At 43.2% G+C, this 72,089-nt stretch overlaps 2 non-coding genes across 2 annotated transcripts; both read right to left on the bottom strand.

Moving 5' to 3' along the window:
• Positions 1-45,067: 45,067 nt before the first annotated feature.
• Positions 45,068-45,140, bottom strand: trnar-ucg (transfer RNA arginine (anticodon UCG)). The gene has a single exon. It is a non-coding gene; the product is annotated as a tRNA-Arg (tRNA).
• Positions 45,141-47,267: 2,127 nt separating this feature from the next.
• trnas-uga (transfer RNA serine (anticodon UGA)) lies at positions 47,268-47,349 on the bottom strand. The gene has a single exon. It is a non-coding gene; the product is annotated as a tRNA-Ser (tRNA).
• Positions 47,350-72,089: the final 24,740 nt, after the last annotated feature.

Raw genomic sequence — 72,089 nt, 5'->3', positions numbered from 1 at the left:
AAATCTCCCACTATCCCATGCCTCCTGACTTTCTGCGTAAGCCTACAATGGGGAACCTTATCAAATGCCTTGCTAAAAGCCATGTACACTACATCCACTGCTCTACCCTCATCCATATGCTTGGTCACCTCCTCGAAGAATTCAACAAGACTCGTAAAGCAAGACCTACCCCTCACAAATCCGTGCTGCCTGTCCCTAATCGAGCAGTGTCTTTCCAGATACTCATAAATCCTATCCCTCAGTGCCCTTTCCATTACTTTGCCTTACACCGAAGTAAGACTAACTGGCCTGTAATTCCCAGGGTTATCCCTATTCACTATTTTGAACAGGGCCACAACATTCGCCACTCTCCAGTCCCTGGTACCACCCCCGTTGACAGTGAAGACGAAAAGCTAATTGCCAACGGCTCTGCAATTTCCTCTCTTGCTTATCCTAGAATATATCCCGTCAGGCCCGGAGGACTTGTCTGTTCTCAGGTTTTTCAAAATGCCCAACACATCTTCCTTCCTAACAAGTATCTCCTCTAGCTTGCCAGTCCGTTTCACACTCTCCTCTTCAACAACAGCAGCAGAGATATGGAGAAACAGATTGGGAAACAGATTTTGGAAAAGTACAGAAGCCACAGGGTAGTAGTCATGGGCGATTTCAACTTCCCAAATATTGATTGGAAGCTCTTTAGATCAAGCAGATTGGACGGGGCGGTGTTTGTGCAGTGCTTCCAGGAAGCTTTTCTAACTCAGTATGTACATTGTCCGACCAGAGGGGAGGTCATATTGGATACGGGCCCTCTCATTTGTAAATACTATAGAAAAGTATTGATTCAAGACCTCTCCTATCTCTTCCGACTCAATACAAGTCTCCCACTACTGTCCTTGATCGGACCTACACTCGTTCCCGTCATTCTCATGTTTCTCATATACGCATAAAAGGCCTTGGGGTTATCCTTGATCCTACCCACCAGAGATTTTTCAAGCCCTCTCTTAGCTCTCCTAATCCCTTTTTTCAGCTCCCTCCTGGCTACCCTGTATCCCTCCAACGCTCTGTCTGAACCTTGTTTCCTCAGCCTTATGTCAGCGTCCTTCTTCCTCTTTACTAGTTATTCAACCTCCCTCGTCAACCAAGGCTCCCTCACACGACCATCTCTTTCCTGCCTGACAGGTACATACATATCAAGGACACGTCGTACCTGTTCCTTGAAAAAGTTCCACATTCCAATGACATCCTTCCCTGACAGCCTATGCTCCCAACTTATGCTCCTCAGATCCTATCTTGCAGCATCGTATTTACCCTTCCCCCAATTGTAAAACCTACTCTGTTGCACGCACCTATCTCTCTCCATAACCAAGGTGAAAGTCACAGAATTGTGGTCACCATCAACAAAATGCTCACCCACTAACAAGCCCATCACTTGTTCCGGTTCGTTACCGAGTACCAAATCCAATATGGCCTCCCCTCTGGTCGGACGATGTACATACTGAGTTAGAAAAGCTTCCTGGACACACTGCACAAAAACCGCCCCGTCCAATCTACTTGATCTAAAGAGCTTCCAATCAATATTTGGGAAGTTGAAATCGCCCATGACTACTACCCTGTGGCTTCTGTACTTTTCCAAAATCTGTTTCCCAATCTTTTTCTCCACATCTCTGCTGCTATTGGCGGGCCTATAGTAAACACCCAACAAGGTGACTGTTCCTTTCCTATTTCTGACTTCAGCCCATACTACCTCCAAAGGAAGATCCCCCTCGAACTGCCTTTCTGCCACCGTTATACCATTTCTAATTAGCAACGCCAACCCCCTCGTTTTTTACCACCCACCCTAATCTCAGTGTAATCTTGGATACACTGAGCTGCCAATTTCTACAGCGGCCTGCAGTAAATACTTTCACATATTCAGTCGGCTCGAAGAGAAAAAAAACCTCGACATCTTTCTAAAATAGGTTACTACTTACTCTGAGATTATGTTCTCTGGTCTTCGATTCTCAGACAAGGCGAATCATTCTCTCCTAAGTTATCCTATCATGTCCCTCATAATCAAATGCATCTCAGTAAAGTCTTGTTACATTATTCTACACTCCAATGAGTACAGGGGCAATATTCTCAGTTTCATCTCCCGAGAATATCCTCCCATATCCAGGATGATTTGTGTTAAATTTCCCTGAACTGCTATTCCTAAAATTTGTTCACATTAATCCAGCTCTGATCTGACTAATGCCATGTGTATTTTGAAAAAAAAATACATATGTCCCCATTCCGTTTAAATAAAGTGAAACAAAATTATTTAACTTCCCGATGACCTGCTGAAACTGGATGCTAACTTTTCATATTTCCTGTACAAGGAAGCGAAGTGCTCTGTATGCTGATGCTTTGTGCTGTGTATTTCCCCACTTAATATTTATATCTGCCAAAACGCATAAGTCTCTTTTTTTTTTGCGTGTCATATGATGCTACGTTTTTGTGCAATTGTTTATCCTAATTCTGTCCATCCACAATGTTGCTGTGCCGCCCTCATTACTTGCATCCATATCTATTTTGTGTAATCTCCAAACTGAGCAACAGTACATTAACTTATGTTTTACAGGTGATTAGTACATGTTGTCAACAGCTGTGGCACCAATATTGTTGGGCTGCGGGAATCTGCAAGTTACAATTTACTGTCATGAAAATGCCCTCATTACCTCGCCTCTCCATTCATTCCCCAATCCTCGACTAATACATACCCCCAACTGTGTTGGTTCATGCTTCTATGCTTGTGAAGTGCTATCGTATAAAACACCGTTCTGAATAATTTTAGAAATTCATATATATTCCACTTACTGCATTCCCCTTTATGTATTGTGCTTGTTACGATCTGAAAATACTTGTAAACGTGTTAGGTCTGATTTCGTCTGCACAAAGCCATGCGGAACCCATTTTATTCTGTAATGCATTTCTAATGCTCTGTTATTCCAACTTTAATCACAGACTAACATTTTGCCAGTGGCAGATATGCTGTCAATGTGAGCTGAATTTGTCAGGCTGGACACTCACAAATCAAAACGAATCAAAACGAAAGGTATTCTACATCAGACAGACAACAGGGTTCAAGTGAATTTCTTGTAGCGACTTCAATAAAGTGCAGACCAGGAAGGAAAGAGGGGATATGAAATAATTTAATCTGCTAGGGCTGAAGATAATCCAAAGAGGGTCTACAAGTACATATCTGGCAAGAGAACAACGCGAGAAATATTACCTGAAAGATCAAGGAGGTTGACATTGCTTTTGAGCTCAGCAGATGGAAGAGGCATTAAACGAATTTTTCACGTCATTTTTTATTGTGGAGACAGCGAGACCAAATGTTCACTCTCCATATGTGAAGAGGACGATACGTTTTCCGAAACTATTTGACCAAGCATCAAGAAATTGAGATTCGGTGATGTTTCTAGCGGCTGGATTACATTCGACTCTGTCTGGCCTCATGCAACAAAGAGTCTACATGTTCTCAGGACTGGATGTTTAATATAACGAGCAGAGACTGTGTAGGCTTTGCCTTGTCGTACTGCAGCATCGGAGGTTGAAGATTACTTTATAGAGATTCATAAAATCAAGAGTGCTCCCGATAAGGCGAACAGCAAAGTTCGTTTTCCCTTGGATCCGGGAGTCCAGACCTCATAAGATTTACACCGAGTGACAAGACATCCTTTTCACACAGAGGATGGCTTGCCCATGGAATCAACTGCTAGAGCAACTGGTACGTAGAGGTGCTGTTACATTATTTTATAAGACATTTGAACGGTTAGACGAAGAGAAAGTATTTAGAGGGATTCAAGGAAGGTGGAACAGCTCAGTTTGGGAAGTCTGTTCGCCGAGGATATGTTAGACTTAAGGAGGCTACAGAAATCGTGGAAATACATACTGATAAACAATTCATATTACAGGAAAATAATTGCTGGACATCTCAGAAAATGTAAAAGCGTATAAAACTCCAGACCCTGGACTGGTGTATTGTTATGAACCTGGTGTGAAAAAAAAGAGTTGAAAAGCTGCAAGGACACAGAACAACCTGTTCTGACCAAGGGAACAATGTGATATTTGTTTGAAACAACCAGCAGAGCTGGATTGCCATCAGCTTAAATTATGAATCAAGATCCGAAATCAAAATCAGATCTGAACTTCACGTTTTGATAATATTAAAGCCAATGAAATAATCCGATGTTTTGGGGTATAACATAGAACATAGAACATAGAAGAATACAGCGCAGTACAGGCTCTTCGGCCCTCGATGTTGCGCCGATCAAAGCCCACCTAACCTACACTAACCCACTATCCTCCATATACCTATCCAGTGCCCGCTTAAATACCCATAAAGAGGGAGAGTCCACCACTGCTACTGGCAGGGCATTCCATGAACTTACGACTCGCTGAGTGAAGAACCTACCCCTAACATCAGTCCTATATCTACCTCCCCTTAATTTAAAGCTATGCCCCCTTGTAATAGCTGACTCCATACATGGAAAAAGGTTCTCACTGTCAACCCTATCTAACCCCCTAATCATCTTGTACACCTCTATCAAGTCACCCCTAAACCTTCTTTTCTCCAATGAAAACAACCCCAAGTACCTCAGCCTTTCCTCATAGGATCTTCCTACCATACCAGGCAACATCCTGGTAAACTTCCTCTGCACCCGTTCCAGTGCCTCCACATCCTTCCTATAGTATGGCGACCAAAACTGCACACCATATTCCAGATGCGGCCGCATCAGGACATTTTCAAAAGCTGGGACTGCGTCAGAGACGTCCAGCTCAAGAGATCCTACAAATGTACCTTTCTGGAAATGTGTTTGCATGGCAGAACATCGAGGAAAACCTGAAGAGAATCTTCCCAGAAAAATCCACAAAATGAGACTTGAAAAAGCTGAGTGGTTTTGAACCATGATTACTTTTTAAATCATTATTGGGAATCTTTTAGAATCGGAATATTATTGCGGAGTGGAAGGTAAAAGATGGGTTTAAGAGAAACTAGCTGTAAATAGTTGGTAGTTTTCATACTCTGTTAGACATAAGGAAAAAAGCTGATATTTTCCCTTTCAATCGTGACCTTTGCGAAACGTTTTGACAGAATTTTCACAGATTACAGCACGGGGTAAATATTTTTCTGTGTTTCTGGTTTCAATTAGCATCGAGGTTTACCCTGTTATTGAACTGAATCCCAAAGCATTATGGGAGGTAAGCGCGGAAATTGCAAGACTCGTTGCTGAAATAATTGTGTCATCTCGAAATATGGGTGTGATTTAAAATGACTGGACATTGACGAGCCTTGTTGAAGAATGGATACAGGGAAAAGACTGGAATCTCCAGGCTTGTGACTTTGAAATTAGTGGTTCGTAAGTTTTTTGAGGTGGTTTTGGAAGATAGCATTTTCAGAGTCCAGGAAATATAGGGGATCATCAGCATGGTTTAGTGAGGTGGAAACTGGGTCTCACAAATTTCTGAGGTTTTGATCAAGTAGGCAAGAGGATTGATGAGGCAAGAACAAATATCTTTGCTTACTTAGGCTTTAGGAAAGCGTTTAACTAGATTCAACATGGAAGATTAACGAGTAAAGTTAGATCAGATGTGGTTCACATTGAGTTTGCAAATTGGATACAAAATTCAATTAACAACAAGAGAAAGTGTGAGGTTTTGTCAGACTGGAGGCTTGTGACCGGCAGTGTTCCACAGGGATCAGTGATGGCTCCTTTGTTTGTGACTGATGTAAATGTTTTAAATGACAATATGGAAGGCAGGGATCATCAGTTTGTGGTTGACACCAACATGAGCGACATGAATTTCATGAGATGACAGCAGAAGTCTTTGTGTGTACACGAAGAACATTTAAAAAGGCTTTTGGACAAATACATGGATATTAAAGAATTAAAATGATATGGTCCAAGTGCAGAGAAATACGGTTAATGTGGACCGGCATTATGATCAGTATGTAGCAGTGTGCACCAAACGACCTGTTTCTGTGCTGAGGGACGCTACAACTCTCCATGGTGGGACAGTCGACAGAGAAGAAGGTTATCTGAGGTTATAGAAGATTAAAAGAGACATTGATCATTCGGGTATATGATTAAATGAATTATAAAGGAAAATTATCTTGAACAATTGTAACGTACTGCACTTTGAGTTATAAAGGCATGTAGTACTTGTACAATTACAATTACTGCTTTGAATCGTCCTGCGCAATAGACACGTGAATAGGTCATGGAATGGACTTTGGAAGTCGTGTCACATATTGTCAGCTTCGTTAAAATGCTATTAGAACGCTTTCATGCGTTGCTCAGTGTTGAAGTTGGGACGTTATCCTGAGGTTGTACAGGATGTTGGCGAGTCATCTTCTGTAGTATTGTGTCTATGTTCTGGTTTCCAAGTCGGACAAAGAAGAATGTTAAGCTGGACAGAGCTAAGAAGAGATTTACCAGTATGTTGCTAGGAATGAAGGGATTGAGCTGTAAGGGGAGGCTGGATAGGCTGGGACTTCTTTCAAAGGTGCATAGGAGGTTGACATTTACCGTATAAATGTTTTTTTTAAATCCTGAGGGGTACAGATTAGCTCAACTGCAACGGTGCTTTTCTTCTTTGGGGTATTTCAGGACTCGTGGGTGTATTTTTAAAGGTGTGAGGACCAAAGTGAAAAAAAGACATGAAATTCACTGTTTTATTTTACACGGTATGCTTCTTGTGAAAAGTTCGAGAGGAAGGAGGAATGTGGATAAAGTTACAACATTTAAAAGACACTTAGATAAGTGCATGAATAGGATATGTTAAGAGAGTTATGGGCCCAGTACACGTCGTTGGTACGACATTAGTTTCGGTAAATGGTAGCATGGACTGTTTGGAACAGAGATCTGTTTCAATGCTGTCTGAGTCAATGAATCAATTTATTTGAAATTTGCTGAGTGCTGAGAGGCCTGTGCAGAGCCAATGTGGCAAAGATGTTTCACCCACTATGACACACTCGAACCCGAGGGCACAGAGACAAAGTGAAGAGATAACAATTTGGAAATGAGACGTGGAGGAATATCTTCAGTCAGAGAGTGGTGATTCTTTGGAGATAGTTGCTGTAGAGGGCTGCGGGCCCCAATTCAATGAGCAAATGTGTGGCACCTTGGCTTATTGGTTCACACGGCTGCCTCATTGCACCCAGGTCCCAGGTCTGATTCCAGCCTCGGGCGACCGTCTTTGTGGAGTTTACACGTTCTCCCTGTGTCTGTATGTGTTTCCTCCGTGTACTCCGGTAGCCCCCCACAATCTAAAAGATATGCACATCACGTGAATTGGCCATGCTAAATTGTCCATAATGTTAGGTGCATTAGGCAGGGGCAAACATAGGGTTGGGATGGGTTGATCTTCGGAGGGTTGTAGTGAACATGTTGGTCCGAAGGGCCTGTTTTCATCCTGCAGGGAATCTAATCTAATAATTTCAATACAGATTAAAATAGCTCAGGATCATTTCCCACGGCCCAATGCCCTCTGCGCCATGTCAACAGAAGTTTCACCAAGCGAGTTTGGAGCTCGCAGCCTCGGTGTTTCACCCGCCTCTCTACCTTCACAGTAGGACTGCATGCTCATGGAATTTGTCACTGGCAGGCAAAGTAGATATCCACTCGTTCATTCCACTCTCAATTTCCAATCGGATCTTTGCCACTGCGTACACAGTTTTACTGAGTCCAGACCTGGGAACCGGTGTGATGTGAGTGTGCAATAATAGTTTCTTCCTTTTTAGGATGTGAAACTTCATGTTTATTGAAACCGATATTTCAACAATATTTGTGAACTCTCGCCTGTACATGTAATCTTCTATTTTAATCTATCGAATTCAGTCTTCAACATTCTCAATGATGGAATCTCCACAGCCACTGGGGACATCCAAGGTGACCATTCAATCCAGTCTCAGTGGGCTTTCCTGTTGTGCATGTGATGCAGTTCCTCGACTATCTCTGCCATTGCATTAAAGACTTGTTGTGTTGTGCTTTTTCATGTAATCGAATAGTGGTCCGTCCTCTGCGTTGTGGTCACGCAACCTCCATTCAAATCCGAGTATCTGTAATGAGCATTTGTTCCATGTTACTCCACATAACCTGTGCAAAACAAACGCAGAAAGGACACAATCAATTTTAAGATGAAAATACTCACTCAGGTGTTGGTTTTAATGCTTCAAGCCGCCACTCTCAGCACCCAATCTCGGAGATTTTTCTCCCTTTAATAATCACTATTCCCCCTTTCCATCCCTCCTCCCATGTGACTGGGGCATTGGAAAAATTAACATTCACTTTCACATTGACACCGTTAAGTCTGTGCTGCAGCCGTCACTCTTGTTAGGTGAACGTGACCCAATATCACCATCAGGACCATTAAGCCACTTAATGCTATCAGACAATGTGGTTGGGTTTTGAATCCTCACGTATAGTGTTTTGTTTGCATGGATCAGAGATCATTGGAGCATTGGGTTCATGAAAATGGCACAGAACAGTATCGAGGGAATGACTTTATTGGAAAAGACCAATGTCTCTGGTCTCCCCACATTTATTTCAAGTCATCATTTGTCTCTTGCTAGATAATTGTGTATAATTTTACAATTCACATTATAACAATGATATGACAACTGTGGAAACGATGCAGAAGTGATTTACCAATATATTATCTGGATTGAAGAACTTCAACTATTAAAGAGTTTAGACAGACATGCGTTGATTTTCTGAAAGCAGGGGAAATTGAGATGAGACAGGATTGAGATGTACGAAATGATGAGCAGTAGGGATTATGTACAGTTAACGAAACATTTGATGGAGGGATCAATCACCAAGTAGCCATAGATTTAAGATAAGAGTAAAAAGGTTTGGGTAGCTGCATATAAAAAAACGTTATCAGACAACGAGTGGTTGGAATCTGGAACTCACTGTCTCTAAGTGTTGGAACGACAGAAATGCTCAGAAAATTCAGAGATATTCAGATGTCAATTTGTAATGTTAAAAGCACACAACCTCAAACGATGAGAAATTTAATGAGGATAATCAAGCAGTTATTTTGTCAAGAGCACGCACAAGTAGATTGCAAGAGCAGTTCGCTCTGACGTCCACTGGAGTATGGCGTTTCGTATGTTCAGCTGTCATGTGGGATGCAAGGGTTCATTTTCCCGCTGGGGTGGCCCTGACTGTTTCAGGGTTTCAAGGTTTTGTAAAGACTTGTAGTTCCAGTGAAGTTTGCAGATGGTGTGAGGATGTTCGTTAGTGTTGGGAAGTTGGTTTGCAGCAGTTTCCTGCCCTTTCTCGGTGACATCCTCAAGGCTGATGAGACTCTTATGAAGCTCTGCTGTTCTGTAGCGTTTCGAATTGGTGTGATTTCCTTCCCACTGCTTTCAGTTGCTGCTTCTTGTCTTTCCTTGCAGGTCCCGGTCTGTTATATCCAGGTCAACATGTTCTTTGATGGAGTCATTGGATGAGTCACGTCATTCGAGAAAATCTCTGGCTGCCCACTACTATCCAATTATTGTTGTGTTGTTCTGGTCGAATTTGTTGACCTCGTCATGTCTGTGCATTGCCACTCTGAACAACTGACTGTGGTGTTTCCTGGATCCTCCAGAAATCCTTTGCAACAATAGATATTCCGCAAATTCCTTTCAGACAAACAACGTTAGTAGGGCACCCAACACATCAAGCAAAAATGTCTCGGAACGGACAGCCTTTGACTCCTCGGATCTATGAGAGAATATAAACCGAAAGCCACATTTAGACAACAGCTCACCAGAACAATGGACCCAATACCCATCATGTACAATACAAATATGGTCAAACAATGTTGCACGTCGTGAGAGGAGGGAACATTATACAGGACAGACAATTCACGACACACATTCATGAAGATCTACTTGACACTAAATACCACTGCCAAGTGTCCTCAATCGGTCTCATTACACTGAGTGTCGCTGATTCTGCGGCTGGAAGCTTGGATTATATGACAGTCTGCAGCAATGGAGACGGTGTTGCTGGAAAACTACAGCAGGTTAGGCAGCATCCAAGAAGCAGGAAATTGGACGTTTCTGGCATGAGCAAGTCATCAGACACATGCCCAAAACTTCGATCCTCCTGCTCCTCAGATAGTGTCTGACCTGCTGTGTTTTCCAGCACCGCACTCTAGACTCTGATGTCCAGTGTCTAATGTCCTCATTTTCTCCTCCATTTGCAGAAGTTGTTGGTTCCTTGAGTGAGGGATCAGTTGATATAACCAATGTAAACTTCGATTGCTGATTGAGAAATATAACCAAGTCCGTAGCTCAAAGTGTGTTTCTGTTGGTTCTCAGGTGCCGTTCCTGGCACGGCCTCTGGCACTGTAATTATTTTGAGTTTTCTGGCTGTTCAATGTGTGCTTCTGTGATCACACAGTTGCCAGTACTCTCGGGAGCGGCTGCAGTTAGCTGCGTTCGCAGTCTAGATGCAATTGATGCGGTTTGGTTCGTTCTTGATTTGTACAACAGGAGCACAGTGATGAATTAATTGATATTGCAAGAAGGCAGACAGGCGTGGAAAATGTCGAGGTTCTGGTGATATTTGCACAGTGTTTAGAAATTACCTAGATTCAGGAGAAAAGAACGTTGAATTCTTAAGACTCGTGTTGAAGAACTGTCTGGGAAACAAGTCACCAGCGGTGTGGTTTACAAGCACACTCACAGTAACCACAATGCGAAATAAAACATACAAAAAAATGAGGAAGACAGACGAAGGATGACAGTAAACATGGGTGACCTGAATTTCACTCCCCAGATCCCCCAATTCCCACTTCCAGCTCCATTATAAACAAATTTTAGAGAGCCATAAGCATCAAAGTTGTCCATTGGAACGACTCAATTTATTCCTTTGTTTTCGATTAGGCTATTTGTTTCAGGGTTTTTTTACTTTCCTTGGAAACCATTTTTTCATTGTGAGCATTCGGAAAGGAAGCCATCCTTTTTGTCAGGGAAAGAATATGATACTAAACATGTTTGTGTCAGACATGAGATTCCTCTGTCTCACACGTTTCTTCTACTTTCTCTCGATTTTAATAGTGTTCTTTCTTTTGACTCCTCCGATCAAAGTGCATGACCTCATAATGGCGACATGAAACTGCATCTGACAAGTTATTCCCCATTCATTCAACCTATCTATATGCCTGTGCGAAATGCCACGTTCTCAACATAATATGCGCTCTCTCGAGTGTGAATTATCACCACATTTGTGCACATTTCACTCTACCACTTGCTCCATGCTATTAATAGAGAGATAATTGAAGGCTTAAATATACTGAGTCTTGGCAGACATCTGCTGTAAATACTTCTACATACTTGCTACCCTCTGAAGGTGAGAACATCCTCCTCATCTGTGTCTTTGTGGGTAACACCTTTCCCTGAGATTAGAACCTCCAGTCCTGCACTATTCTGGATATAAACCAGAGAGGAACAAACGCTTAAAGTAAAGCATAATCTCACTGGCGTCTCCAGGGCCAGTTCTGAGTGGTCTTTTTTTTACCTCTGGTTGAATATACTGCCCTGATCAGTACTTTAGTTTTGACAATGACACATCTACTTAAAAGTTACTTCAGTGTCTGTGACTGAAGTGGTGCTGAAAGGCGCTGTAAAAATACAAGAACATCTTTGTTACTCGACCATTGCCGTATTGTTAATCTATCTGCTCATGGAAATGGATCTTTCCCATCCACTCTATCTCTCAGCAATACAGAACATGTTCCCCTCACTGTTGATTTTGAATGATTTCCTGTTGGATGAGTTATCCCTGCAACTCCAGTAAACCTGTCTCAACAACTCTACATTTTCTCAGGTCTGTTCAATTGTTGACATGAAGGAAACTAGTGTTCTGAACGAGAAACGGATCTGACTCAAAACGTTTGCTCTGTTCCTCTATCCACAGATAATAACAAACACATGGTGTATATGTAGGTTTCACTGAGTTTATTTGATACAAGTTGTTGTTTCCCTTAAACGTCTTCACTCCTCGTCCTTTGGTCAGTTGCCCTGGTCAGGGGAAGCAGTTCCTCCTGACCATCAACGGCCAATCCACACCACTTCCGCCCACATCATTGTAAAAATTCCCAAGAAATCTCCCATTAAACTTCTTTGCTCCAAACAAAACATTCCCAGAGTCGGCAGTCTCTCCACAAAGTGAGATCCATTTATCTCTGGACATAGTGCAAAGCAGAGGGTTGTGAAGAGATTCGTGGAAAATTTTGCCAATTGGCAGGTAGGGAAACTGTCAAGACGCAAAGCAGAAATCCTAGTCTCGAGTTTTTTGAATCTTTATATATTCCTTGGGAAACGGATCCAGAGGCGAATGAACGATGAAATGTTCGACTGTGCAGAGTCAGGTTAGAAATCTTTCCGTGCTTGCAGAGGTCAGTGCTTTGACTCTGATGCTCTCCGGACATGAACTGATCTGAGACATTGAAAAGCTTCTCGTTCCTGCACGTCAGGACGTCAAATCTCATTTCAGCTCCGGGACAATGAGAAAACACGGTCACAGACAAGACACTGAAAGGCTGGAAGAGTCACAGTCCCGGTTGGAGGAGAACTGGTTCCTCGTGTCATGGTTATGTCTTTAGAGGGTGGGAGCAGACTATTCCCATGTCTTTAGAATGAATTTCCAAAGATTTATTTTCGAAAGGTAAAGCCAATTAAGGAGTATTTTCTATGGGGGAGGAGCAGACTAAAGCTTGCATTCGGAGATCATTGACGCCGTTGGCTCAACAGTCTATGTGGCGATGTTAGTCAGTGCGTTCGGCTGTTCACTAACAGGTGTTGTTCTCCCACGACCCAGGAAGGGAGCGACAATCACACCATCCTTTTACCTTCAGCTGCACAGTTCCGGAGTTTTACCGTGGTCAGGAATATGTTCGTCATGAGGCACGAAGGGAGTAGGTCCCGGTTTTAGGAGAGCTGGTTCCCGGTGACATGACTGTGTCGGCAAGGCGTGGGACCAGACTGTTCCCATTTTCCACAACGAATGCCCAGGATTCATTTTGGAAACGTCAAACCAATCGAGGGCAATTGTCATTCTATGAAGGTCAGGCAAATTCTTGAATTCGCTAACAGTCTTCTTTATGAGATCCTGCAAGGGGCTTGCGACAAGGAACTCCCCAGTCTCTGTGGAGCAATTAATTCTCTCGTTCGGCTGTTAACCGAGGGTGTTGCCACGCATGGAGCGGTCGCTGTTCTTATCCATCCGAATCCTGAAGTAGGTTCGGGAATATGCTCCCAATCGGAAAACCTATCCAGTGAGGAACGACAAATGTGTTTCTTTATTGTTTAATTGGCTAGTAAAGTGCTGCGGATGCTGGGAATCTCTGACAAAAACAAAAACTGCTCAAGGAACTCGGCAGGAATGGAAGACCCTGTGAGAAAAACAGAGTTCTGAGAAACTCCTGAAGAAGATCCGAATCGTTGTCTCTGTTTCTCTATCTCCAGATGCTTGTATTCCACTTAAAACCGCCTTTCACCAGAGAAACTTGCGGATGTAAAGTGCATGGATTGCGTATAATGATGAGGACTTTGTCACTGTCGGGGAATGTGCCGGCGTGTCTGCCTCTGTGTTTGAACATGAGAATACTTTCCTCAAAGGTGTTGCAACCCAGTCAACCGTCAGTACCATTGCTGTGTCATTTAAGCTCACAGAGCGAATCTCATTGACATTTTCCCTGGAAAGTCAGAACACTCAAAGTTATGGGGCAAATGCTGCAAACTGGGACGAGAATAGATGGCCGTCTGATAACCTGGTCTGTGCGATGGACTGATGGCCCTTCACTGTCCCGCCCCAACCCCACTCCCCGACGCTTTAAAAACTCGTGGACAGAGAGAGGAATTGACCTGACGAGAAAATCTCTTCACAATCTTCCGTGAGCTTTTTATTGTTCTTTTTCCAACAAATTTTGCGAATTACTTACCATGCTTTTTAATCTTCTCACCTAAATCATTTATTTAAATTTTAAAAATATGAATGTGGGCTAAGCATCAATCCTTGTGGGACATCGGTAATAGTCCTTCAGTCTGAAAGCTACTTTCCACGGCTATTCCCAGCTTCCTGCTGTTAATCTAATTTTATATCGAAATGGAAATCTCACCGAACTCTCTGTGATCTCACTTTTTGAATCAGGCAAACATGTCGAGCCTTGAAAGATGTTTTTTTAAAGTTCAAGTGATCAATATCTATCACTCTGTCCGGATCAATCATATTAGTTATGCCCTCGAAAACTCAGTCATGTTTGTGAGATACAACTTCCATCGCGCAAAAACATTCTGGTTATTCCTATTTATTCCTTTTATCTCCAAATGCATTTAAATTTAATCGTTTATAATTGCATCCAACAACTTACATAAGACCACCGTCAGAAACACAGGTCTATCTTTCCCAGGATTCTCCATGTAACCCTTTCTGAACAAAGGCACAAAATTAGCAACTCCCCATTTTTTCGGCGCCTCACTTATAGTAATAGCTGACACAATTATTTCTACGAAAGGCCCAACAGTTTCATTCCCTAACTTGCCACAAAGTTCTGGGATACATGAGATCAAATCCCAGAGAAATATCCATCTTCATATTTTCCAAGTCCTCAAGCACTTGCCCTTTACAATGGAAACGACTTTATAAACATCAATATTTAGTTTGCAGGGTTCATTTCGTTCTCCACGAAGTGAACATTATATATCTCTCCATCTGCTGAGTTTAAAAACAAAAGAGTGCTCTTTCAACTTAAAGTGATCCTATTTCGTCTCTAATTCTTAATGTAGTTGAGGAATCTCTTTAGATTATATCCTTAACTTTACGTGAGTAGGTGATCTGACATTCTCGCTTGACCTTTATGATGTCCTCTTTAAGAATGCCCATCCCCTCCTTATATCATTCAACAGATTCAATTGAAATCATATGTTTATATGGAAATTATGACATTTTTTTAAAAAGAAATTCATATGACAAAAGCCTTATTCCCTGCGATCAACCTTGTCCTAATAAAATACCTGCAATGTGGAAACAGGCCATTCCGCCCAGGAAGATTCCTTTAATCCTGCAACGAACATCACACCCAAACTCACACCTCTACCCAATTCCTGTAACTCTGCATTCCCCATGGCCAAAGAAGGTCACTGACACATCTTTCGTCTGGGGAGGAAATCCAGGCAGGAATGGAGAGGATGTAGAAACTCCAAACACACCGTCGTCTAAAGTAGAAGTTGTCCATTATTGAGCAGTTTTTCATACTGCACCTCGCCAAAAGCCTTTTGGAAATTCCAGCTGGTCACCTCTACAGGGTGGACTTCGTCTTACTTGCTCATTATCTCCTCACAGATGTCTAATATATTTTTCAGGAATTACTTCCCCTAGAGAACCTGTGCTGATGCTTCAAGTACTCGGTAAACCCATCCTTCCAATGACATTTGACAATGAATTTAATACAAAGCTGATTTATTTGATTTTTATCCAGAATATCAAAACTTTGCTTACAGATCTGAATATGATGAACAACAAGGTTAAATCGCTGTTGAGCGGGGTCGATGAATGAGTGAATTCTTTCCCTTAGTGGGATCCCTCTTTTGTCTCAGCAGGGTCGATGAGTGAGCTAACTGTGTTTCTCACATGGAGCAATTAAATGCTTTCTGCCCACTGCAAACTTGCTGGTGTACTGAGAGTTGAGATGAACGCTTGAACCTATTCCCAGAAGAACTACACTTGAAACGTCTCCCACATTGTGAAAATGTCGAAGGGACATCAGTTCTACAGAGACTGTTAAGCACATCCCACGGACTATACATTTGATAGGTCTCTCTTCAATGTGAAGACGTTAATGATAAACTGCCACCTGGAACTTTGAGAGTGAATAATGTCTTTCCACAGTGTGAACACGTTAATGACACGTTCGTCTCCAGGAACTTATGCAGCACTTCCTGCAGTCAGGGCATTTAGAAAAACACGTTAACATTGTGAGAAAGGTGATGAGCCATCCGGTCACTCGGACTTTTACTGCAGGTCCCAGCGATTTGGAAACGAAGATGTCTCTCCTCCCGGGTGAGCACGTAGATCAGATGGCACGTCTCCAGAATTCTTAATGGTCTCTCATTCATGTGAGCATATTTCTCAGAATGAAGCACACAGAAGTTTGATAACATTTTCCAAAGTCTGGCGAGATGAAAGGTTTCTAATTAGTATGTGCGTTGTGCTGGACGTTTTAAAGCATTTTCGGCAGTCCAGACTTTGAAATGGTTTCTCATCATTTTGAACGAGCAGGTGCTGCACCAGGTCAGAGACAAAGGGAATCCCTTTCCACACTCTTAGCAGGTGAATCGCTTTTTCCTGGAATCTTTGCCTCCATGGGAATTCAGATCAGACAAGGAAATGAATACGCACTTTTCCATAGACTTTCCTTAGTATGACTGCATTTGTGGTTTGTGAGCTCTGATGATGGGTAGAACCATTGTCCACACACACAATAAGAGAACGATTTCTCTCTCACTGTAACCAGAGGGTTTTTTTTCCTTTCATGTTCTCTCTCTGATCAAGTTCTACTTGTGATAAAATGTGCGACTTTATCGGATCACGGTGGAGAGATTGTTTTGTAAATCTTCCCCTTCTAATATCCTGCAAAATTGATGTTATCCAAAAATGAGTGTGGGAAAGCAACTTTCACAATAATCTGGATACTTTCTAAGATGTGGTCTGAGGGTGAGGGATTTTCGACACTTAGAATGTGACCAGAATTTCGTCAGAATCTTTCATGCACACAGCATCCACCACAGAGAACAAGTAGATCTGCAGGTGGATATAAACACGATCACCTCCCTGTTCCTTCCAGGTCAAACACTGTCCTGCCTTGTCTGACATGCAGTTCTGTTGGAGCAGACATTTCTTAGAATTTCATCATAGCAAAGCTGAGGCCTCTGTCTTCAGTCCCGAAATCAAAATCCACTGACTCGCTCCTGAGTCAAAAGTGTGCTGCTGGAAAAGCACAGCAGGGCAGGCAGCATTCAAGGAGTAGGAGAATCGACGTTTTGGGCAAGAGCCATCATCAGGAAATAAGCTTGTAAACCGAGGGGGTCGAGAGACAAATTGAAGTGGATGGGGCTGGGACAAAGTAGCTGAGAGTGTGATAGGTGGATGGAGGTGGGTGTAGTGGTGATTGGTCGCAGAGCATTGCGGAGTGGATAGGTGGGAAGGAAGATTGATACATAGGACTGTTCATGAGAGCGATGGAAGCCCAGGACCTGCATGAGCTTGGCTGATTGGGAGGGAGAGTTGAAGTGTTCGGCCACGGGTCAGTGATGTTGTTTGTTAAAGGTATCCGGGGGTGATTTCTGAAGCGAAATGTTCGTAGGTATCCTCTTTCCTCAATGTAGGTAGACTGCATCAGGAGCAATGGATACATTCAATGACATGTGTGGAAGTGCAGGTAAAATTCTAATGGATGTGGAAGGCTCCTTTGGGGCCTGCGACAGAGTGGAGGTGTGGGTGGAGTATTTGCAAATCCCGTGTTGGAATGAGAATGGGGCGGGAGGGGAGGGTGGTTTGGTGAGGGGCGTTCACTTGACAAGGGAGTCGTAGAGGGAATGATCTTTATAGAAAGCGGATAGGGGTGGGAAGGGAAACACATCTTAGCTGGTGGGGTTCATTTTCAGGTGGTGGAAATGTCGGAGAATGACATGATGTCTGCGGAGGTTGCTGGAATTTAAAGTGATGAATAAGGGAGCTCTGTCCTTGTTGGAGGGATGGGTTTTGAGAGTGGAGTTGCGGCAAATGGATGAGATGAGCTAGAAAGCATCATTGATCATGTGCGAAGAGAAAATGCCTCGCCACTGACTCAATCTTCTCCCTCGCAACTGTCTGAGTCTGAACGAGTCACGTCATAACCATAGTGACATCCTTCACCGTGTTTTGTGCTTTCAACCACATATCACCATCGTCACCATGTCAGCCTACTTACACCTCATTAACATCATTAACTCTTCCACGTCTCCGCTCTTCTGCAGCTCAAACTCTCATCCATTCATTTGGATTAAACGGTGGTAACACACTTCCATCCGTCCTCTCAAATTCCCCCTCTGCTCTGGCCTAACTCCCTCTGCCTCTATTCAAGGGTGTACTTGCGTTCTGTTCAGTGTTTCATTGTTCCTTACCTGAATGATATTTTTACCACTGCACATTTTCCCAAACGTGAACTGCGGCCTTCGCAGCTTTATCTTTCCACACGGGCTCCCACATGCTGGAAGGGCAAGGATTGCGGGTTATTCATCCAAAGATGGAGTCCTGAGATCTTTCAACAACTCTGCTGCACGTGGAAGTATTAACAACAAGGGCTGTTCACCCATTACCGGGCAGCTAAATACCAACGTTTTTATCATTTCTGCAAATCTCTTGACTGTCTTCGCTCTGTCTATCACTGTCATGTCCTCCAGCCCACTCAAGAGCAATTGGTGTTGTCCAATAAATGCCAACCCATCCATGAACACGACACCCAAGATTTTGTTTTAAAACGCATTCTGAGATACCTGCATAGCCTGGAATTCCAATCTCCGGAGTATGTTCGATTTGAACTGTTCCCCGTTTGGTGCCTCAACTTCATCAACCAAGGTCATAAATTGTGAAATCTCTTCACGACGTAAATCGCACAATGCTACAGGAAACGAATTAGTCAACAACGGAAGAAGAAAAACTGTAATCTTTGTTGAAATGAAGGGCAATTAATTGCTATCTATACTACCTCGTGCCTTTCACATAATGGAAACTTCAAAGCTGTTCCTCTGGAGGGAGTTTAAACAAATTTTGATCCCAGTCACATTATGAGATATTGGGAAGCTGACAAAGTGTTATATCAAACAAGTGACCAAAGAAATGGGTTTCAAGTTGTGTTTTAAAACAGAAAACGAAGCTTGCATCACGAACCTCGGACGACGGAATTTGCTGTGCTAGAGTTCATCATTTTCTGTTAGTCGGAGAAAACGCTTTCCTTGCCGGTGGCTCCATAGCTCAGAGGTCTCATCAACCATTGGTCGTGTATTCGACTCTCGCTTGGGCCTTGCTGAATTTGTTTACAACTGTTGCAACAAACATTCACAGAAGCATTTTCCGTGCTGCTTGGAATTATTTCTGAGGGAACATCGTGAAGTGATTTTCCCCACGGACCAGGCCTCTTCTGCTTGACTTTCGAAATCCCCCTCTGTGATTCTACTTCGAGGAACATAAGGACGACAAGCGTCTGATGCCAAGAATGCTCTCGTTTGGCCGGAAGAACAACGTGATTCAGTAAAGTAACGGTGAAATAGTGGGGAAGGAAAACATACAGCAAAGCGGCTGAATGCTTCCATTCCTTATGTAGAGGCAGGAATCTGCTGGAATCCAAATGAAACAGGTAGGAGGCTGGAAGAGCACGGCTAGCCAGGCTACCTCAACAGGTGGAGAATTCAACGATTAGCATGTACCAATTATTCACGACTGTGCCAGTCCTCGAAGGACAGTCGCCTGCCTGTTTACCCCTTTGCTTATGCAAACAGAATCGGGTTTTAAAGCCCGAAGTGAAGAAAGAAGAGGCAAACAGTTCAATTCCTCATTTTCTGAATGTTGGCCTCTCCTAAGGCCTTTGTCATTCTCACAAGATGTGTCTGTATATTTCCCTCTTTGGTTCAAAATGCGGTTCAGTTCTCCCGCAGCTCATGATCAAATTTAATGGTATCTGACTTCAGTCTCATTCCTTCTTCACTTGCGATTAAACCTTTGCAGGGAACGTCTCTTTAAGATGAACACTTCAGAAGTCAGGCTGCGGGCTACTGGAAGCTGGAAATGAGAATTTCTTGGATGTTTGATGGACTGGCATCGACATAATGCATTATTCTGTGCTGTAAAAGCTCGGTGTCACGAATTGTATTTTGGAAGAAACGTCTCATCGCAGGAAAAAAAAACTCTGCTGTTAAGAGAAGATGCAATTGCACTTGCCGTCCTAAATGTCAGCTAGTGGTTACAATTCAGCACGATCACCGCTGTGGTTTGGTTTCATTGCCTGGTCAGGGAATCAGGATTATTGTTCCTGATAAGGACAACAACAAAAGCGTACCACCTTTGACAGGAAACGCATTTTACACGCTTCCACATGTGCATTGAAATATTGCTGCAGGGCCGCAAGGTGGCTCACTGGTTAGCACTGCTGCCTCACAGAGCCTGAGACATGGCGTGAATCCAAATGGGTCGACTGTCAGTAAGGTGCCTTATTCTGGAACAAATGAAGAGTAATAGGGTAAGGAATTGTTCTGTGGGGGATAATCCCTGGAGGATCGGTGTGAATTTGTTGCATCAAATGGCCAGTTTCTTAACTGTCGGCATTCTATGATAACTTACTGTGTTGTTTTAGCACATGTTCAGAGAGGGGAGAAAAGTGAAGAAAAACAGCCATTTCCCAGTCAGTGGTTGATCCATTGTGTGACAACCAACCGATTGACCTGTGACTGAACTAGCTCCCATCTTCCCTATACTGGTAATGACAGTATACACCATTCAAGCGGGTTTTCATGTGTTGCATCAGAACAGCATTCTTTCTCAAGATGGACTTCCCTGGGATATAAAAGAGATGATAAAAGACATGGATGCCGATGACTGGAATCAAAAGAAGTTAGGAAGAATGGACAGCGTCTGCTGAGAAACAAAAAAGAATGGAAAGGAAGCCAACGAAGTACTGGGGCATAACGCCATTAGAAAAGACAAGGCGGGGTTTCATGGGATGGTGGAACAGATGAATAGATCATGTGGTGTGAAACCAGGTAAAACTGAGTTGCGTCCATATGGAAGTTTCCCTGATGATGTGAATTTGCTGAGAGTAAACAGGAGGGAAAATCCTTCATTCAGATGGATATATAACTAGACTTTCGAACTTCAAAACCAGCGATGAATGATAAGGAAAAGTTTGGAACACTTTTCTTTCATTCTACAGTAATTGAAATCGAAAATGATTATTTTTCAGGAAAAATGTGTCAGAAGCTGATTCTAAAGTATTTGTAAAAGTGCGTGCAGAAACATAATGAGTGAATTTCACCAAGACATGGAGTCTGGTGGGCCGGGTCAGGTCAGCGTTAGGTGCACAATTTCTAATTGGTTAACGTTATTTGGAAATATACCACATATCACCTCCAACTGAGTACGACTAAGTGTAGAAAGTGCCGGTTTTGAAGAAAGGTTTTAAAAGCTTGTTCTACGTGAACTTCCATAAATTGTAAAAGAACTGAGCTGTTTCTGTTAGCTCAGCATTAAAGGGAATTCGGTAAGCTCAGTCTGCTGCATAATTGGTTTATGATATAAAGTGATGCCAACAGTGTGGGATTAATTATCGCAATGTCTCAGCTTACCATCAGAATCACGAGCTCCCCACTCACCTCACCCTTTATACGATGGCGACAATCAAAGCGAAATTATACTATAGTGAGTGGGAACTGACCTGTCGATGGAATGCACCTTTTTTTTTCATCTATTGCCTTGGACATTTGGCTGCAATCACAGAGAAGGGAGTGAGACCATTTGCTGCTCACCCATCTCCCCCAAAGTGTCCAGTGACAAGACTCGAAAAATGTTCCTGTTTGAATCCTATTATCTTTAAAGCAGTACTTCAAAAATGTTTATCATTTCTGTTCCAGTTTTGCCGACAACATTGTCCAAGGAGATAAATCTAATAATTTTTGGATTGTTTTAATGGCCTGTGCAAGGTTGCAACAAAATAAGTAACATGAACCAAACAAACGTCCTTTCCAGAATTTAACACAGCACAGGATCAGCGATATTAGAAACGTCAACATCTTCAAACCTCACCTCTGTATCTCTATTGAGAGATGGATATTCACTCAGGGAGCATTTCTGCTGGTTGTAAGTAACTGAGGTATTTCCTAAGGACAGAACACTCCACAAAAGCATTTTTTTAAAAACAAATGCCATTTCAATCAACTTCCTTTTGCAACTTTTATATATGTGCCCACGCATACATGCAAGTGCACACAAATTTTTATATACATGTATATATGTTCGCAATATTAGGAATGGATTGCCGGACCATTGAAATTTCTTTCTGTAGAATGTGAGAGGTAAGGGTCTTCAATAATGTCCCAGATATCCACATCTGCTGGAAGTGCACCCAACTCCTTCTCCTCGGCAACTGCGTTCGGGAACTGTAGCTTGATGTCAGATCATTTGGAGTCTGAGTGGAATTGAGCGAAGTTATATGGAGGCAGTAACACTTCAGGTACAAGAAATAGATAGATGGGATACAGTTGGGAACCGAAACGCTAACAGGCAGACAGTGCAGGCATCTGCTGAGGTCGTGGCCCTCAGTAACATGTATACCATATTTGTTATTTTTGGGTGGGATGACTTCCGAGGGGAAAGCCATTGGGTATAGGTGTTTGGGACAGAGTTTGCCCTTTTTCTCAGAAGGGTCAGGAAGAGAGGAGGAGAGCATTTGTTAATGGGACTCCATATCGATGGGAACAGATTGAGATTCTGTGGATATCGGGCAGACTCATGATTGGTGTGTTGTCTCCCAGCTACCAGGGTTTGTGATATCTCACATCGTGTTTTCAGGATCCTTAAGGGAGAGGGTGGGCAACCCCAAGTCATTGTCCACATATGCACCAACATCGGTAATAAAAGTGATGTGAATGTATGGCAGAATTTCAGGGATCGAGGGTGACATCTTAAATCTAGAACAAACAGATTTGTTCTCTCTGATTTGTTGCCCATTCTACGTCGTTGTGAGGTGAAGTGTAGGGAGAGAGCATTTGAAAATGTTGTTGGAAGGATGGTGCGGGAGGGAGAGATTCCGATACCTGGATAGTTGGGGCTCATACTGGAGTCGATGAACCTTTACAAACAGTATGGTCTTCACCTGAACTAGAACAGTAACAATACCCTGAGGGGATAATTTGCCAAAGCTCTTCATGAGAGTTTGAACGAATTCAGCCGCGAAGTGGGAAGCTGAATTGTACCTCCAGTTTGCAGGTTGTTGTGAGTGGTTTTGTCATAAATAGCGTTTCAGGTTTACAAGAGTGTATGTACTGGCAAGGATGAAGGTGGGTTGAAGTGTGTTTGCTTCAACGCCAGAAGCATCTGGGATAAGGGAGGTGTCATGGGTTGTGACCTGGGACTTCGATGTTGTGGCCATTTCAGAGACATGAACGGAGGACTGAAGAGAATGGTTGTTCCTGGTACCACAGTTTCGATTTTTCAGTCAGAACAGGAGGGTCGTTTCAGAGGGGGAGATGTGGCATTATTCGTCAAGGACAGTAATATGGTAGCAAAAAGGATATTGGTGAGGACGCGACTGAATCTGCTGAGGTAGAATGTACTGAGATTAGAAGCAGTAATGGAGAGATCACCACAAAAATGTTCTAGATTTATGGAGGAAAAGATTGCAAAGATGATTCTGGATAGGAACAAAAGTGACAGGGTAGTTGTTATGGGTAGCTTTAACTTTCCAAATATTGATTGGAAATGTTATCGGTTCAGCACCTCGGATCGGTCAGTTTTTGTCCAATGTGTGCAGGAGGGTTTCCTGACGCAGCATGTAGACAGGCCAACAAGACGCAAAGCTACATTGGATTTGCTTATGTGTAATGAAATCAGAAAGCTGTTCTCTTTGGAGGTATGTGAGCACTTTGTTGATAGTGACCACAATTCGGTTCTGTTTATTTAGTGATGGATAGGCATAGGTATTTATTGCAGACATGAGGTATCGCGGGGAGAAAGGCCATTATGATGCGATTAGGCAAGAGTTAAGATGCACCGCCTGTGGAAAGTAACTTCAAGGATTGTGCACACCTGAAATATGGAGCTTGTTCAGGGAAAAGCTACTGCATGTCCTTGGTAAGTATGTATGCGTCATGCAGGAAATATGAGGTCGACACAGGGAGCTGGGCTTACTGAAGAAGTTGAATCTCTTGAGAAGAAGGAGAAGGAGGCGTATGTAAACATGAGATATGAAGGCTGAGGTAGGACGCTTGGAAATTAAAAGCTAACCAGGAAGGGCCTAAAGAGAGAGCTACTTCGAGAGAAAAGGAGGCAGGAGAGGTCTTTGTCTGGCAGGAACAATCCTGAAGCTTTCAATTGATAGTTCAAGAATAAAAGAATGCCTAGCATATGATTATGGGCTGTCAAGAATAGAAGTACAAAGTTGTCAGCGGAGTTCAAGGATAGCAGAGACGCTGAATGTATTTTTTTTATCATATCAAAAATGAAAAAGACAATGCTGTCGAAGAGAGTATTGCGATGCATCCTATTAGAATAAACGAAATTGACATTTATAAAGAGGAGTTTTTAGCAATTCATGAAAGTCAAAAATAGGTTTGTCCCCTGGACTTGATGGGATGTATCCGAGGATTCTCTGCGAATCGTGGGAGGAGATTGCAGAACTTTTGACTATAAGCTTTATTTCGTCAGTGTTTATGTCATTTGTGCTAGAAGACCCGAGTTTAGCAAATATTGTCCCCTTCTTCAGGAAGTGGAGTAGGGAGAATGCTGGTAATTATAGAACAGTGATGCTTAGCTTTCTTGCAGCTAACTTTTTGGAACAGATTATGAGAGACAGGATTTATGATCATCGAAAAAGGAAGACGTTGATTCGGGATAGTGAGTACGATTTTATGAATAACAGGTTGTGCCTCACAAACCTTATTGAGGTCTTTGAGAAGGTGAGCAAACAGGTGGATGAGAGTAAAGTGGTTGATGTGGTGGATATGGTTTTCAGTAACGCACTGTCGGCTGTTGCATGAAATACAGAGTCATGGGATTGAGGATGGTTTAGCAGTTTGGATCAGAAATTGGCTCGCTGAAAGAAGAAAGAATGTGGCAGTTCATAGGAAATGATAATCCTGGAGTTCAGTAACTGATGGTGCACTACAAGGTTCCATTTTGTGTCCGCTGTTGTTTGTCATTTTTATAAATGACCTGGATTAGGGCATGGAATGATGGATTCATAAATTTGCAGATGACATTAATATTAACGATGTTGTCAATAGTGCCAATATCTGCTCACGGTCACAGAGGGACATGGACAATCTGCCGAGCTGACCTCAGAAGTGGCAAATGGATTTTAATGTGGAAAAGTGTGAGATAATTTACTTCGGAAGGAGCAACAAGAATAAAGATTTCTTGACTAATTGTTATATTCTTGGAAGTGTAGACGTGCAGAGCAATCTCGGTGCCAATGTATATAAAATTCAGAAAGTTACCACCCACGTAGACAGGTTCGTTTGCAAGGAGTACGGTGTGTTAGTTTTTCTTGGGAGAGTGATTCAGTTTCAGAGTGAAATTATCACTTTGCAGCTCCAGGAATTAACTGGTGTGGCCGCACTCGTAGAGTTGCGAGCATTTCTGGTCGCCACATTATACGATGGATGTGAAAGCATTGGAAAGGGTGCAGAGGACATTTTCTAAAATGTTGCCTTCTATGGGCAGATGGTCTTACGAGGAAGGTTTGAGGGACTTGAGGCGGTTTTTGATAGCGATAAGAAGTTTGAGGGGTGAATTTAGAGAGACATAGAAGATAATCAGAGGTTGCCATAAGGTGGACAGTGAAGGCATTTTTCTTCAAATGGTAATTTTGGCACAAGGGCACATCGATGTAAATTGAGGATGATAGATACCGAGATAGGTTCCTTTATCAGTGAGTAGTAAGGGTGCTGAACGCCTTGCCTTCAACACTCGTAGACTCAACAACTTTCAGGGCAATGAAATGGTCATTGTATAAACTTGCGGATTATGATGGTAAAATACTAGTCAGATTGGTATCACAGGTCAATGCAACGTTAGGGCCAAAATGAACTTTATTGCGGTGTAATATTCGGTGTTTGAACTGTTCTTCAGCTTGAAGTTGCAATCATCTCTGGTCACTATCAGTAAAACCAACACCTGGCGAGAACCAAATGTGCAACTTTGGCACCTTACACACTTCCAGTCTGTCGTGCAATTACATCAAACTGACGAATTACACCACTGGAGCTGCCGTGTACTGATGACCAATGGCTACTGATCTTACCACTGGGCCCCTCAAACCAATTACTCCTTTTTTACTGAAGATCTGAAATGAAACACAGCGCAGAGGAGGTTATGCTGATGATGGATCATCGATTATGGAGCATCAGGTTTAGGAAAATTAATAGTAAAATGTGATGAAAATAGGCAGAATTGAATTCTGTGTTCGTTTACCGTGGCTTCCTGCGTTGATCACAGGCAATGTTATGTCGCTACTGTACTGGGATTTTCCTTCTATCGGTATCAATTCATCAGAGAATTCGATTCACCGGTACTTCACCAGCATCCTTTGGAATGTTCATACGGCACAATGACCCACACTGTACACAACGTCAACAATCTTCTGCATTACCACATTCAAGGGCATGTGGCATGGTTTTTTTTTATAAATAGTGAAAAATTAATCATGTTATGCAAGGGCAAATTGAATTTTAGTTTAATTAGTAAAGTCGCAAGAATCCAGAGTAAGTTTCAAAATTTCAGAAATTCACGTTCATTACCTTGGCCAGAATTCTAGCCGAGCAAGAGGGAAATCTGTCCTTCAATTCCCAACATCCATGCAATCGTTTGCTCCATTTGTCCACTTGGAAACCTATATGAAGGGATGTTCAGCCTGACAGAGAACTTGTGAGAATCCTCCACTGTCTGACCTAAAGCTGAAACAGGAGCTATCTATTCCAGATTGGTGGTGAGACAGAAAATATTACTTGGTGTAGATTCACATTATTCTCATTGTGGTTGTTTAAAAACCTGGGCCAGAAAAGACTCAAGCAGAAAGGAGCAGAAAAAGGCCATTCTTAACACTGCTCCTGCCCCGCCACACCATTCTGTACCATCATAGCTCACACAGCACTTTTATGTCTTTTTCCAGCGTATCAATATCATCGTTTTGCCAAGTGGCTAACACATATTTATCGATCTCTACCATAAATAGACATCGAAGTTATTCATCGCTCTGAGGAAAATGTTGCATTTCGAGACAGTTGGGTTTCTGCATGAATGTTATAGGTTTTGCAGATGAGCAGCCGAGTCTGGTCTGAACACCTTTTAAACCATAAACTAAAACTCGACTCTGATGAGATTTGCATCCACAACTTTTGAATGGCAGTCTTAAGATAGACTTAGAAATTCAACGCGCTTTCCAAAGCACCACAGAGCAGCGGCCTCACCCAGGTTTTACGACAATAGTTTGCCTTAGAACCATTTCGTTTGGGACACCCATCTCACGTCTGTCTGACTTCGTCACACTTTCCAGTATCTGGTCCTTATCCACGTGTGCTCTGGATCTTTAAGTGTTCGGCTACATACCGCTGTAATGTCCTCATCACACTTAGCATTACCGCAAGTTCAAATAAGAAATTCCAGATGAACAGCACTCTATGGGTGAAAGCGTTCTCCCTAAACCTCCTCGAAACCGCTTTTCTCCTGCTTTTCATCTATGTCACTGGTTATTATTCCTTCCCGAAAAGCCTTATTCCTGTCATACATATCTATCCTCTTCATAATATGTGCATGTTAATCAGTTTCTCACACTCAGCCTTCTCTGTGCTTATTTACACAGTCCCAGCTTAGCTCATCTGCCTTCACAATGGGAATGGTCCAGCCTTTGGCATTATTTTCATCTCCTGTGAACTTCTCCTCCTGCAATCAGACGGTTCCTGCGGTCTTGCGATTACATCGGAAAAAGAAATGCTCTTTGAAGAAATGCCAAAATGTCTGAACAAATTCAGCAGCTCTTGTCCATCTATGATGAGAAAGGACTGTGAACACTTTGAGTCCAATGATTCGTGTTCGGAACTGATGGGATGTATGGGTGGGTGAAATATGTGGAAGAGGGCGGACAGGATCCAAAATGATTGAACTCGATGTTGGGTCCTGAAATCTGCATGGTCTTTCAGTAGAAAATGAGTTGCCCGATCTTCCAGCTTGCGCTGTGCCATGAAGAAGATCTGCAGCAGACCAGAGACTGGTATGATGGCTTGGGTACACAATGCAATCTTAAAGTGGCATGACACTGGAAGACTGGGGTAATTTTTGTTGATTCTGGACAGAACTAAAGTGATCTCAGCTTTGTCACCGACTCTGTTTTCCTCTCTCCATTGTAGAGAGATCACATTCTCAGCAGGAACTACAGTTTTCTGGATTGAATGAAGTGCACACAAATCACTGGAAGATGTGTCTGGAAGTTTCCACAGTGAGGAGAGACATCAGAAAACAGCAGGAAATGTATCTTACAACTTAGAACGTTACAGTGCAGTACAGGCACTTCGGCCCTCGATGTTGCACCGACCTGTGAAAATAATGTGATGTCCATTGCAATGGAAAATTAACATTTCTTTTGAAACCAATAAAAGCACAGGGAAACAAAAAAAGTAAGGGCCTGACTTTGCAGAGGGCAAGTGTTGCAGACAGAAAGAAAATCGATGTATATTTAAACGGAACTAATAGCAGACTTACAAGGCCAGCAAACTACCATATCAACAGCCAAGGAATTAGAAAAAAACAACTCCATATATGGAAAGGAACTCGAATGTTTCAGGCCACTGACCTTGAAGTGTTGATAAGAAGAAACGAATTGTACTTTAAAGGGAATATGTAAAAGCTATCAGGCGCCCATTACATGAGGCGTCTTGCCAATGTATTACCTGGGACACGGGAAACCTGAATTTGATGGAAGTCCACGCGCTACATGCTGAAAACTTTCTGGCCCAAGAGAAGGAAAAACGGAAATTAAAGATGGAACAGCAAACACTTAAAGCTCAGCTTACTCTGATGCAAATGGTCGCCCAGCAGCTGGGAGGAGGTGCTGCGTGAAAAGAAGAGCTGGCAGAGGTAAATCTGGCAGGTGCTTTGTTTGCAGAGCAATGGACCACTGAGTGAGGCAGCAGACGCCCAGACAGCCTCAATCGGCCCTGGAGGCTGGGCAGCAGGGTGACTAATGGAGGAAGGCTGAGGGGGAGGTGGGCAGGCCCAAAGTTACAGGTAAGCCTCTTTGCTTTAGGCTTGGCAACGAATAGTCGCTTATGCTCATCTCTACAACTAACCTTATGGGCACTGAAACATGTCCCACCTCTATACTGAGCACTGCGTTTGCGAAACGTGAACTATATTTTCAGTACAACGATGATGCATATAAGTCAATGCTTACATCTATGTTATATGTGGAAGGTGCACTTCTTACTTTTTTGGAAGATACAAGGTCAACATGTTCAGTTCATAAATAAAGGCAGTTCAGAGAGTCGACGGAAATAAAGATGAACGGAAGCTTCCTGAACTTAATGGGCGCATCAGGAGTCATGGCATGAGAGAGATTTACCGTACCCCTATTGTGCAAAACCAGTAATGGGGAAACATTGCAATTCTCATTTCCGTGATCGGAATTCTGTACTTTAAATCTGATGTCTCGGGATCTCAGAGTGAGACTGGGGTCCGATTTGTGCAGTACCCCGACGGGCTTGCAGGTAAAACAAAAAGAAGATTTAACAGTGCAGGCTGGAAAATATGAATCACGACCCCTGATGCATGTCAGAGAGCGATAGGTTCCGTGAGCGATTCACTCACCCAGGAAGCAAGTAGCCATGTTTATCCCATTAACACAGATTTCCTTGCTGGAGATATCCAGCACTGCATAGCACTCATACACTGCGATGGTCCTGACAAATCATAAGGGAAGGATTGGTTCAGGAGATTGGTTAAACCAGATCAGTTGTTATTGTGCGAATTTTATTGGAATGATCACAGATGTGCTGTCACTTTAAACGTTTTGAAGTATCTGTGACGGTAAATAGACCCTGTTTGTTGACGTGGGAGGCTCTTTTCCTCACGGATCATTGGCGAAGGCATCCAGCGACAGGTGTCAGAATTTGGGACCATGGATACGACAGGCACAAAAAACAAAAGATTGTATCTTCAGGGTCGGTGTGGGTATCTGCTTCAATGCAGTTATAAGGACGTATAGGAAGAAATTAAATTGGCTAACTCAGGCATACATGACAGTCCAGGTAATCCCTGCCAGGAGTGTCGTCTGGCGTTTACCTCTGGTAGATGTCTCAGACCCAAGATTAGGAAGGGTCCCAACTGATTTCAGGGCAAAAGGCAAACACAATGTGGGGCTCATACGAATCCTTAAGAATAACCCCGAAGTCTGAGTATCGTCCTTGCAAAGCAAAAGAGCCGTTAAAACCCGAGGCTGTGCAAGGAATTACTCCAGTCTTTGAATCTCTGTTATAGGCTGGAGTGATTATCCCCCGTGAATAATCACTGGTGAGAACACCCATTTTTTTCGTTCAAAAAGGCAAACATTCCAGGTGAATCGGGGGAATGGAGGTTTATTCATGACCTGCAGGTTATCAAGAACGCTGTTGTTCCGCACACCCCAAATGTTCCCAACCCCTATATTATATTGGCTCAAATTCCACCGGATGTAAATGGCTCTCTATTATGGATTTAGCAAATGCCTTGTTTTGTGTACCGTTACACGCTGACAGTCAATTCTGGTTCACTTTTCCATTCAAAGGCAAATTGTATCCTTTCACATGACATTTTGAAGATTACTGTGAGTCCCCACCATAATTAACCAGGCTCTGCACACGAGTCTGGAGACTCTTGTTTTAACCGGGGGGTGGGGGAGGGGGGGTCAGCGCTTCTGCAGTATGTAAACGAATGCTTAATCACAGCATCAACAGAGAAACAATGTGAGAAAGGTAGGCTTGTGATGCTCTGCCATCTAGTCTCGCAAAATTACAACTTGTGGAACAACAGTTGAAGTTCTTAGGTCACTTAATATCTGAACAAGGAAAGACCATTGGTCAAGACAGAGTTCAAGCAAACCAGCAAAATTCAAAGCCTCACATGAAGAAACAATTGTTATCCTTTTTGGTCCTGTGATCCTACTTAGAATGTTTAACCCGCATTACACAAACCTTTAGGCGCCTAAAAGTGACATAGTTCATGGTTCAGGTTTGCAGAGCTAGAGTCTGTTGCAGTGACCCCTGAGGCCTAGAGTGCCTTTGTTGAATTGAAATGGCACTCCAAACTACACCGACGCTGGGATCCCAATCCAAACAAGCCTTTTGTACAAACAGTGGATGAGAAGCGTGCCTGCATGACATTTGTGCTGATGCAGAATTATGTGTGGAAAGTTTAGGTCAGTAGCTTATTTTTCACCTCAACTTAGATCCCGTAACGGCAGGATTGCATAATTGCCTCCGTGTCCTGCCTGCATTTGAAAAGGCTGCTGTTGCTTCCAGGGACATAGTCGGCTTTGTTGAATTAAACTGACTGGTCCCACATGCAGTATCCTTACTGCTTTCTGAGCAAAACACAGCACACATGTCGGCTGCATGTTGGCTCACATACAATGCTATGTTATTGGAGAAGCCTAACATGACAATAAAGCGATGTAACGTCCTTAATGCTGCTTGTCTTCTCCCCACAGAAGGAGACTGAGACCAACATGATTGTGTCGCTGTAATTAATGACATTTGAAGCCCGAGAGCAGACGTGTAGGAGTCACCAATTTAGAATCAGGATACGGGGTTTTATTGTGGATTGGTCAGCATTCAGAAGCAAAGAGATAGGCCAGTGTCTGGTATTTTGTCGCAACTACCTACGAGGTAGTCAAAGCGGGATCACTTCCTTCTCATCTGTTAGCGCAAGCAGCAGAGCTGATTGCCTTGATTGTGGCATGTAAATTGGCTGAAGGAAGAACAGTGAATATTTACATCGACAACAGATATGCATTCGGGGTTGTACATAATTTTGGATCCCTGTGGAAAAACAAGGGCTTCTTGACCTCCACTGGAAAGCCAATCACATAATATGAGCTGATCTCTGACCTCCTGAAAGCAGTCCGATTGCCTAAATCTATCACTGGATGTACATGTGAAGCCAACAGGAAAAATTATGATTCAATTTCTCAAGGCAATGAAAATGTAGGCTGAGCGGCAAGGACAGAAGCCAATCAGCCGCAAAGTGATGAGTTTGACATGTGTATGTCACATATTTGTAATCCAAAGCAGACTTATGGGAATTACAGTCTCAGACCACATCGAAGGAGAAGCGTGAATGGACAAGGGCAGGGTGCAGAATGAGGGAATGGGTGTGGTGTGGCCCCAGTGGGAAACCCTGTCTACCACGACCTTTATTCCCTTTCTATGCCAAAGTAACACACGGTAAGGACCATGTGTCAAAAGTGGGGATGTACGACAATATTTCATCACGATGGTACAGAAAGGGATTTACTCATTACTCAAAAAAATAATATTGAATAATGTGTTATCTCTGCCATGCATAATGTGGGGAGGGGAATACAAATGAATCAGGCAGAACACCCCCAATCCCAACTAACACCCAGCGAAGGGAAAAGGCATTGTCTGGTAATAGTTGATGTTTTCCCATGGGGTGGAACTGCTCCCACGTCGAAACAGGATGCCAGTGCAGTAGCCAAGGCTTTGCTAACTGAAATAATTCCGAGATGGGGCATCCCTGAAAGGCTAAGCAGCGACAATGGAAAGCCATTCATAAATATTGCCCTACAGCAGATCAGTGATTACTTGGGAATAAAGGTGAGGCAACATTGTGCTTACCACCGAGCGAGCGGTGGGGCAGTGGAAAGAGAGAAATCTATCCTTAAAAATAAATTGGCAAAATGTTGTGAGGAAGTAGAGGTGACATGGACAAAGGCATTTCCAATTGTGCTAATATATATAAAGGAGAGGAAGAGTAAATATTAGTACGTTTGAGATTTTTTTTGGAAGGTGGCCCAATACAGGAATTGGCCAAGACCGATTGTAAAACAGATAACAGACCACTGTGAGGACGAGATATTATGTTACGGTATAAATCTCACCACACTTCTGTCTCAAATACAAAATCAAAAGAAGGGCAGTACAACCGCAATCAGCAGAAGGGAAGATGCACAATCTAGAACCTGAAGCCTGGATAGTGGTGAAAGACTTCAGGAGCAAAAGCATGAAGGCGAAGAGCTGGATGGGACCGTTCCAAGGGCTCCCTACAACACAGACAGCTGTTAAGATCGCCGAAAGAGCCACGTTGATACACGCCAGCCAGTGCAAATGTGTAGTTGACCTTGAGAAGACATCGGACAACACCGGATCCAAATAAGTGTAAGTAATGATTAGAAGACTCATAGAAATATGGGGCTGCATGGCAGGACGAGTCGTGAAGGCAGGGGTGTCTGGGATACAACAGCAGACGGTAATCTTAACCAAGGATGTTAAGTTGACCTTTACATGCCACCCATGCCCGTTTGGTAACCAGGACGACTATAAATAAGGCAATAAATATTTACACAGAGATCCTTGAGTACCCAGTAACTGGCATTGAGTAGTATCCATCACGGCTACAGGTATGCCTGACACGGGATATCGGTTTCCTGTTATCAAAGAAGGAGGTGCCATGGCAAGGGTAATAATAACCAAGATTCAGAAGAGCGATGAGGAAGCCTGGTGGTGTGGAATAGATTGACCCTTCTCCGATGTCTATAGACAGGTGAATATAGTGATACAGCCACGCACCCACCCCACCCGAGATGCAGTGCAGAAGGTCCTCCAAGAAATAGTAGCTCCTGGACTCGAAAAGATGAATGTCCAATGACCCTCACTGCAGATGGGCGGAAAGGCCTTTTCCAAGCTGACAGAAATGGAAGAAAGAAATAAACTGAATGGGCAGTTAAAATGATCACAAACGAAAAAATAAAAGTGGATTCATTGAAAAAACATACAGCGCCATATTTCACTTTCCGTGGAAGTCGACTGTTAAGGACTCAGTGGTCTCACTGCTGTAGCAATGGGGGATTTCCTCTGACCGTTTATGTTGTTGACAACCTTCCCAAAGCAGGTAATTTGTATGGAACTGGCAATTAATCCAGTATTGTCACAAACAGGATTCAGACTAGCATAAATCAAAGAAGTGTGAATCCTGGAAATCTGAATCAACAACAGGAATTGACAGAGAAACTCTGCAGGCCTGACAGCATCTGTGGAGACAAAGAGATTTAATGTTTCATATCACAGATTCAGGCTACTTATGATTTTTATTGTTTTATTGCCTGGGTAATTGTCAATTTCACTTTGCAAAACAGCATACTTACCAGAATCTCTCATTAGCTGACAGACGTCATCTGTAAAAATGCAAAATTCCTTTATCGGCTGTAATGCTGTTGCTGTTGCCCTGAGTTGGTGAAAGGCTGGTTTACATTACCTTTTTCTTCTCCTTTATGTCGATGAGCAGCCATGGTGAATGGAGAATTTCTGTTTGTGTCCCTTTGTCTCTCTGTACCATCTAACTCTCTTCTACATTCTCCCACTCTCTGTCTGTCAATATCCCTGATTTTTCATTTCTACTCTTGGAAAAGTGTTAAAATCGGAGGCTGTTCCGTGGCTTTCTACGCCCCCCCGGCCAGAGTGTGTAGAACTGGGCTCACAGTCTCCAAGTAATGTCTGTGTTACTTAGGTCTGAGATCAGGTGACATTTGTTCACTCAAAACGTTATGAGCTTTTACTATTCTAAATAGTAATCGTAATAGACCAGTTAAAAAAGCAGTTTCACTCCAATTATAGGATTTCTATGATGCCATTGCCGTTTGCCGAAAATCAATGAATGCTGACAGCAGACAATGAGAGCCATTATCTCACTGGATGCGTTATTACTACAACATTGTCCTGCAAGTCTACAGTGTCTCCTGCGTCTCTTCATTATTCCCAAAAAACGTGAAAAGACGGAAAGAGAATAATAGTAGAAGAGATAGACAAATCCTTGTCGAACAGAGTAAAAAGAACTCTGCGTTGAATTAGGAGGATAGAACATAGACTAATGGGTCCACATCAGGAGGTAGGGCTTGGTAGCACGAAATAATAACGGTCTGAGCTCCAACACAAGAAGCATGGTGAGCCGTCACTTTCGCGATGTTGGATAAACAATACGGCTTTTACAAGAAGTTTAAACAATGAACTTTCAATGTACAGAACATTTGACAGCATTTGACACCATTAACGTCTGGTTATTACCATATGCTTTCACTGACGAAACCACAGACACGGTTCTTCAAATCAATAAGGGCATTTAATGAAGTATTTGATCACAGTTAATTGGACTACCTTTCTGTAATAAAGCTGGTCGATGAGAATTTATATCAACGTCCGCTTGGGCAGGAAAGAAGTTCACAGTTGGTGACTGTCCACTGAAAATGTACAGGAAGAGGCAATCTCTTCTTGCTTTGATTTCAAACTGATACCTTCACCTATTTAACCTGACAGGATAAACAGTATGCGTTCATCCTCTGGGGGCCGATTTACAGCCTGAATGTGCACAGAGGGAAACTCATACCAAGAGACCAGGGTAATTGTGGTGAATTTACCAGGAGTGGTGTGTGAGTTGGTGTTAACAGTGGGCAGTAATGGCTAAACCATTAGCACTGACATTGATCCTTGTACCAACAGCTCCTCACTCACTTTCTGCGCCATTCATCTCAGTCATCATTGACTTTCAGTTTATCCTACTTTCCCTTCGAAACTTTACTTTTGTTCTGGACCACTTTCGGATGTCCACTTGGAAACTGCAGTTTTTTCAAACGAAATTCTGGAGAATGCACGTCACTCTTTGGGATAGGCTTCACTTCCCAACCATAATTACTCAAGAGATTGAGATGATAAGTTACTTTACTTCGTCCTCGAAGTGCTCAACACAGTGATACAGCCATGATGTCGATAGGGAGGGAGTTGTAAGAATTAGAAATAGCGACATTGAATGAACAGCGAGATAGTTTCAGCTCAGAAAGGCGAGATCCTTAGAGGGGATTTGCAGTGACAATTTATTCGTGTGTGTGCTGCCATGGCTGCCAGAGGATGTGGTGGAGGCTCCTACAATTGCAACATTTAAGAGGCATTTGAAATTGTATATGAGTAGGAAGGGTTTGGAGGGATATGGGCCGTGTGCTGGCAAGAGGGACAAAATTGGGTTGGGATTTCCTGTCAGCATGGACAGGTTTGAACGAATGGTCTGTTTCCCTGCAGTACATCTCTATGACTCTATGATTCCAGTTGGATGCAATCAATCACCGGATTCCTTCTGGCAGAACCGGGTCTGTGCTCTCTGTTGAAGCAGAAAATGGTTTTCATTCAGAGTAGCCACAAGAAGAGAAATAAATCTTCATTTCATGACTTGGAATTTTATCCAGGCCTGGGCGATTCAAACCCAGACTCTGAAGCAGGGACTCCACTGAAGTTGACAACAACCCTTTCGACCTAACCTGTACAAACTCTTGTGCCTATCGTTCTTTTTCCCCACATTTTGAAGCACCGGTCCTTGCCGTGGGTGGTGAAGCAGCTAACTACTGCCTCGCAGAAAAACCGTGGGGTCAGACACCCGATCGATCTGTCATGCAGCGGGGATTGCATTGATCAGAACAGACGTGTTTGCTGTGTGGGACTGAAATTGAGCTCGATCACACACAGATACGGTGTAACAGTTGCCAGCAGATGTGGAGACGGTTGGGACAGTTTCATTCGCACTCTGGGAAAAAGACTGGATCCTAAATTCAGGGAAGCTCAGTGTCACAGATAGAAGGCTGAAAATTAGTTTGGGAACAATATGAGTCATGATCGAATGGCGGGAAGACCAGATGGGCTGAAAGCTCTAACTGTCCTCCGATGCCTTCTGGTCTATGACCATCCAGTATCGAAGGAAATAGAAACAGAGTTAATCATGCATTTCGAAGTCCTCCTCCCATAACTCGGTGAGGTGAGAGATGGAACAGTTCTGCTATTAAATTTTGAGACTGGGAGAATGTTTGGAGACGGAGTAATAAAAGAGAAACTGAGTACAAAGTTGAGAGTCAGGAGATATTCAATAAAATAGGTAGACGGAGATGGACATGGAGTAATAAGTGTCAATGGTCTTGAAGACTTAACTCGGTTTTCCATTCCAAGATTCTACCAGACCTGCTGAGATTTTCCCGCAATTTCTTTTGTTGGTACTGAAACAGAAGGGAAAATTCTGATCCTGGACCAATTAGCTATGTCTGCTCTGTGGACGTTTGAATTCTCTATTCGAAAAAATCACTTCTGACCCACACGGAAACCTCACTATCCTGCATCACCCCCATCCCCTGTTACTGACAATAAGCTGTTCATTACGTAAACACATGTGGGTACACAACAGCATCATTTACCGAGTGAATTGGGAAAATTTCATGGAGAGTTCCATTCGGTTTCCATCAGAGCATTCTCATTCAGTTAATTCTATTGCAGCACCATTTGACATGCAGCTGTCACTGTCATGTGGCCATTCGCATTCGACGTCTCTGGACATTTTGGTTGGGGCACGTTTGGAATGGAACCTCACGTTTTGGAAGGGACATCGTTTATAGCATATTCGGCTGACCTGATAACCTTGTCTCTTGCACATGCAGTACAGTGGAGACAGTTTTCACTCAGAAACCAAGAGTTGATCAAAACGGAGGAAAAAATGTGTCAACAAAACCTGCCTCAGCGAGCGAATTCCCTCTTGGAACATTAAAGGAGAGCGGCAAACCTATTAACAAACAACAGCGCCCTGCGTGGGCCTCGACCCCACACCATTGAAATGAAAGGTCTCAAGCTCTACCGACTGAGCGTACCAGGGCAGGATTTGTGTTGGTTAATTTATCATTTCTAACTGAGTTTAATTCAGATGACACGGCAATTTTCAAAAATCTCGTTCATTCCTCCCCATTGCAAATAACATTATCCAAGTCTTTCAATTCTCAGATTTATTCCTTCAGACCATGACAATCCATTGAGGCCTTGCCCCGCGATTTTCGATTCTCTGTTAATATTTTCATATTTTGACCCTGATCCTTAGGTCGCCGAAGTGATTCTCATACACTCTGGCAGACTGCAAACCAATCCGGAAAATACCTCAGGAAACCAAATCATTTCTGATTAGAGTGTCGGGAATCCCATCTGCTGAACAGACAGAGTCCTCACAATCAACACTTTCTTTGTTCGACCTGCCTACAAAGATTACCACTTCTAATATTCGAGAAAGGAATTCTGATTATAAAATGTTTTAAAAACAGGAACAATCTTCTGAAGAAATTTCCAATTTGAATTAGAATGTTTTACCTTTTCACACGGTAACAGCCGTTCCTGAGGAAGGAGTTTCCATGAGCTGTGTCCCAGGGCTGGGCAGGAAGCCGCTGATTGAAACTGCAGTGGCCCCTTTCTGTTGGCAGCAGGGGCTGGTAGAGAGTGGGGTCACATTTTGCTGCACGTGACCGTCTCACTCATTGCGGACTCAGGGTCAATCATGGATGCGTTCTCGTGGTTGTATTGTCAGCACATGGTCGATCTCAATACTTGATGTGAAATATTTGAGGCTCTGTGCTCTTTTTGGGCTAGGACAACCAACATTTCAGCCAAATGCTCTGACCATTTGAGACACAGCAACTGGCAGCAAAATTGTGCGTGTACACATCCAAACGCACAGTGATCGAGAGGATGTGGACAGCAGTAGTTCTCATTATTTTAAGAATCAGTTGCTCATGTTCCCGTGTTTATCGCAGAGGGTGAGAGACCCGAGGAGTAACAAACACACCCACAAAGCAATATCAGGACCTGTGTAGTTCAGTCATAAAAAGCTGCCTGCAGTTGTTCTATTGCAAAGGTGGGTTTGAAACCCACGACGCAAAAGAGATTGGATCCTAAACCCAGCACATTAAACCTCTCTGGATTAGTGGTGCTGGAAGAGCACAGCAGTTCAGGCAGCATCCGGGGAGCAGTAAAAATCGACGTTTCAGGCAAAAGCCCTTCATACAAGGTTTCGCCCGAAACGTCGATTTTACTGCTGCTCGGATGCTGCCTGTACTGCTGCGCTCTTCAGCACCACTAATCCTGAATCTGGTCTCCAGCATCTGCATTCATTGTTTTTACCTACATTAAACAACTCGGCGACGCTCCCTGACGATAACTCAGCGCTAAACATGTCAAGACTAATGTTTCAGCATCGCTTCACTTCAGAAGATTTCCCTGGCACTTTCTATGAATACCTTAGCATAATTTAAAAAAAATTGCAACGATTTGAAAGGTGTGCACGGTGTGGACATTATTGAGAAGCTGAATATTCTTCGACAGTTTTCCCCGGAGCTTCAGGCCTGAGGGATGTCCTTGCAAAAGTTTACAAAATCATGAGGTAGACGAGCAGAGAACATAGTCAATCTACACTTTTTCAGAAGTGACGTGAGTTTAAAGTGAGATAGCATAGGTTTAATATGAGAGCAGTACAATTTGAAAGGGATGTGAGCGACACTTGTTTTTAATACAGGCATTTTTGTGCGTGTGGAATAAATTGCCACATTTAGTGGCAGAGTTTGGTGCACTCACAACACTTCAAAGGCATCTAAATGGGTATGCAGACAGGAATTGTTCGGAGAGATAAGGGACAAATATTGGCAAATATGTTTAGATTAGTTACGGTCATCTGTTCAACAGGTGCAAGGTGGATAGGAAGGTTTGCTTCCGTGTTCGGCAGTTCTGTGACACTCCAGTACCTGACAACAGTTTGAATACACCACTTGCAAAAACGCATGCTGTTTGTTACTAAGTCAGCGTGTTTGAAATTTATTTTTTTTTCATGAGGCATAATGTTTGGAAATGACACAGAGAGGAATGTTTTCCAGACATTTACAGACAATGGCCATTCTCCTTGATACATTCTCAATTTCTCCATCAAATAATTTCGTTGACTAAAAAAGAACCTCACAAATCGTGTTATCCCCTCAACTCTCCAGTGAATCCAAAAACTGTCAGCTCTTAACGTGGACCAGGTGCAAAACTCAAAAGGCAGAGTCATTATCAGACACACAAACTCATTACTTCTGTCTGTGGGGCAGTGCGAGACGTGTATGTCAAGAACTGCTCACACAAATAACACCGAAGCAATTCCAAACGGTGCTTCCCGACATTCTGGAGATTTAGTGCATTGCCAAGTAACAGAAAGTGCTCAAGTAACATTAAACAAAACAGAAAAATGTACCATGCAAAGTGAATATTACCAATTATATTCTCGATTAAATTAGGTCAACAATGCGCTGATGCCTCCATCTGATCGAGCGAGCCAATCTCCAGCCTCCCTCACCAGGACAGTAATGAAGGAAATGAGAGAAATATAATAAAGTTTCACGTTGCGATTGCCCACCTTTTAGCCACAACAACAAAAAACGAGGGAGCAGATTCAGTGCAGGATCTGGCTTCACAACAGCGGTGAAATAACGACGTCCACTCACTTTCAGGGAAAACTGTGAACAACTCACATTGTCCAGAATATGAATACACAGCGAAGGCTGTTTAGTTCCCATATTCTACTGCTGCCCCGACATTCATACGATAATGTACCTTTCAAAGAGAGCGTTTGTAGCTGTGGGATGACAGTGGCAGCTGTTTCCCCTCACTCTTACTGCCGCCCTTGGTCGTGTAGGGCCTGCAATTCTCATCTTACACGCGGTAGTTGAGTGTGCAATTCTCTGTTGTGGAAAAGCGGAGTGTTTTGGAGCAGAAAGATGTGTTGTTTGGATGCTTCTGCAGTTCTTGTTGAAAGGTTCGGTTACGCTAGGAAGATGGTTTGCAGACTTTTCCTCCCTTTCTGGGTGACATTCTCAGCGCTGTAGAGGTTCCTGTGAAGCGCTGCTCTCATGTTATGGTACGAATTCATTTGGTTTCATTCCCACTGCTTCCGTTTGTTGGGATTGCAGATTGGGTCCAACGGATGGAATCCGTGGATGAATGCCCTGCTTCCATGAATTGTCTGGCTGTCTTTTGCTTGCCCGGTCCTATTATTGTTGTGCTATTCTCGTCAAATGTGTGGCTCCTGCCGTTTGTACGTATTGCTACTAGGGACTGCTGGACTGATGCCCACACAAATTCTTTGCCAAATACCAATATCCACCCACCTTCATTCGCAAATGCATGGCACGCAAAGTTCGCAAAGTGGATTTGCTATGAGATAATTTTTAAATCATGCTTCCCTGTGTTAAAAACAAATTCTGGAAAACGATATCCAGATTCCTCCGAACACTCGGACATATGACAGCACAGAAACCGAGGGCCTCACTCAGACAACAACTCACGAGAAAACAAGGCCCAATACCCCATCATGTGCAGTTCAAACGTGGTTAACGAGATTCCACACATGGACTGCACGAAACACGATATAGGAGAAAGAGGCTGACAACTAGAGAGCTGCATTCATAATTTCATCTGTACTGTAAAAACGCCTCGGACAGCTGTTCCTTGCAGTTATGCACAGAATATTGAATGTCTCTGATTCCAGGGCTTGAATTCGGATGATATGACAGTATGCAGCATTGGTTACCTCCTTGTGTGAGGTACCTCCTGATGGAACACATGTCACACTCTATTGCTCATTGAGAAATACATCCAAAATAGGAGCTTAGAGCAGCATTTCTGTTGTCCTTCCGGTGCTGTCCCTGACATGCCCTGTGGCACTGCACTTATTCTGTGTTTCCTGAGGGTTCGGCACATGGTTCCACGATCGTTTTATAGGCAGAAATCTGCATTTTCGCTTCAATAACGGGTGTATGAAGCGTAGGTCCACCATTCTCCATTTCATTTTTCTCTTCTTATGCACAACTGCAATACAGTAAAAGATCAATTAATATTGAAAGATGACATATAGAGGCATGTGAAATACCGAAGTTTTAATGACATTTATGCAATGGTTAGAGATTACCTTGATTCAGGAAATAAGGATGTAAATTCTGTTTGGCTGGAGTTGAGGAACAGTGAGGAATGGACTCACAAGCACGTGTAGTTTACAAGCCCACTCGCAGTAACCACAAAGCGAAATAAATCGTACAAGGGGGAAAAATGCGTGTGAGTGACAAAAATGGCAGGAGTCATGCGTGATCTTAACTTCCCATCTAAAACTCTCGGTTCTATTGTAAAAACGTTTGGAGAACCAAAATAAAAAAAAAATCCCACATGTCCCATAAAACATCACGAGGGATATCTTGGTAATTGATTACTCTACTGGAGACTTAATTTTCCTATTTTCTTGGAAATCATCTCTTTAATTGTGAGCATCAGAATAGGCTTTGTTTTGCCAGCAAGAAATAAATATGTGATGAACCTTTGTCCGTTTCATGTATAAGAACACTGAGACTCCTCTGCACCGCACTTCTTTTGCGTTTCTATCGATTTTAACACTAGTGTGTCTTTTGATTCTTCCCAACAAAGTATATGACCTCGCATTCCCTACATTAAACTGCATCTGCCAAGAATACTCCAATTGTTGGAGGGAATCCTGAGGAACAGAATGTATATGTATTTGGAAAGGCAAGGACAGATTCGGGATTGTTAACATGGCTTTGTGCGTGGGAAATCATGTCTCACAAACTTGATTGAGTTTTTTGAAGAAGTAACAAAGAAGATTGATGAGGGCAGAGCAGTAAATGTGATCCATACGGTCTTCAGTAAGGCGTTCAATAATGTTCCCCATGGGAGACTGATTGGCAAGGTTAGATCTCATGTAACAGCAGTGGACCTAACACCAACCCTTGTGTTACGGCGCCAGGACCTGGACACCAAGAAGAACATGTTTCATCAACTACAACACTGTTTTCTATTGGCAAGCCAATTACTGATCAAAGCTGGAATCTCTCCCATAATTCTATTCCTCCGCATTTTGTATAATAGCCTATTGTGGGGAAACTTATCGAACACCTTGCTGAAACCCACATTCATCACATCAACCGGGTTTCTGTCATCTACCTGTTTGGTCACTTTGTCAAAAAAGTCAACGAGTTCGTTAGGCAAGGCCTAACCTTCACAAAACTGTGCTGACTGTCCCTGATCAGTATATTCTTTTCGAGATGGTCATAAATCCTATCTATAATAACCTTTTCCAACACGTTACCAACAGCCGCAGTGAATTCACTGGTCTGTAATTGCCAGGGTTTTCTCCACGAAACTTTTTGCACAAGAGAACAACATATGCTATGCTCCATTCCACGGACTCTATTCTTGTAGACAACGATGATTTGACGATCAATTCCAAAGGCTCATCAATCTCTTCCCTTGCTTCCAAGAAGGTTCCTAGGACAGATCCCATCCGGCCCAGGGGACTTGTCTGTTTTCACAATCTTCAGTATTTCTATTACCTAATCCTTGTGAACCTCAATCTCTACTACACTAGACGCAAGTATCTTTGTATCTTCCTCGCCAACATTTTCATTTTCTATAGCAAACACTGTCGAAAAATATTAATTTAGTGCTTTCCCTATCTCCTCTGACTCCACACAAAACTTCCCACTGTAATCCTTGATTGTCCCAAATTTAACTCTCGTCATTCTTGGAGATAATGCTTTAAATACAGAACATTTCTGATGAAGAAATCGAGTTTCCCAAGTCTAATCAAATTACCAGCCTGGTTTGCGAGGTAAGCTTTCTGAACTTCGAGTAGAAATTGTTCCAGCTGGAACGCATTCATAACGTACGTCAGCAGGACACGAACCTACGTGGGGAAACCCCAAAGGACTTCCAATTATTCAGCTTAACCACTCGGCCACGACTACAGACAGCACCGCGCCCTGAGCATTGATCAAACCAGCCGTGATCTCATTGAAAGCTCCGCTGACTTGAGTTACATGTTTCCATCTCCATTCAGACCTTTGCTGTCATTTGTAAGGTGCGAGACACCAATGTAAAAGAAGAAAAGCACAAAGTTAGGACAAGATATTTGCAGCACAATTGATTCAAAATTATTTATTGAAAGGAAAATCACACTTGGCAATTTGCTAGACCTCTTTGCGAACATGACCAGCAGAGGTAATCAAGGGAGCTATTGATCTGAGTATTCTTGGACATGAAACAAACAAAGATTAGTGACATATTCATTTCTTTTTCTGGCGAACGAAATGGTCTTTCCTGATGGTTACAATGAAAGAGATGGTTCCCAATAAAAGACAGAGATTAAGTCGCTTGTAGATGTACTTCAATGTGATACGATTCACTTTCAGCCCCTAATTACCCCAGAGATGGAGGGGGTGAGTTACTTTTCTTCACTCTTCAACTCGACAGCATGGAGGTACAGACATGAAACCGCTAGAGATGGAGTTCTTGAATTGGGAACCAGCGACACTGAAGGAACTAGGCAAAAGTAAGGACTGCAGATGCTGGCAACCTGATTTTAGATCAGAAAATTTTGGAAAAGCACAGCAGCATCCGAGGAGCAGGAAAGTCGATGTTTCTGTTGCCAGTCTTTCTGCGTTCCGCAAACAATTTTCGTTTTTGGCTCAGATTTCCAGCAACTGCAGCTATTCGTATTATGTTAACATTCATCATGTTTTGGACAAAACCAATGACCTACTAGCATCGGAAAATCGGCAGAAGTACTGGGACACCGACATGTTAGCTGAACAATCCCAGCATTCCATGAGCCGGAATACGATCCGGGCCACGGTTCTGAGAGTATGGAATCCTCACAAGTAAATAACAAGACAAGGCGATAGATACTGTCGTATTTGGTGTAAATAAAACACCCTTTATGAACTTTTTCGTTGCAGATTATTTTCAACTTGTCTTCGTAGATTTACAAAGTGGGAAAAGCCCATTCCACCTGTGTGCATCGCGGCTAATCAGAGAGCCAATCATTCCAGTCGCAGTTTCCAACTTTGGCCCAAAGTCTCTTGTGTTCTAATGTTCCCAGTGCAAATGTCAATGACTTTATCCTGTGTTCTTAAATGGCACAATAATGGGGCAGATGCATGACACTTGCACAACGACTTCTAACTCTTTTGAGGAACTCATGCTCATTTTCACCCACAAAGGGAGACACACAGAAAGATACCCCCAAAGCGACAGAGGTCTCCGTTGTGGTGAGCTGGAATTTGAAATGGATAATAGGACAAATGCACGTTTCAAATGTGGAAGCACAGAAGCGACGTCCCGGCAGAACTTCACAGGGGAGCGTAAACGTTGGGCACGGATAAAGTCAGACATTCCCCTCGAGCCAGGTAGGACTCGAACCTACAATCTTCTAATCCGAAGTTAGACGCGTTATCCATTACGCCACTGGCCCAAGAGCCACGCTCGCCGCTGGGAGAATGTCGATATGTAATGCCATTGACTTTCACGGAATCAGAATTGAAAAGGTGAACAAGCAGCGAAGAAAATCACCAACACTGCTTCACTTCGAAGTTTCCAATTTGTGAAGCAGTGTCTTTCACTGGCAAAGGAGAAACATTTGTCCTCAGCTGCCTGCTTCAGGGTCGCCTCCTTCTCTGCTGGAAGTTTCCATCGTTTTATTCGCAGTCCCGACGCGATTTCATGATCCACTCCAGTGAAAACGTGTCATGGAGTCGTCTAAGCAAGACCCTGCCGAAACTCTGCGAGAGACATCTGGTCATTTCGAGCTCAGGATGTGGAATTAGACGAGCTGCGTGACACCTTTTATTGGCGCCGCCACTTCACTGCAAATTAGCGGCTCAAAACGAGCCGTTGTTAGCATCAGCTTGATTTGTACTGTCCTGTAGTGCATTTGCTGAACAACGTCAGATAGATCCCATCCGGCCCAGCTGACTTATCTATTTTCACACTCTGCAGTATTTCTAATATCTCTTCCATGTGAACCTCAATCTCTTCTAGTCTAGACGCAAGTATCTCTGTATCTTCCTCGCCAACATTTTCATTATCTATAGCGAACTCTGTCGAAAAATATTTATTTCGTGCTTCCTCTATCTCCACTGACTCCACACACGACTTCCCACTATTATACTTGATTGTCACAAATTTAACTCTCGTCATTCTTTTAGTGCTCACATACCTATGGAAAGCCTTAGGGTTAACCCTGATCCTATCTGCCAACAACTTCTCATGTCTCCTCCTGGCTCTTCTCAGCTCTCTTTTTAGGTCTTTCCTGATATCGTTGGAACCCTCGAGCGCTCGAACTGAGTTTTCACGTTTTGTCCTAACATAAGAATTCTTGTTCTTCTTGAGCAGGGTTTCCACTTCCTTCGTAAAGCACGGCTCACACGTTCTGTATCTTACTCCCTCCCTGACAGGTACATACTTATCTAGGACACACAGGAGCTTTTCCTTGAATAACCTTCACATTTTTAATGTGCTCACCCCCTACAGTTTCCTACCCCACTCTACGATTCCTTAATCTTACCTCATTGCATCGTGATTTCCCTTCCACCAGCTGTAACTCTTGCTCCGTGGAGTACACCTATCCCTTTCCATCACGAAAGTAAACCTGAGAGAATTGTGATCGCTGTCTCCACAGTGCTCACCTACTTCCAAATCTAAAACCTGGCCAGGCTCCTTACCCAGTACTAAATCGAAAGTGGCTACTTCCCTTGAAAGCATGTCTACATACTGTGTCAGGAAGCCCTCCCGCACACACTGGACAAAAACTGACCCATCTATAGTACTCGTACTGTAGTGATCTCAGTCAATATTTGGATATTGTCTTGAGTGTTCCAGAGTTTTTCATTGTCCCACAGTCCAGATGAAGTTTGTATTCCTCGCGTACGGGAGCGAGAATTCTTTCAATGTCTCAGATCAGTTCCTGTGCCGAGAACATCAGAGTCAATGTCCCTTCCTCTACTCGGACTGACAATTTACACTTCTTCAATCTCCAATGATTCTATTTCCCAAAGGGTTTCTCAAGATTTCCAAAGCTGGAGCCTAAATTATATGGTTTGCTTCCTAAACATTTTTCCAACTGCCAACTGACAATATTTTCACAGTAACTCTTCACAATCCTCTGGCTTGCACCATGTCCAGGGATGAGAAGTCCCGTTTGGTGGAGAGAGTTCCTAGGCTGGTGAGTTTCACTTTGGAACAAAGATGGTTAAGTGGCAATTTCCTGCGGTCGTTTGTAATGATGGGAGAGGGAGCGGTGGGGAATGAGCACTCTGACGAGCAGGAGGAAGTGTTGCCAATGACCAGAGTCAGAGAACAGAGGCCAAGGGATGAAAGGAATCTAATGAAAAGCAGCACTTCTGCTCAGGCCGTTCAATAACAACTGCAGAAACCCGATGTGTCGAGCAGTGTATCTGGAAAGAGAAACAGAGATAATGTTTTAAATGTGGAGCATTTCTGATGAAGAACTCGAGTTTCTCAAGTCTAATCAAATTACAGGCCTGGTTTGCAAAACAGGCTTTCAGAACATTGAATAGTCCCAGCAGGAAAGCATTCATAACGTAGTCAGCAGGATTCGAACCTACGTGGGGAAACCCCAATGGATTTCAAATCCATCGCCTTAACCACTCGGCCATGACTACAGGCAGCACCACCCCCTGAGCATTGACCAAATCAGCCGTGATCTCATTGAAAGCTGCCGCTGATGAGAGTTACGTGTTTCCATCTCCATTCATACCTTTGCTGTCATTTGTAAGGTGCGAGACACCAATGTAAAAGAAGAAAAGCACAAAGTTAGGACAAGATATTTGCAGCCAAATTGAGTCAAAATGATTCATTGAAAGGAAAATCACACTTGACAATTTGCGAGATCTCTTTGCGAACATGACCAGCAGAGGTAATCAAGGGGGCTATTGATCTGAGTATTCTTGGACATGAAACAAACAAATTTTAATGACATATTCATTTCTTTTTCTGGCGAAGGAACCGATCTTTCCAGATGCTCACAATGACAGAGATTTTTCCCAATTAAAGAAGGCAAATAAGTCCCATCTCACGCTGACACCATCGTGAGCGCTGTTGTTTCACAATGCCACAGAGTCAGGGTCAATTCCCGCCTCGAGGAACTTAATGTGTGGAGTTTGCACGTTGTCCCCGTGGCTGCGTGCGCTTGCTCTGGTTTTGTCCCACGGTCCAAAAATGTACCGGTTAGTTGAAATCGCCGTGCTAAATTGACGGGGTCAAAGGAGAGGAATGCATTTGGGCTCGGGCGGGTCGGTGTGGAGTTGCTGGGCCGAAGGGCCTGTTTGCACATTGTAAGTATTCTAATCTACAGTAATCAATGACCAAGGTACAGCGCACGTTGTTCGGTGAGCAAATATGACTTTTCGATTGTTTTTCTTCAAAGTTTCTTCCAATTCAAACAGGAGAGGAAGAAGGGAAATGAATGTCTCCCATAATTCTTGCCTTCTTTTATCATTCACAGGCGGTTTTTTTCCTCTACTTTTTTTTAACACTGTGTTTACTGTTAGTGTTCTTGTCAGCCACACCGGCTGGTTTCCTCTTTCCTCAATGTTCCTCATCTCTACCCAAACACACTTTCCATCCTTATCTCCTGAATCAAAGTAATCTCTAACCATTGCATAATTGCCACGGAAACTGGGCTTTTCACACGCCTGTGTATGTCATTTTCCAATATTAATTGATCGTTTACTGTGTTGCAATTGCGCACGAGAAGAGGAAAACAAAATAGAGGCCGGTGGTCCTGGGTTTCAAACACACGTAATTGCAGCTAAAACGAAGGTTACTGCACACAATGCGATCACAGAAGCATGCAGCGAACCGTCAGGAAGCACACAATAAGTGCAATGCTGGATGTCATTTCCGGAACAGGACGAGAAACACAACAGAAATACGTCTCTTGGGTACTATTTTGGATGTATTTCTCAATAAACTATCGTGTGTTACATATGTTCCATCGGGAGTTACCTCACACAAGGAAGTAACCAGTGCTGCAGACGGTCATATAATCCGAGCTCCAAGTCCCGGAGTCAGAGACACTCAGTCCCCTGCGTGTCCCTGCAAGGAACAGCTGTGCATTGGGTTTACAGGGTAACTGAATTGCATGAATGCGGCTCGATAGTCGTCTGTCTGCTTCTCCTCTATAGTTTTCTGTGCAGTCCCTGCGTGCAATCTTGTCAACTACGTTTGTCCGGAACAAGTCGGGCATTGGTCACTTGTCTCTGAGAGAGGCTGTTGGTTTATGTGTTGTCATAATTCCGAGTGTAAGGAGGAATCTGGCTGTCAGTTCCTAGAAACTTACTTTAATAAATGGAAGCGTGCGTTTTAACTTGCCGTGTGGCATATACTCATTGCAAAGTTTGTGCACTGCGAATCACGTTGTGGGACTATCCAATTTTGGCAAAGAATTTGTGTGGCATTCACGAGTTTCCACGACCAGCTATCCCTAGTAGCAATACGGACAAATGGCAAGAACTACAAATTCGATTAGAGCAGCACAAGGTTAATCTGACAGGGCAAACAGAAGGCAGCCAGAAGATGTCTGGGTGTAGGCCAACGTACCTTTTCATATGAAAGTCTGTGCATCAGTAGAATCTGGGACCAAAGTAGTCTATGTTGGTTATTCATATTCCAGACAACTTGCGTTGTTCCCCGTTTACTCTGAAAGTGAATAGACATAGCTATTTCACCGTTATTTCGAAAGAAGATCCTGCATTGAATCTGTTCGCCGTTTTTTGATGTTGTGGCGAAAAGGTGGGCAATCGCGATGTGAAACGTTGCTATGCTTTCATTTCCTTCATTACTGTCCAGGTGAGGGAGAAAGGTGATTGGCTCTCTCGATCAGATGGGGGCACCGGCGCATTAATGGCCGAATTTAATCACGGATATACTTGGAAATGTTCACTTTTAATGGTTCGTTGTTGTGTTTTGTTTTATGATACTTGAGCACTTTCTGGGACTTGGCAATACACTAAATCTCCAGTAGGTTTGGAATTGCCTCGCTGTTATTTGTGCGAGCAGTTCATGTCAGAGACGACTCACAGTGCCTCACAGACAGCACTTCAGCTTCGGTGTGTCTGATCATGGTACTGCCTTTTCAGTTTTGATTCTGTTCCCCGATAAGAGCTGTCAGTTTTTGGATTCGCTGGAGAGCAAAGTGGGTAATGCGATATGTGAGGTATTTTTCTTCAGCCAAAATCTTTGATGGTGAACTTGGGAAAGTGTCAAGAAGAATGGTCATTGGCAGGAAATATCCGGAAAACCATCATCTCTGGATCGGTTAGGCTCATCCACCCTCCAAAAAAAATAGCCAAGCTCGCTGGCTGAGTAACAAACAACATGCGGTTTTTTGCAAATGGTGTATTCAAACCGTTGCCGGTGGCTGGAGCATCTCAGACTTGTCCAGAATGGAAACAAATCTCGTGATCCAACTTGCCCTTCCTGAATAGATAACCGAAATTAATCCATACATTTCTGCCAATATTTGTGCCTTACCTCTCCGAGGTCTTCCTGCCTTTCAGATGCCTTTGAAATGTTGTGAGTGCACCAGACTCTGCCACTAAATGTGGCGATTCATTCCACACACACAAAGGTTCTGTGTGAAAAACATGTGTCCCTCACATCCCTTTTAAATCTTTCCTCTCTCACATTTAACATTTACTGTGTAGATTTGAACTCGCGTGTCTTGTGAAGAAGTGCTCCCTGACTATTTACACTGTCTGTCTTCCTCATGATTTTATAAGCTTCTGTGAGGCCATATCTAAGCCCTGAAGCTCCTGGGAATCTGACGAAGCCTATTCAGTTTCGTTCTCATGTCCAAGCACGGCAAACCTTGCAAATCCTTGTAAAGGTTTTCTAAACTTACACTTGCAAGAAGTGTGTCCAGCTGCAGCACTTGTTTGACCGCGTGGCCACTCTGGAGCTGCGGGTGGACTCACTGTGTAGTGTCAGAAATTCTGGAGAGTTATGTTGCCTCCCAGGTGCTCAGGCCAGGGATGTCGCCCATCGGCTGAAGAGCATTCGAAAAGGGGATCGTGAACAGCCAGTTGTCTTGGTGCATACAGGCACCAACGAAAACAAAAACGAGATGAGGACCTGCAGGGAGAATTCAGGGAGCTAGGATAGAAATTAAAGAGGAGGACCACAAAGCTAGTAATCTCAGGATTACTGCCAGTGCCGTGTGACTGCCAGCGTAGAAATGAATTTTTAAAAATGGCACGATGAACACGTGATTGAGGAATGGTGCTGCAGGGCGGGTTTCAGATTTGTTGGATTTTGTGACCAATTCTGGGGAATGTGGGACTATAAGAAAATTGACGATCTACATCTGAACCAGACGGGATCGTATGTCCTTTCGGGAGTTTTTGCTACTGCTGTTGGGGAGGTTTTATACTAATGTGGCAGGGGGCTGGGAAGCACAAGATTAAACAGGTCGGTAGGTGAGGTGGAAACTGGAAACGCCAAGAATCTGGAAGCTAGCATTAATAATGGGAAGAGTAGGCAGAGAGCAGATGAATGCAAAAGAACTGGTGGCCTGAAATGCATCTACTTTAATGCGTCGAGTATAGACAGAAGAACTTAGGGTTTAGATTGGTGCCTGGGAATATGACGTTATTGCGATCACAGAGATTTAGTTGACGGAAGGGCATGGTTGGCAACCAAATGTTCTAGGATATAGACGCTTCAGACGGGACAGGGAGGGAAGTAAAAGGGGAATGAGTTGCATTGCTGGTCAGGGATGATATCATGGCTGTGCGAAAGGAGGACACCATGTAGGGCTTTTGTCGTGAGATGGAGCAGTGAAATAAGAAGGGTGAGTTTAGATTTTTGGGGCTGTATTACAGTGAGCGTGAGGTGTAAGAAAGAGTAGTTAAACAGATCATGGAAAGACGTAGAGGCAATAATTTAGTGTTGATTGGAGATTTCCGTTTTCCCAACATTGACCGTGATACTCTTAGCTTCAGAGGTCTGGATGGGATGCCATTTGTAAGAAGCCTCCAGGTGAATTTTCTGGAGCGGTATATCAATAGTCCGACGAGGGAATAGGCCATATTGGAACTGATCTTGGGGAATAAGCCAGGGCTGGTGATAGCAGTTGCCATGGGTGATTTCTTTAGGAAGTGTCCAATATTCTGTAAGTTTTAGAATACTCATTGACAAAGATGAGAGTGGTCCTAAGGAAAGAGTACGAAACTGGGCCAAAGCTAATTATATCAAAATTATGCAGGAGGTCGGAAATGTGGATTGGACACAGCTATTTGTAGGAAAGTCCACAGTTCATATGTGTCAGGCTTTCAAAGCTAGGTTAAATATAGTGCAGGAGAGGCATGTGCCGTTGGAGGCAAAGGATTTGAAAGGCAATATTCGTGAACTGTTGATGACAGGACAATTGTACGGCTCGCCAAGAGGAAAAGGGAAGCAAACATAACGCCTCGGCAGCTAACAACATAATGGTCCCCGGAGGAACATGAGAAGAGTAGGACAAGTATGAAACGAGGAATCAAGGGGGTTAAAAGGGGTCATGAAGCAACTTCACGCTAGCACAATTAAGGAGAATCCTAAAGCCTATTATTCAGATCTAAAAAGCAAGCGGGTAGCCAGGGAAAGGATTGGTCCACTAAAGGAAAATTAAGGAAGGCTGTATGTCGAATCTGAGAGAGTGAGTATGATTCTGAATGATTATTTTGCATCAGTGTTCACTGAGGAGAGGAACATGATGAATGTTGAATCTAGAGTTAGACATTTGATTAATCTGGATCATGTTGACACAAGTAGGGAAGCTGTGTTGGGCAGGCTAGGGGTAATTAATGTGGACAAATCCCCAGGAACGGATGGGATCTATTTCTGATTCCTGAGTGATGTGAGAGAGGAAATAGCTGGGGCCCTGACAGATATCTTCGTGGCATCCTTCAGCACAGGTGAGGGTCTGGCCGACTGGAACGTTGGTCATATTGTCCCCTGTACAGGAAGGATAGTAGGGATATTCCGGATAACTACAGAACAATGGGCCTAACATCACTGTTGGGAAAGTTGCTGGAGAAGGTACTGAGGCATAGGATCTATTCATATTTAGAAAATAATGTGCATATCAGTGAGAGGCATAGAGTTTTTCGGGGAAGTGCCCAACTTGATAGATGAAGGAAAGGCTGTTGATGTCATATACATCCACTTCAGTAAGGAGTTAGATAAGGCTCCCCATGGTAACCAAATGCCGAACTTAAAGTAATATGGTATGCAGGGTGTTCTAGACTGGTGGATAAAGAACTAGTTGAGCAATGGGGGACAGAGAGTGGCAGTTGAATGGAGTTTCTGGAAATGGAGAAAGTTGACCAGTAGTGCTCCACAGGGGTCAGTGTTGTAGCCACTGTTGTTTGTGATATACTTAAATGATCTGGAAGAGAGCACTGTTGCAATGATCAGAAAGTTTTCAGATGACACGAAGATTTCTGGACTAGCAGAAAGTATAAGTGACTGTTAAAGAATACAGGAGGATCTAGATATACTGGAAAGTTGTGCGGAGAAGTGGCAGGTGGAGTTCAAAACAGACAAATGTGAGGTGACGCATTTCGGTCAGTCTAATTCTAGATGGGGTTATACAATGAACAGAAGAGGTTTGGGGGAAAAAAGTTGATGGACAGAGAGATCTGTGAGTGCAGGTCCATTATACACTGAAGTTTGCTGCACAGGTGGATAGAGTAGTCAAGCAGGCATATAGTATGCTTGGCTTCATTGGATGGGGTATTGAATAAAATGGCTGGCAAGTCATCTTAAAATTGAACAATACATTGGTCTGGCCACACTTAGAATACTGTGTAATTTTCTGGTCGCCACATTACCAAAAGTATGTGGATACTTTGGAGAGGGCGTGTAAAATGTTTAAGCAGATGTTGCCTCATATGGAAGGTGCAATCTAAGAAGAGAGGTTGAGTAGGTTAGGTTTGTTTTCATTGGAAAAAAGGAGTTTGAGCGAGACCTTTTTTGAAGTTTACAAAATCATGAAGGGTACAGACAGGGTAGATAGAGAAAAGTTTTATTTCCCAGGTTGAAGGATTAAAAACGAGAGGTCACGCTTTCAAGGTGAAAGGTGAAAAGTTTAAGAGGGATACTCGCGGCATCTACTTGACACAGCGGGTGGTGGGTGTCTGGAACGCGTTCCCAGCAGAGACGGGAGAGGTAATCACGGTAGATATATTTAAGAGGCGTCTGGACAGATGCATGAGTAGGTGGGGAGCAGAGGGATACAGATGCTTAGGAATTGGGTGACAGGTTTAAACAGTAGATTTGGATCGGCTCAGGCTTGAATGGACGTAGGGCCTGTTCTTAGTCTGTACATTTTTTTTGGTCTTTCTTCTTAAATTATGCCAATTTCATTACAAAATTTCCGAGGTCTAAGTGCCTGAAGTGAATCCATGCTGAAACACTAGTCATAATAAAGCTGAGAGTTGGCTGTCATGTAGTAGCGTGGTCGAGCGGTCTAATGTGCTGGTATTTAAGCCTCAGTTTCTATCGAATCGTGGCTTCGAATATGAGCATTGAAAGTGAGCAACGATGTAGGTGAGAAAACTGCGCATGTGTGGATGCCTTTTAATTTGAGTGTTTGCAGATCCTCAGTGTGCTTACCCTCTCGGTGATAAAATCAGCGACCGTCTCTGAAAACAACGCAAGTTCCTGCTGTCCGACAGATCCTCATATCCCGTCGATAACTTTGCTTTTGGATATCTGCGTTGCCAGTTTCTGTATCTCAAATGGTCAGCGCAGTTGGCTGAAATGTTGGTGGTTCGAGCCCAGCCAGGGAACAAGCCTCAAATATTTCAGCACAAGCATTTACCCCGACCATGTATTGACATTATAACCGGGAAAACTCATCCATGATTCACCCCACGTCCGCAGGGAGCGAGACGGTGACACGCAGTAGAATACGACATCACTTTCTCCAAGCTCCCGATGCCAACAGAAAGCGGCCACTGCAGCTTCAATCAGCGGCTTTCTGCCAAGCCATGGGAAACAACTCGTGGAAACTGCTGCCTCAGTAACAGCTCATTCCGTGTGAAAGGAGCAAAACTTTCACTTTAAATTGGAAAGGGCTTCAGGACATTGGAACGTTGCTCCAGTTCTTGGAACGTGTTATAAATAAAACTCCTGACTTGAAAATAGGAAGTGGTGAAGGTTTTAGGTAGAAAGAACAAATAAAGTGTTGATTGAGACGACTCTGTCTCGTCAGCAGATGGGAAATGCCCAAAACTGTAAAGGGAAATGATTAGGTTTCCTTTGGAAATTTCCCGACTGATTTACTGTCTGCCAGAGAGATTGGAAATCACATCAGCGACATAAAGGTGAGGGTAAAAATGTGAAGATATTAAGGTTGAATCTTAAATCCCGGGACAAGTGCGGAATAGATTGTAATGCTTTGAAGGAATAACTGAAGTGAAAGGTGTGAATGATATTTTTGTGATTAGGAAGAATGAACATGATCCTAACAAATTGCTGATGAATTATGCTCGCAATGTAATAGCAAACGAATCCACAGTGCACCGTGCTTGGTTAGCTCAGTCGGTGCAGTGTGAGATGCTTAATCTGAGGGTGGTGGGTGCAAGCCTCACAATGGGCGCTTTCACTGCTTAATACAATTCCGGCTCTTCGTTCCACGTGCAGTATTGCAACCCTTCGCAGGGGAATGTTCTTGCTGCTTTCATTGACACATCTGTCCACCTGCTTTTGATTACACGTCGGTTTCTGAGTGAACACTGTTTCCATTTTCCTGGTGGCGCCAGAGACAACTTTATCAGTGCAGCCGAAAATACAATGAATGATGTCCGTTTGAAAACGTGAGGTTCCAAACCAACCGTGCACCACCCAAATTGTTCAAAGGCACGGAAAGCGAATGGCCACTTACGAGGGGTCTGACAGAGACGGATCAATGTCACATGGGTCCTGAACCAATTTTCAGTGATTCAGATCGTTCTGATGGAAACCGAAGGGTACTCGCCCTCAACGTTTTGCAATTGTTCTTCTTGTGTTTAACGAAATGAGCAGTATATTGTCAGTAACGAGAGTATAGGTGCGGCAGGATCGTGAGGTTTCAGTGTGGGACATAGACACAGTAAGTCAATTATCCCCAGAGCACGGGAGAGCTGTTTGGTCCAGGATCACTGCCATCTTCTGTTTCTAAACTAACAAATGAAATTACTGGAAACTCTCAACAGGTCTGGGAGCATCTTGGAAATATAAATCGATTTAAGACTTCGGGACTAGTGACACTTCTTTTCCATGTCCATCTCCACCTGCTTTTGCACACTCTTCCTTTTTATTGAACGTCTCCTGACTTCCAACTTTACATTCAGCTTCTCTTTTATTACTTCCTCTCCAACAATTTTCCCAGTCTCCAATTTTGTATCAGAACTGTTCCATCTTTCACATTGCCCAGGACTTCGAACTGAACAAATAACTGTTTCTATTTCCTTAGATAGCAGATGGCCAGAGACTGGAAGGCAGTGTGGTTCCGAAAACTCATCCATGATTCACCCCGCATCCACAGGGAGCAAGACAGTTACACGCAGCAGAATACGACACCATGTTCTCCAATTCCCCCGATGCCAATTGAAAGCGGCCACTGCAGCTTCAATCAGGGCTTCCTGCCAAACCCTGGGACACAGCTCGTGGAAACTCCTTTCTCATTAACTGCTCTTCCCGTGGGAACGGAACAAAACTTCCATTTTAAATTGGAAACGGCTTCAGGAGATGGGAAGGTTGTTCCTGTTCTTGGAACGTGTTATCAACAAAACTCCTGTCTTTAAAATAAGAAGTGGTAAACATTTTAGGCAGGAAGAACAAGGAAAATGTTGATTATGAGGACTCTGTCTCGTCAGCAGATGGGAAATTCCCAATACTGTGGACTGAAATGATTGGATCTCCTAAGGTAATTTTCCGACTGATTTGCTGTCTGCCAGAGTGACTAGAAATCACTTCATATGAAAATATTCGGGTTGAATCTTAAATGCCAGGACAAGTGTTAAATAGATTGTAATGTTTTGAAGAAATAACAAAAGTGAAAGATGTGAATTATGATATTTGTGATTGGGAGGAATGAGCTGGAACTTTGCAAATTGCTGTGCCAGGTGAATTGTGCTCAGAATAAAATAGCAAACTAATTCGTCGTGTGCCAAGCCTGGATATCTCAGTTCGGTGAAATGTGAGGTTTTTAATCAGAGAGTCGTGCGTCCAAGCTCCATAATAGTCGTTTTCACTGTTTAATAGAGTTCCAGCTCTTCGTTCCACATGCAGAACTGCAAACCAACGCTGGTGGAGCATTCTTGTTGCTTTCATTGACACATATGTCCTCCTGCTTTGATCACATGTAGGTTTCTGAGTGAAAACTGTCAGCACTTTACTGGAAGCGCCAGAGACAACTTTATCAGTGCAGCTGAAAATACTATGAATGATGTCCATTTCAAAACGTGAGATTCCACTACATCCGTGCACCAACCAAAGTGTTCAAAAGCAGAGAACGCGAATGGCCATTTGTTAGTGGTCTGACAGAGATGGCTTAATGTATCATTGGTCCTGAACAACAATTAACTGATTTAGAATGTGCTGATGGAACGTAACGGAGCTCTTCCCGAACGTCTTGCAATTGTTCTTGTTGTGTGCTCATGTAAGTTGATGTATTGAACAGTTTATTGACAGTAACGAGGGTAGGGGTGGGGAAGGATTCTGAGGTTTCAGTGTGGGACAAATGTGATCTGATCGAACGGGTAAGTCAAATATTCCTAGAACATTGGAGAGCTGATTGGTCCAGGATCACTCCCATCTTCTGTTTCAAAATCAACAAATGAAATTTCTGGAAAATCTCAGCAGGTCCGGTCGCATCTTGAAAATGAAAACCGAATGAGATTTCGGGACTGGTGACACTTCTTTTTCCATCTCCATGTCCCTCTGCCTTTCTACAAACTTCCTTTTTATTTAACTTGCCCTGACTTCAAACTTAATATCCAGCTTCACATTTATTGCTTCCTCTCCAAACATTTTCCCAGTCTCTAAAATTGTATCATGCTTGTTCTATCTCTCACTTTGCCCAGGACTTCCAACTGAACAAATAACTCTGTTTCTATTTCCTTTGATACCAAATGCCCAGAGATTGGAAGACATCGGAGGACGGTTAGCGCTTTCAGAATATCTGGTCTGCTTCACCATTCGATCTTGGCTAATATCGTTCTTAACCCCATTCTCCAGTCCTCTCCCTGAACACTTACTCCCCAGTCTTAGGATCCAGTCTTTTTCCCAGAGTGGGTCCTCATCCATCCCAAAACCCTCCACATGTGTTGGCAGCTGTTACACCGTGTCTACGTGTTATCAATCTCAGTTTCATTGATTCTCGGCAAACACGAACTGTTCTGAGCAGCTCGATCGGGTCTCTGGCCCCACTGTGATCCTGTGGTGGAGCAGTAATCATCTTCATCTCCTACGGAAAGGATCGGCGCTTCAAAAAAAAACGGACAGAAAGAAAGATAGGCTTGTGTGTCAAGATATGTGGAGGTAATTGCTTTCTGACCCGGTCAGTAAACCTGACTCTGTATATCCCCGCACATTTTAGCTGTTGTGGTGATAGGGAATATCAGTCCAATTAATTTCCATCTTCGCTTTAATTCGATATGTATTCTTCCTTGTTCTGAATATGCAGGGATGTTTCCAGCACTGATGGTCACCATTTCTAAGAGTGCATGCCACGAGCCCTGATATTTTCTGGAGAGTAGCAGTATCAGTTTGTGCGAAAGTGGCCCAGTACAAAGCTTAGAAGAAACATTGTTGTTCCCTCTTTACGGACGACAGTCTTTCATATCATGATTGATGGGGCTTTATTGCATACTCATCAGCAAGCCTTGTTTTGAATTTACTCGCCCAATACTACTGTAGCGGTGGAAAGAATATAATTCCGAACACCTGCTGCGTGAATTTCATTTTCAAATTTCTATTCGCAGTGGTCCTTGATATGTGGCGATGTTTCTATCACTGCTGGCCATCCTGTTTAAGAGTGCAGTTACATATGTTCCTCTGTCTTGGCGCTGCAGGCAAAATTGTCTGCGCCTTTTCAGCCAATATTTCCTGGACATTTCAACATTGAATTCTTTATTTTTTTGATCATGTCCACTCTAAGGACACAGTTACCGGGCACTGATCCTTTCTGTAACAACAGGACCGCATTTGCTTTACATGCGAAGGTGGCCTGGATCAGTAACAAGGAGAACATTCATTTCCTCCTGTCACAGAGAACACTGGATTCATGATGTTAGTCTCTGTCAAATGCATCCGAAAATGTGCTCTGAAAGCTTCATTTGAACGCTGTCTGGCGTTTCTCAACGTGTGTCAACCAAAACCAGAAATCGTCATTCATAGTTTGGAACAGTTCACATATTCGAGTTTCGAAGTAGCAGACACGGATACAGTTCATTAAGAATGAAAAGATTTACAGGCACAGATGAACTATCGTCTCTTGTTCTCATACTGTGTCTAATATTACCGTGTGGCCTGAAGTCTAAGCCATGTTGTAACTGAATATGAGGAGATCACAGACAGGCTGCCAAATGACAGTATGTACTTTGTTTTCTTGTTCTCACAGAGTTCCAGGAAAGTATGACAGCGAGGGAGAGGATTGCAAGTCACGTGCAGCTCTGGTGAAATACCTTCTGTCTGATTCAGTCATCAACAAGAAACGTGAATGCGACTAAAGCGGGACGCCTTTTCACAACTCGAACAAAGCGCAATCACGAACAGTGACCACTTCTTTGACATCTCAGATCGCTTTTGACCTTCCCTAAATATGTATAGGAACTAATTTTTGCACACCTCAAAGTGAGAACTATTTGATTTACCGACAATAAATGAGTCACATGTCTTTGATTCCCACATATGTTTCTAACTCAGCTTGCAGCCAGGTGGCAGTTGTTCATTGCTCTGCTGGATAATGCACTATTATGGAGTAATAACATGAAAGTTGGAACTCTTATTGGCTCTGGGTTTCGAATAATCTTGCTACGTGTTCTGCCATTCTCGGATTCCAGTGATAAACCAGTTTTTCAGTTCATCTGAGCAGCAGGAGAGTCGGCGTTTCTGGCAGGAGCAGAATTCATCATCTCCAGTGATCACTTTATCTGAGGAGAGAGAGTGAACAAAGTTTCACACAGCGACTAATCGGAATTGCATTCCGTTTCAGCATGGCGACAGATATGGGCTAGCAAATTCAAAGCCATAATTTCTGATGAGAACAACAAGTACGACCGCTCAGATAGAGCAATTCCTCCTCACCGCTTATTCTGCAGAACTGGTACAGTTGCTGTGAGTATGCTGCATGGTATCATCAGGTACATGCTCTTGGGTTTCTGGTTTTGGCCTGTGTGCTCGCGTGGCTGAGCAAGCTGAGACTCTGATTTCAGATTCCACTTCTTAAGAAGGCTTGTGTTTGTATCCCAGCGCGGCCACGTGTGCTAATGGATTAATCTGGCAACGTTTTGCAGGGATGAGTTTTGTTAAAGTTGAACAGAAAAAGTAGTCATTTCTTCGAACCCGGCTGTGATGTGGCACAGCAGAAAACAACCAACATGTCAGTTCCCACGCTGGTTTCCCCTTCTGCTGTAGTTGTCACGTTCCCCTCCAGCTCGAAAGGCCACCAGTATAATATGCGACTCAAAAACAGGCTGCGCCAAACTTTCATATTCCAGACAATTTGCATTTTTCACCGTTTCTCTGAAAGTGAATGGAGATATTTATTTTACTGTTGATGTGAAATTAGGTTCTACATTGAGTCTGCTCGCAGTTTTCTGTTGTTGTTGCGAAAAGGAGGGAAATTGCGATGCGAAACTTGGTTACTTTTCCATAATTTCCTTAATTTCTGTCCTGATGAGAGAGGCTGGTGATTGGTACTCTCGATCCGGTGGAGACATCAGCCCAATTGTTCACCTCGTCTAATCGAGACTGTAATTGGTAATCTTCACTTTTAATGGTTCATTGTTAGTCAGTTCTGATTCATGTTACTTGAGCACTTTCCTGGCAGTATTGGTGCTCTAAGGCGCCAGTACGTTGAAAGCACCATTTGTAATTGACTCGCTGCAATTTGTGTGAGCAGCTCATGACCCAGACGACTCGCTCTGCCTCACAGACAGCATTCATGAGTCCGTGTGTATGAAAATATGTTCTCTTTGTCAGTTCTGTTTCTGTTCATGAGTTGTCAGTTTTTGGTTTCGCTGGAGACACACACACAGACAAAGACCCACACGCACACATATATTTTGTGTGATGATTTTTTTTGGTACTTTCAGAGTTACATTGTACTTTGCTCAGAAACTACATACATTCATGTAGAACTCTGAGCTCAAAAACTGCATGAAATTACGTAAAACTCTGTTATCTCACTTTTTGGATTGGAATCAATCTAAACATCAGGTCATAGACAGAGAACGCAGGGGCTAACGCCTTCAACATATTGTCTAGCTATTACCATTGTTAACAGCTAACCCGAGAATGCAACTTTTAAAAAAAGACTTAACAGACAATCAATTCTTCAATGTATAATTTCAGTTACATCACACTGCAAATCTTTGCTATAAATTCTGTGTTACGATCGAGCCCTCCACAAACACCTAATGAAGGAGCATCGCTCCGAAAGCTAGTGTGCTTCCAATTAAACCTGTTGGACTATAACCTGGTGTTGTGTGATTTTTGACTTGGTACACCCCAGTCCAACACCGGCATCTCTGAATCACAACTTATTCCCGACAGCTTGCAAGTGTTCCCTTAGAAACTGCAGCTTTTGGAAACGTATTACTGGGACAAAGTCATTGCTCAATGTGATGGGATGCACCGTCAATCCCTAATTGCTCGAGAGATTGAGATTTTGAGTTACTCCACAGAACCCTGGATGTCCTCAGTAGCGGGGTACAGGCATGATGACATGAGGCAAGGATTTGGATGAAGTGACTTTGAAGAAGCAGCGAAACATTTTCAACTGGGAAACACGAGAACCTTGGAGGGGTAATTGCGGTGATAGCTTTTGCTTGTATTTTTGCCATTGTCCTTCCAGACAGATGCTGATAGATCACTGAATTGTTCTGGCAGGATCCGTGTGTGTGTTCTGGGTGCAACCAGGATTTAGTTTTCCTTCGGATAATTCACAAGAAGAGAATTAACTCTTCATTTCCTGGCATGGAATGAAAGCCTGTTCTGGGCAATGCAAACTCAGACTCGTATGCAGGGATGTCCATTGATACTGCAGTAGCCTTTGGGACCTGTACAAACTCTAGTGCCTGCTCTTCACGTCATAATCGTCTTCGTCAGCAGTGTTTCTCTCTCCAAGTTTCCAAGTCGGTTCATATTATCACCCTTGGTTTCAATGTGAAGAAGGCAATGCTGTGATAATCTGATGTTGTTCAGCAGATATACTGCAGCAAGTTAAGTAAAGACTGATGCTGACACGAGCTCGTTTTGAGCTGCGCTGATGTGTTGGCAGCAAGAAAGGCAACGTTCAACTCGCCTCATTCCGGATGACGGGCTCGAAATGACCAGTGGTTTCTCGCTGAATTAGTTCAGGCTCTGGAATGTAAAAAACTTCAAGTATGAAAGTACAGTGAAAGGAAATGTTTCACAGAGTGGGGCATTCCAAGTGAAACAGTGACGGAGATTATGTTTGCTGATTTTTCACCTTGTGAAAGCTGTTTCCCTGATGTGGACGTTTACATTGCCTATAGACAAACTGTCACAGCCAGACCTGGTCTTTGGGTCAGTGACGGAATTGGTAACACACCTGATGTCGAATTAGGGGATTGTCGGTTCGCATTTAAAATCACGAGGATGCAGCGTGCTAGTCCATTCCTGTTGTCTGTCAGGAACGGAAGGGTTTGGGTTTTCGAATTTACAGTTTCTTTCGTCCACTTCAAATTCTAGCTTAGAGCAACGTCTCTCATTGTCTGTAGAACTGGCTTTGGTTTAACCAAAAGCTGCCTATTGGCGGTGGAACTTGCATGTTGGAGCGGACATCTGAAGTGAAGCCCAAGGAGCTGGTCAAATCCAGAGAACTCTGGACTCTCGGGGAATGTGTCTGTGTGTCTCTTTCTGTGGGAGACACGACGTGGGTAATAACACAGTGTGACTATGTCAAACGTCAATCCCATTGTTGTGTCATCTAAGATCAAAGCGAGAACCTCACTGCCATTTGCACTGGAAACATCAGAACACATAAGGTTATGGACCAAAGCTGGAAACTGGGAATAGAATAGATGAATGTCTTTAAACCAGACTGCACCATGGGCCAAATGGGATTTTCCATTCTGCAAAACTTGAAGACGATTAGAAACCCATCTGCAGTGAAACTGATCATAAATAAAATGGAAAATCCATTTCATTGAGAATAAGTGCAAGAGCGTCTGTCTTCATTCCGTGTAATCTCGTAGTTAGGATTTGGAATTCTAACCGCAGTCGTGTTGGTTCTATTCTCGGACAGGGAATGCATGTTTTATTGTGCAAATATATCGTGGTACCAATATTTCTTACCACTGGTCCGAACCTGGTAATGCTTGGTTTTGTGCCAGGTTATCAAAAATCAAAAAGATACAGGTTTTGGAAATATGAACTAAAAACGAGAATTGATAGAGAAACACTCTTCAACTGGCAACATCTGTGGAGAGAAACAGGTTTTTTTTCCTTAAGATGGACAGGAAACAGGTTTGTTATAGATTTCTAGATTATACTGTTGGGAAAATGATAATCTTACCTGTCGAATCAGGATATTTGTCAAAATCACTCTTGAGCTTACAAACATCGAATTTACAATCTTAAAAGGACTTAATCAGCTGTCATGCTACTTTCATTTTCCTGAGCTGGTGGAAGGCTATGTTTCAATGGCCACTTTTTGGATTGAGGATTGGCTGTCTGACAGAAGGCAGAGAGTTGGGATAAAAGGTTCTTTTTCAGAATGGCAGCTGGTGACGAGCGGTGTCCCGCAGGGTTCGGTGCTGGGGCCACAGCCGTTCGCATTATATATTAATGATTTGGATGAGGGAACCGGGGGCATTCTAGCGAAGTTTGCCGATGATACGAAGTTAGGTGGACAGGCAGGTAGTACTGAGGAAGTGGGGAGGATACAGAAGGATCTAGACAGGTTGGGAGAGTGGTCCAGGAAATTGCTGATGGAATTTAACGTGAGCAAGTGCGAGGTCTTGCACTTTGGCAAAAAGAATAAAAGCATGGACTACTTTCTAAATGGTGAGAAAATTAATAAAGCCAAAGCACAAAGGGATCTGGGAATGCTAGTCGAGGATTCTCTAAAGGTAAACATGTAGGTTGAGTCCGTGATTAAGAAAGACAATGCAATGTTGTCTCTTATCTCAAGAGGGTTGGAATATAAAAGCAGAGATGTACTACTAAGATTTTATAAAGCTCTGGTTAGGCCCCATTTGGAGTACTGTGTCCAGTTTTGGTCCCCACACCTCAGGAAGGACATACTGGCACTGGAACGTGTCCAGCGGAGATTCACACGGATGATCCCTGGAATGACAGGTCTAGCATATGAGGAACGGCTGAGGATACTGGGATTGTATTCGTTGGAGTTTAGAAGATTAAGGGGAAACTTAATAGAGACGTACAAAATAATACATGGCTTGGAAAAGGTGGATGCTAGGAAATTGTTTCCGTTAGACGAGGAGACTAGGACCCGTGGACACAGCCTTAGAATTAGAGGGGGTCATTTCAGAACAGAAATGCGGAGACATTTCTTCAGCCAGAGAGTAGTGGGCCTGTGGAATTCATTGCCATGGAGTGCAGTAGAAGCCGGGATGCTAAATGCCTTCAAGGCCGAGATTGATAGATTCTTGTTGTCTAGAGGAATTAAGGGCTACGGGGAGAACGCTGGTAAGTGGAGCTGAAATGCGCATCAGCCATGATTGAATGGCGGAGTGGACTCGATGGGCCGAATGGCCTTACTTCCACTCCTATGTCTTATGGTCTTATTTCCTTTTAGTTTCCGTTATTTAGCAGTCACGCCGAATGGAGAATTGTTTCTTTCAGTGTCTGCCTCAATATGGGTCTTTGTTTTTTCTATATTTGTCTCTGTATCCTCCTGGGCCTTTTTCACATTCTCCGACTCTCTGGCTGTTCATATCCCTCATTTCCCATTTCTGCTCTTGAAAAGCCTGACATTCAGAGACAGTTTGAGATTCGAATTGCTGAGAGGCTTTCTGACGCCTTGCTGGAGTCAGTCGAAGTGGTCTCACATTCTCTGGATAATGCGTCTGTCACTTCGACCTGAGGCAAGGAGACATTTCTTCCTCAAAATCTAAAGACTCTTTCGAAGTTAAAGTTGAATTCCTTATCCAACAGAAAAAGAAAGTAATTACATGATAGCTGAAGAAGAACAACGATGCATTTACTGTTGGTGCACAACGAATGAATGGTGACAGCAGAGAATGAGGGTGATCATGTCGTGGTGTCAGAGACATTGCCACAACATTTCCCGAGAATGCTGCAGTGTCTCCTGCCTCACCACTTAATTTCCACAAAACTGGGAATGAAGGAATGAGAATAAGAGGTTGAGAAGCAGAAGTGCTTGTGGAACGGCGGGAAGAATCTCCAGGTTAAAATAGTAGTTAAAAAGAGCAACCTACACTACTGGATGAAAACCAGGAAAATGAAGCCGGAACGCGAAATCAGAATGTACAGCAATTCAAACAGGACACTGAGTTTCTCGATCAGCAACACAATACTTGCGAGTAATAACGAGCTTTCAATAGAATGAGCAGGCACCAGTGTGATGGGAGCTGCTTTCACCAGCTAAGCCATGGCACCACGTTAAAAGCCAGATTTCTCGTCCATATGTGCAATGCCTGAACCACTTGATCACAGGAATTCGAAAACGCGTTTTCTGTATTAATGTTGCTCAGTATGAATGGCAATCAAACTCTGCTTGTGCAAAAACAGACATTTCAATGCTGAGCATGCCCCACTATAAAGGCACAGAAAAAGACAGTATCCTCTTGCATTGGCATCCAACAGATATTTTCGTCTGTTTAAACTGACAGAATAAAGAGGATGTGCTCATCTCCTCTCGCATCTCATTAACCACGTTAATACACACGCAGGGATTTTCAAACCAAGATGAACAGGCTCATTGTTGTGAATTGACAGCAGTGGTGTGTGAGTCATTGCGAACAGTGAGCAATAAATGCTGAACCAATAGCACTGACACTGAGCCTTACACCATCAGCTCCACACTCACATCTTGTGTCATGTCTCCTCGGCTTCAGTGCATTTGACTTTAATTATTCTACCCTGCACCTCTCCTCAATTTATTCCCGACCGCTTGCAATGTCGAATTACAACATGCAATTAGTATGGAGGTACTGACAAGAAACCACTAGAGATGGAGTTCCTGGATTGCGGAGAGCAGACAGACCCCAAACTGCTAACGTAACTCACCCAGGGAAGAGCAGATGGACCCCACTCTGTCAATGTAACTCAACCAGGGGACAGAAGTCTGACATCACACGATCAATGTGACTCAATGAGGAAATTATGGCCTGACCGCACTCTGTTAATGTAACTCACCCAGGGAAGAGTAGACTGACGCCACTCTGTCAATGTTAGTCTTCCAGGGAAGTGCAGACGGACCCAACACTTTATATGTAACTCACCCAGCAAAAGGCAGACTGACACCACTCAGAGAAGAGCAGGCTGTACCCATTCTGTCTCTGTCACTCATCCAGGAAAGAGCAGGCTGATCTGATTCTGTCAATGAAACACAAGCAGGGAGACGAGCCTGACCCCACTCTTTCAAAGTAACTCACTCAGAGAAGAGAAGACTTTTTCCATTCTGTCTATGTGAATCATCCAGCGAAGACAGTGATGAAACCATACTTGCTGTTAAACTCAGACAGAGAAGAGCAGACTCTCACGATTCTGAGAAAGTAACACGCCCGTGGAGGAGCAGACTGACACCACTCTCTTAACGTAGCTCACCCAGGGAAGAACAGACTGAGTGCACTCTGTGATATTACTCACTTAGAAAGGAGCAGGCTGACCCCATTCAGTTAATATGACTCTCCCAGGGAAGAGCAGATGAAGGCCAATCTGTCTATGTGACTCAACCAGGGAAGAGCAATCTGACCTCACGCGATCACTTTAACACAACTAGGAAATTGCAGACTGACGCCACTCTGTCAATGCAACTCACCCAGGGAAGAGCAGACTGATCCCACACTGTCCAAAAAACTCACTCCGTGAAAAGCAGACTGACGCCACTCTGTCCATGTAACTCGAACAGGAAAGAGTAGACTGATGCCACTCTGTCAATGTAACTCACTGAGGGAAGAGCAAACTGACGCCACTCAGTCAGTGTTACTCACCGAGGGAAGGGCAGACTGACCCCACACTCTCAGTGTAACTCAGCAGACTGATCCCACACGGTCAATATAAGTCATTCACTGAAGAGCAGTCTGACCCCACTCTATAAATGTAATTCACTCAGGGAAGAACAGACTGATCCCATTCTGTCTATGGCACTCACTCAATGAATGAACACGAACCCAACTCTACCAATGTAACTCGCCAGTGAAGAGCAGACGGAAGCCAGACTGTCAACATAAATTATCGAGGGAAGAGAATACTGACCCCGCTCTTTCTGTTTCACTCAGGCAGAGAAGAGCAGACTGTCCCCACTCTGTGAAAGACATTCGCCCAGAGAAGGGCAGACTGACCCTACTGTATCTGCGTGACTGACACAGGTAAGAGCAACTAACCAACTCTGTCAATGTCTCTCCCTCAGGGAAGAATACCCTGACCCCTCTCTGTCCATGAAGCTCACCCAGGAAACAGCAGACTAACCCCACTCTGTCTATTTAAGTTCACAAAAATCCTCTGAAGTACGCCCTATCCAGACACTCTCCACATCACTGTCTCTGTAACCGTGTGCGTTCAATGGCGAATCCAAATAACCTGCAAATGTTCAGAATGTGGCAGCAAACCAGAGCTACCACACAGAAATTGGGCGAATGTGCAAACTTCCATCAGGCAGTCACCTAAGCCTGGAATGGAAACCAAACCCGAGAGCAGTCGTGGTTATAAAATGGCAGAACAGAAACCCAGCAAAAAGAATTGCGTCCCTGTGTGTTGCAACGATTCTGAGTATTAATTAAACCCCCCTTTCTGTAGTTAATTTTCATTTTCATCACGGCCAACCTTCTTCAAAGCAGAGCATGCACTTGCTTTTTTCAGACTTCAGATATTCCGCATTCATCCCGGTTTTAACCTAATCATATTTCTGACTTTACAAACTACGTCATAACAGGTTGACAACTGCAGAATGAGCTTTGTTCCGTTCTCCACTGATGTTTGCAGTAGTCATTCAGCATATTCGAGTAGGACTTGATGCGCTTGCGGGTGGTGTATTCGCGGCATTATGGCTTTTCTTTTCGTTTTCGGTCTACTATTACGAGTTCATTGAGCAGACTTCTGAAGAAGACATTTTGGAGTCGAAATGGTAACTGTGTTTTCTCTTGAAAGACAGACGTAGCTTTATTTCTGTTCTCTTATAAATTGATCTTCTTCTGATCTTTGCAAGTGAAATAGGGTGCATTACTATTGCTCGGTTTTAGTTTCAAAATCAAGAGAAACATGAAGGAGACAGTATCAAAGAACACAAAGTTCTGATTTGTTAAGATAATTTTTGCAGCAATGGTGGACATGAAGGTCAAATTAAGATAACGGTTCAAGAACATTTAGTCTGGAAGTAATATGTGACTTTAATTCCAAATATATGTTTCCGTTCTTCCAGTACATCTTTTTGACTCCCAGAAAACATTGATTGTTTTCTGTATTCACTTTGTTTCGCGATATCTGTCTTCTGGTCGACCAGAGACAACTTCAATTTGCGTCTGCATTGAATAAGATTTCGCTCTTTCTTTCGAGAAGCAATCCTATGCATTACGTAACATTTATCATGCTGATGGCTAAGAAGTTCAAAATGAATTACGGTTTATGGATCGTGAGCAAGAATGAAGTGATCCACTTGCGAACAGATGTCACCACGCCCTATTCCTACATCGGGCCTGAACGGTCCATTGGCAGAGTCTGCAGAAAGGAAATGTCACCGTGGGCGGCACGGTGGCATAGTGGGCGGCACGGTGGCACAGTGGTTAGCACTGCTGCCTCACAGCGCCAGAGACCCGGGTTCAATTCCCGCCTCAGGCGACTCTCTGTGCGGAGTTTGCACATTCTCCCCGTGTCTGCGTGGGTTTCCTCCGGGTGCTCCGGTTTCCTCCCACAATCCCAAGATGTGCAGGTCAGGTGAATTGGCCATGCTAAATTGCCCATAGTGTTAGGTAAGGGGTAGATGTAGGGGTATGGGTGGGTTGCGCTTCGGCGGGGCGGTGTGGACTTGTTGGGCCGAAGGGCCTGTTTCCACACTGTAAGTAATCTAATCTAATCTAATCTAATCTAGTCTAAGGGAACTAGTCCTTTGTTCAGTTTGATTTGATAGCAATGATAGTGCTGTGTTGGGGCAGAAATGTGTCAACATCTCTGACGTTAGAGTCAAAATTTAAGTCACATCTACTCCATGGAGTGTCCTCTCATATCGGAACATGCTGACATGAAAACATCTAGCACTGATAGCAAAGGTTTTTTCATTAAATTGGGAGTCTGTTTAACTAAGCAATTCAGACAGCCAAGACGAATAATTGGCACTTGGTTCTTCAAGCTGAGCTCTCCACACCAACTGCTCCAACGGAGGTCGTGGATAAGATCCCCATCTATTATTTTGGTCAATTTTAGTCTCAGCAACAACCTATTGTTCAGAACAATGCTACACCACAAACAGAGGGCTAAGTCTGATTTTCATCGTTAATTTTCAATTTCAGTTCTTAATGCACAGTTTCTTACGAATGTGGACAGCAGAAGACTGTTAACATTCCATTTCTCATATTTCCAGAAAATTCTACTCCGCTGATATCGCCTTGCCTTATCACACTTCAAGCCAGGAACCTGGACCAGTCGAGTTCCTTTCCACACATGGAGTTGTTTTTTCTCATTCATTGACTGCTGATATAATAGATTATTGCCCTTGAGAGTCAGCTGTAAATTAGGTTGAACTTTCTCAGCTTGACTTTCGACTGATCCTAAAAAAAACTCATCATCTGCAAGTAAATGTATTGCATTGCTTCTTGTTTTTCTTAAGATCACCTGCGCAGGGAGACCCCATTCAATTTCAAATCCAATGCCTTAACCTCTCGGCCATCACAGCTGCATCCATGTTGCCAATTTTCATAGTAAAAGAACTGAATTCATGAAATACGTAATTTGTTGGAAGAACAAATTGTCAAGAACAAATTGTCAAGAACCAAAGATTTCGCCAAATCCTTTGCAGAGATCCAGACGAACGTTACCTTAGCAGATTGACAGGCTTTCACCGCAAACTAGATGCTGACACAGCTGAAGTTGTGGGAATGATTCTTCATTGAATTATAGAGTCACGGATGTACACCACACGAAGTGAGGATCATTGTCTCACTGCGTCCGATCGATTTTGACTCAATTGCTCGTCATCTGGTGCCAAAGTATATATGCTGTTGTGTTTTAATATTCATCGAAATATGGTATTAGAAATATTGATGCTAAGTCCATAAACACTAGCTACATTCGTAAAAAAAAAATCGGAATTAGAAAGAATGCAGAACCAATTTAAAGAAATGGATCCAGCAACTAATCCGTACGTTCTGACATCAGGTAATGAACTTGTGAGCACAAGAGAGGAAGATTGACCGAAGATTTGGAACTTGAAATCGTCTTGACGGAATTATTTGCAAAGTTTTTGCGATTATTCTGGAGTCATCAAGTCCTTGAACAATACAACATGGAAAGTGGCCCTTCTTTCCAACTTGACCATGGTGCAGTTATCCTAAATTAATAGGTCCCATTTGCCAACATTTGGCCCACAACCCTCTAAGCCTTGTTACTCATATATCCATCCAGATGCCATTAAATGTTACAGTTGTACCAGTCTCCAACAATTTATCTGGCAGCTCATTCTGGACACGACTGAAAAAGTTGCCCCTGACGTCCCTTTTAAATCCTTACCAACTAATTTTAAAACAATGTTTTCTAAATTTTGACTTCCTCACCAGCAGGAAAACACCTTGATGAGTCAACCTATCCATGTCCCTCATGATTTAATAAATAGCAACGATTTGACTTTATCACACTTGTGAGGAGGGAAATGTGTGGAGAATATTATCGAAGGTTTGAAGTAGAAAGTCTGATGTACAGATTTTTGGAATTGCATCTTGGAGAAGTGTTTAATAAGTCAATGAAGTCTAGTAGCAGTTGTAGAAGTCTGTTGTGAAAGCTGCAGAAGGATTTCAGAGCACGAGAACAAAGCATTATTTCCAATGTATTGTGGCTCAGTTCGACCGCACTTGGACTACAGTGTGAGGAATTATAATCCTCAATTTAGGAAAGATACTAATGCCATATGAGGAATACCACGAATGGTGATTAGCCTTGATATCATGGATGAACATTAGTCCTGTGAATTGAAATTGGGCAAATCCGGTCTTTTTTTAACAGTTTCAAAACAAGAGAGGTAATCTCATTTAGAGTTGCAAAATATTTGAAGAGATAAACCGGGTGGTGCAATTAAATGTTGTTCCCTCATTGGTGAATCGAGAAGCAGGAGAGGACAATTTTAAAATGAAGCATTGTGAATTATGACCAGGATGAGAACTATTGATTTTTGTCTTAGCCTTGAGAAGTCTCGCTATTCAGCACTACAGTGAGCCTTGGATATTTGGTCTTTGAATGCATCACTATCAGCCTGACCCGCCGACACTTCCTGCATCACTATAGACCTGACCCCTCACACTTACCGCCTTAATATCAGTGTGAACCCCTCAAACTTACTGCATCACTATCCATGTGGCGTCCTCACATTTACTGCGCAACTTTCACTTCGAGACCCTCATTTTTACTGGGTCACTGTCAGCCTGACTGCCAAACACTTACTTTGTCACTATCAGTCACGCCCTTAAACTTCCTATGTTACTATTACCCTGACTCCTGACACTTACTGTGTCACTATCAGCCTGACTCCATCACACTTATTATATAAGTACCAGACTGACGTCTCACACTTACCGTGTCACTACAACACTGCTTCCTCAAACTTACTATGTCACTATCACCTTGACCCTCTCACATTTACTGCGCCACAATCACACTGACCACCTCACACCTACTGCTTCACTATGAGCTTCAACACTCACACTGACAGCGTCACTAACAGCCTGACCCCCTCATGCTTACTGCGTTGGTATCTCTCTGATCCCCTCAGAAT

Source organism: Chiloscyllium punctatum, chromosome 29, assembly GCF_047496795.1.
Source record: "Chiloscyllium punctatum isolate Juve2018m chromosome 29, sChiPun1.3, whole genome shotgun sequence".
Classification (NCBI taxonomy): Eukaryota; Metazoa; Chordata; class Chondrichthyes; order Orectolobiformes; family Hemiscylliidae; genus Chiloscyllium; species Chiloscyllium punctatum.
This window is presented reverse-complemented; position numbering and strand designations above follow the sequence as displayed.